General features: G+C 37.9%; 2 protein-coding genes and 2 long non-coding RNA genes across 6 annotated transcripts in view; 1 reads left to right on the top strand and 3 right to left on the bottom strand.

Moving 5' to 3' along the window:
- The first annotated feature begins 41,456 nt into the window (after positions 1–41,456).
- Positions 41,457–43,191, top strand: LOC140819445 (transcription termination factor MTEF1, chloroplastic). 2 transcript variants are annotated; one of them, XM_073179539.1, is made up of 2 exons: positions 41,457–41,692; positions 42,181–43,191. In XM_073179539.1, the coding sequence occupies exon 2, from the start codon at positions 42,228–42,230 to the stop codon at positions 43,122–43,124; it is 897 nt and encodes a 298-aa protein (XP_073035640.1). In that variant the 5' UTR covers positions 41,457–41,692; positions 42,181–42,227; the 3' UTR covers positions 43,125–43,191. The 2 variants fall into 2 exon arrangements, with proteins under 2 accessions (XP_073035640.1, XP_073035639.1); XM_073179538.1 differs by having other exon boundaries at positions 41,458–41,692; positions 42,216–43,191.
- Positions 43,192–61,346: 18,155 nt separating this feature from the next.
- Positions 61,347–62,219, bottom strand: LOC140820212 (uncharacterized). Its single transcript, XR_012115372.1, has 3 exons — positions 61,696–62,219; positions 61,557–61,606; positions 61,347–61,475 (listed from the first exon to the last, which is right to left on the bottom strand). It is a non-coding gene; the product is annotated as an uncharacterized lncRNA (long non-coding RNA).
- A 1,914-nt stretch (positions 62,220–64,133) lies between these two features.
- LOC140818982 (uncharacterized) lies at positions 64,134–68,996 on the bottom strand. 2 transcript variants are annotated; one of them, XR_012115179.1, is made up of 4 exons: positions 68,935–68,996; positions 67,987–68,297; positions 67,618–67,863; positions 64,134–64,580 (listed from the first exon to the last, which is right to left on the bottom strand). It is a non-coding gene; the product is annotated as an uncharacterized lncRNA (long non-coding RNA). The 2 variants fall into 2 exon arrangements; XR_012115178.1 differs by having other exon boundaries at positions 67,618–68,297.
- Positions 68,997–71,513: 2,517 nt separating this feature from the next.
- The window catches only part of LOC140818981 (serine/threonine-protein kinase PBL34-like), a 3,346-nt gene continuing 2,770 nt past the window's right edge, over positions 71,514–72,089 (bottom strand). Inside the window, exon 6 of the mRNA XM_073178954.1 lies at positions 71,514–72,089. This exon is cut by the window's right edge and continues 429 nt beyond it. Within this exon, the coding sequence (XP_073035055.1) occupies positions 72,001–72,089 (89 nt within the window). The 3' untranslated portion in view covers positions 71,514–72,000.

The following is a 72,089-nucleotide window of genomic DNA, read 5'->3' as shown; positions in this document are numbered from 1 at the left end:
CCACGCTATCAACTCTCTCGTCCTCGTCGTGACCCTGATCCTGCCCCACCTGTTGCCATGCACACATACAGACACGACAACAGCCGGATAACTCCGGTGAGAACATATCCCAGTATAAAACATGGATGCATGCAATGTCATAATCATGTACAATGCATAACATAAATCAAGTAACATGAATATACATCTAAACATGTAGTAGAATACAAATCTGTATTCGACAATTCACATCTTGACTCGACTCTTTTCTAATCTAGGGATCCCGGTGTGAATAAGACGGTCTGTCACCTACCCAACCACTCGGGGCAACGGTACGTCTTATTCCTAGACTTCGGTCAACTCTGTATCGAGGGTCTACACATATAGCAAATCTGCTCCTATGCGACGATACACCGAAACGTCTAGTTTTGGCAAGTCTGCCAATCTCTCCTATCTCAGGACTCGAATATAAATCAATAAACAAGGCATTACATAATCAAATGTAATAACAATCTAGTATGTGATTTAGGGAAACTCGTATCAAATCTGAATCGAGTTGTGCAATCCCGTGACCACATGAATTATACCTTTCTTGTCGCACTGTCTGTCGAGCTCTCGAATCAAATGTCAAACCTGTCACTTCAAATCTGAAATGGCAATGTAGGTATACTTTCTATCAATATACATCTCAATGTACAATTCTGTAATCGATTTCAATGTAATTCAACGGCGTAACGGCGTAGTCTCGCGATACCGATAACTCAATCTCAACATTCTCAATCATAATCAACTCATAAACTCATCAACCTCAATACATAAGCTGAAATCTGTACCATTTTAACGTAATACATGCTGGAAACTAACAATCGTAGCAAATAACATCCGTTTCTTGATGCGGTTACGAATATACCATGCTCAATACCTCAAGAACACAATATAACTAACATATTACAATTTCTCCAACATCTATAATTCAAAACATGTTGGAATTACATAAAACTTACGTCACCTTGTAGCCGTCGATGTAAGGAGTACAAATCTTACCTCGGAACACAAATCGAATGGCTAAATCTCGTACAATCACCACTCTAAGATCAAAAGAAATGGAAGCTCCCTCCTTGAAGTTCCCTCTCGGCTGAATCATCTGAGCAAAAGGAGTTGGTGACACATAATCTATATTGCATGGTTTATAACACATGGTTCATTCTTCATAAGCCACGCATAACCGCGGGTGCGGTACACTAACAGCGCGGGTGCGCTGTGCTCACGGTGAATTAATCTAACATTGCAGCACCTAGACCGCGGGTGCGGTCCTTACATGACCGCGGGTGCGGTCTCACACCGCGGGTGCGGTCGTGCTAGCACCGCGGGTGCGGTGTCTGTTCGCACATTTCCCTCAATTTCCTCTCAATGCACCGCGGGTGCTGTATCTCTAACACCGCGGGTGCGGTGTGGCTTCGGCCATGCTTCAAAAATTCCACTCTATATGTCATGCATTCTCATGGTTTCAAGTCTCACATCAATGCCAATTGACAATTCTCGAGCCTTACACGAACAGTACTGGAGCACCCCAAGGAGATACACTCGGTCTAATATATCCCTTGGCCAGTAAATCCTCCAACTGTTCCTTCAATTCTTTCAATTCGATTGGTGCCATCCGGTATGGAGCTCTCGAAATCGGGACTGTTCCTGGCATTAACTCAATGCTGAAGTCTATCTCTCGAATCGGAGGTAATCCAGGAATCTCATCTAGAAAAACATCAGCAAATTCACACACCACTGGCAAATCCGCCAATGCTGGGCTCGGTTTCAGTAAATCAACTGAATATACCAGGAATCCATCCGCTCCTTTCTGCAATAATCGAGTCATATTTATTGCAGATATCAAAGGAATTCTAGCCCTAGAACCCTTACCATAAAATTTCCACTCCTTAGCCATCTCAGGTCTGAATCGAACTATCTTGTGGAAACAATCGACTGTAGCCCGGTACTTGGTCAACATGTCGATACCGACAATACAATCAAAATCAGATAAACCAAGCACAATACAGTCTAACTCAATCGTATGCCCATCGTACTGCAGTATACACGATTTCACAGATTTCACCGATATCAAACCTGTTCCTAACGGAGACGTGACAGATACTACAGTAGCTAAGGACTCAACAGGCAATGAATGCATTAAAGCAAATCGCTCAGACATAAAAGTATGTGATGCACCAGTATCAATTAGTACATAAGCAGGATAACCAGAAATAAAACAGTTACCTGCCACTACATCATCAGGTGCATCTTGTGCCTGCTCCTCGGTCAAAGCAAAAACTCTGGCCTGCTGTCTCGGAGGCTGGCTCGCGATCTGGCCCCCTCCTGGCCTCTGCTGTGACAGATTAGACGGTGCTGGCTGAAAGGAATGAACGGCAGAAGATCGTCTCCCTGTCTGAGCCGCTGATCCAGACGACTCAGCAGCCTGTGATCCCTGGGCACTCCTCTGGGGACACACTCGGGCAAAGTGTCCCTGCTGTTTACAGATACGACAGCTGCCAACTACTCCTCGGCACTGATCTGTGGAATGTCTCCCTCCACAAGTACCACAGTATGGTCCTGCATAGCTCTGGCTCTGACCGGTCTGTCTAGAGCCACTCGAACTGGACGAGGTAGTCCCTGATTTCTTGAATTGCTTTCCTCTAGCCTTCAAGAAATCCTTCTTCCCGGCACTACCGCTGCTGCCAACTTCAAATCGAGGAGGTGGTTGTTGTCCCGGTGCTGGAAGCACAAACGAAGCCTCTCTCTGCCTCATCAGGCCTGCCTCAGCTCCCTTGGCTCTGTTTAGGGCATCGGTGAAGTTGTTGGGCCTCCCAGTATTCACCAGAGTAAAAATTTCAGGATTTAGGCCATTTATGAACTGGTCTGCTACGGCCTCATCACTTCCTGCCACATGAGGGGCAAATCGGAGCAGAGTAGAAAACTTAGCCACATAATCCTCAATGTTCAACTGGCCTTATTTCAGGTTCGCAAACTCGGCTCCCTTGTCCTTCCTATAAGAAACTGGAAAGAACCGTAGATAGAATTCAGTCTTAAACACATTCCAGGTAATGGCCATACCTCTCTGTTCCAATGCCCTTCTAGTCGTGATCCACCAGTGTTTAGCAACGTCATGCAACTGGTGTATTATCAGTTTCGCCCTCTTTTCCTCAGTATACTCCAAAGAGTCAAACAGTGATTCAATATCGTCCAACCAACTTTCACATTCCACGGAGTTCTCCGTTCCTTTCAAAGTCGGTGGATGAAATGACTGAAACCGTTTCAGCAATTTCTCCATTGCTGTAGGTGTCACATCCATGGGAGGATTCGAGGTACTCCCCTGTTCTGACATTCTCCTCGGAGGCATATCTGATAACCAAAAGGGTTAGCAGTTCCAACAATAATCCTATTTCAAGCCTCCCTGGATCATCTTACAGCTGATCCATTCCAATAATACACAATACCATATCAATAGCAGATAAGTCAGGTAACATGTATTAACACAGGAATCATGCTAGCAATCAAAAGCAGGAAAGAAAACACATTCTACCCCGCTCACTATCTCCTATCTCAATCTCAAGGATCTATCGCTCTGATACCACCTGTTGTGGGGACCCGGACGCTAATCAAGTTCTTAATCATCATTGGGACCAATTAATCAATAATAAAACAGGGTCTAAATATTTTTTTTTTTTTTTTAAACTACGGAACGTAGTGATATACAACATATATACATATCAGTATATAACATACAAATCCTGTATTTCAACATTTATTCAAACTAGGGTTTAAAACTAAAGTCAAGTGTTTAACCCTATATCTAGTCCAAGTCCGGTGCCACCACTCTAATCACGATCTAGCTCTTCATCTCCTCGACCCTGGACCTGTCCCACCTGTTGTCAAGTACACATACAGACAAGACAACAGCCGGATATACCGGTGAGAATATAATCCCCAGTATAAATCAATGAAACATGCAATCATATAAATCATATAAAGCATGTAATCAGGTAACATGAATACGTATCAAAATCTGAAACATAAACAATATCAAATCAAACTGTCGACATCAATCATAATTCAGACTAGACTCAATCCTAGTCTAGGGATCCCGGTTTCCAGATGTGGTATTCCTATATCGAATTCCGTAAAGGATGGAACCATGATATCTTTTACTCGATATAACCAGTGCCCTGGTATTCCTATATCGAATTCCGTAATAGAAGAATTCCAATACCCTTTACTCGATATAACCAAATATGGTGTTCCTATATCGAATTCCGTAATAGATTCCATTACTCGATATAACCAAACATCCAGTGTCCTGACCTAACCGTCAAGGACTGTAGCTCTATCACTAGCATCCTATCTTGAGACATAGTACAATGTGCCGTGGCGATACCACCACTATCCGGCACTTCTGTCACAAGATAACTTGTCTAATACCGGTCATCTAAATACAAGAGAACAAGTACATTAATCAATGTAATGCAAATATCCATGCAATAAAATAAAGTATGTGATTTAGGGAAACCCAAGTCTAAACCGACTCAAGTCCATCTCCCAATACCACATTGACTTATACATTTCTTTCGTCGGTTTCTGGCTCAGTCGAAGTCCTGAATTCAAAGCCTGTCTGGTACTGACAATATCAATAATCTCATATCAATATACTAGTCAACTCCATAACAATCTGATCAATCTGGAATTAATTCAAAATCAACGGTATAACGGTATACTTCCAATATCCCCGTCCATACCAATTCACCAGATAATAGTTACAATCTATAACCCATATCCAATACAATCTATAATCAATCCATAATCCAAATCTGTCCGGTATCAACTGATTATAATCCGAAAATCATAACAATTCCATAATCAGTCTATTTCTTAATCTAACTTCGATTCTACGATGTCTAATATGTCAAGAACATCATATATGAATCCTATTTAATTCTGACAATAGCATAATTTCAAAGCATGTCAAAACGTAGCAAAACTTATGTCAAGTTGTAGCCTACATCTATAGGATTACCGTACCGAAGTCGGATTACGATTTGGACAGACGGATTGATCGCACGATTGAATTTGAATCACAAAAGCTAAATTCTCCCAAAGCTTTCGTTTCCTTCATCGATTTCCTTTCTGAAGAAATGATTTTGCATGTATATATATATATCTCGCACATGCAATGAGCCAAGTGGTCGAGTGTGCCTCCTGCACGTCTCGCGCATATGCGCGATTCCTCGCGGCGCATATGCGCGAGATGCAAAATCTCTGCGCGTGCATCTCACCTCGCCTCGCGCATATGCGCGCATCGATCAGCGCATGTGCGCGAGGGAACTTTCATCTCGAGGCACCCTACTGCCTCCTTCGCGCATATGCGCACAGTCACTTCGCGCATATGCGCGAAGCCTACTGTCCAATGCGCGCATGTGCGCGCAGTAGCTCGCGCATGTGCGTGAGTCCTTCGCACCAATACACACACTTTTCACACTTATGTGTATTTCATGTCCCGATTAATCCTTTCATAATCATATCAAATTATAATTCAATAATTACCGATTACTGGGATTAATTTTCCGGGCATTACATGTTTGCACCTGATCAAACTCACTTGCTAAGATCGGCACACAATATATCACATGCAAAAAGTCTACTCTAGAAGCTTTGGTAAATGCCAAAATATCTGTCTCTAATGTTGTTTCTTTTAAAGAAAATGAAGCATGTGGGCCACAAAATTTAGGTTTTATTAGAAAGGATGCATATGACCATAGTCGGTTGAAAAAACATTCCAAAGTTTAGAATGGAGATCCCACAATACTTATTAAATATACTGGAATGTTCAATTAGATGATGATGATAGGGTGATGAACTTTTTCTTTAGGGACTATAGATGATGTCATGTCGATTGATACAACATATAGAACAAATAAGTATAATTTAATATGTTTTCCATTTATTTGTATAAATCACCATATGCAGAATGTATTGTTTGGCAAGCCTTTATGTCAGATGAAACTCAAAGTTTTTTTGAATAGTTGTTTGCAACATTTCTTGATTCTATGAATGGACGACAACCACTCTTTTCAGACCAATGTCAAGCCATGATAAATGCCATTGAAACAATTTTTCGACTTTTACATCATCGTTTATATCAATGGAATATAAATCAAAATGCTCCTTAACATTTTGGGAGTTTAAATAGTGATTCTGCTTTTAAAGGATTGTGGTATAAATGCATGAATCATTGTGATTCTGATGGTGAATTTGAGAGAACATGAAAATATATGATTGAAACATATGATTTGGATGGTCATAAATGGTAGAATGATATGTACAAGCTTAAGGAGAACTGGTCTACTGCTTTTCTGAATGGAAGGTTTAGTGCATAAATTTTGGCTACTTCGAGAAGTGAAGTCACGAATATGGTTTTAAAAAAGGCAGGTAACAAAATGAGTTCTTTGTATGACTTTGTGCTGAATTATGCAAAGATTCAAAATAACCGGCGGGAAAGGGAGAAGACTGAAGATACTCGTTGTCGCCATGGTAATCCTACACAGATTTTGAAAAACCATCCATTGTTGATTCATGCTACTAACGTTTATACGATGTCTATATACCATCTATTCGGAGTTGAATTGGTTAATTCATTGAATTGAAAATCTGTTGAACCATCATCTTGTTTTGGTAATGATTGGAATTGGATTCAAATCAAAGTAAAATCTCACGATGAAAACTCAAGGGTTCGGCATGTGGTCGACACTCAATGTCAACCGATCAGATATACTCTTCAAGATCTTCACAACCATGGTGAAGGAAAAAAACTCAATCTCCAGGGTTTTCTATCCCATTGTACTATCTCATGAGCACATGAAAGTCAAGTTGGTTGATGCAACCGAGCTCCCAAAGTCAAATTGTTGGACTGGAACACAGTGGGAGCTTATACGTAAACAAATTTCTGACATTGAGGAACTTCTCTCCATCAAGATTGAGAAGGGCGAGGAACAAGAAAAAAAGAAGAAGGAACTGAAAAAACCAACCGTCAAGGCTTCAAAGAAAAAACTCCAGCTAAAGAGACAAAGATGAAGCTAGTACTCTCCTCTAATTTTGATTCAAACGCTGCAAGGGAGAAGTTTCCCTTAACTCAACTGTTCAATGCCTCCTAAAAGCAGGCCAAATTCAAGGCAATTGCTGAACCCAAAGAAAAGGATGCGAAGCCCAAAATAAAAAGAATCAAGCTGATCAAATATGTGAACACTCTGCAAGCTCTTGCTCCAATTCTAACTAACTATTCCCATCTCCATACTGTCAAAAGGTGTAACAATCATATAACATGATATCTCACATGTGAAATCTGGCCTACCATTGATTGACCCCAAGGCCAAAGGAAAGAAAATTATTGTTCCGGTGCAAAAACTGTTGGTCAAATGCTCAAATTGGTATAAATATTGCCATGGAACAAGTGAATCGAAGTGCAAAGAGAAAATGGCAGAATTTGATAGATGAGTGAATTTCTGAACGGTTGTTCACTTTGAAATTATTCGAAAGGAGAGGAAAGTGAAGGAAGTTGCTACTTGAGAACAAAAGATGCTGAAATGAGCAGAAACACAAGTTATCTATGAAGCTATCCAGCAGCGAGACTGTATTGAAATGGAACTAAAGGGAAGTATTCTATGCCTTTTGATATAGCAAAAGTGAGAGAACTTTGTAGCTCACAACCCGAGTTCCAAAGATGATACAACAATCGTAAGTCAACTTGAAATGGACGCACTATGCTGGTCCATGTGTTAGAGATTTTTCTCAAAATCATGTTTTACGTGTATATAAACATGATAAAATATATGCGGAAGCTTAGTATTACCTCTGGCCATTGAAAGTTTTGATTTCTCTGATTTTCTTCTCGGTTGAAGCCTTCTAAGCACTGCACGATCTCTTTAGATGGTGTATATTTCTTATGAGGTGTGTGTTCTTAGGGACCTCAATCGTCTCTATTTATAGGCATCTCATACCATCAACGAGAAAAATAGGGAGTCTGAATATTAGAAGAAAAAACGTGTACGTATCTCAATTTCTGAAGTTGAGCACGTTTGTCAAAAGTTTTCGTCAAAAGTTGTAGGCAATGGCCGTCGCCATTTCCTACACGTCTGTTCTTCTTCCTTTCTGATATGTGTCATATTTTTCTTACATTCTCCCACTTGACACATATATCTCATTTACCATAGGAGAAAACAAAATACATGAATCATGGCGATATGTCATATTAAAACGAATATTATCTTCCATGTATTACTATGCATTATGTCTCTCAAATCTGTATAACTTAATGAATAAACTCAATGTTTATTCGAGGTCCAACTTTATTGATATTTCTCGAATCACTGAATGTGTGCACAACATATATGAGAAAATATCACATCATAGTTTCATTAATTTGTTCTTACAACAAAATTACATAAAGGAACCAAGTCCCATTCTATCTGTATGATCCTTAAATTTCAATGGTGGCATGCCCTTAGTCAAAGGATCTGCAATCATCAATTCAGTACTAATGTGCTCGACAAGTAACTTCTTATCTTTAACACGTTCTCTTATGGCTAAATACTTAATGTCGATGTGCTTGCTTCGACTACCACTTTTGTTATTTTTAGCCATAAAAACAGCAGCTGAATTGTCATAATATATTCTTAATGGCCTAGATATAGAATCCATAATTCTAAGCCCTGAAATGAAACTCTTCAACCATACACCATGTGAGGTTGCCTCAAAACAAGATACGAACTCAGCTTCCATAGTGGAAGTAGCAATCAATGTCTGCTTTGCACTTTTCCAAGATACAGCTCCACCGGCTAGCATGAAAATATATCCTGAAGTGGATTTTCTTGAATCAATGCAGCCAGCGTAGTCTGAATCAGAGTAGCCAATTACTTCCAAATTCTCAGTTCGTCTGAACATAAGCATATAATCTTTGGTCCCTTGAAGGTACCTCATGACTTTCTTTGCAGCTTTCCAATGGTCTAAACCTGGATTACTCTGATATCTTCCCAACATCCCAACAATAAATGCAATGTCAGGTCTAGTGCAAACCTGAGCATACATCAAGCTTCCGACAGCAGAAGCATAAGGAATGTTTTTCATTTGTTCCCACTCTAGATCATTCTTTGGGCATTGGCTTAAATTGAATTTATCGCCTTTCACAACGGGAGCTATACTTGGTGAACAATCTTTCATCCGATATCTCTCTAAAATTTTGTTTATATAGGTTTCTTGAGACAGACCTATAATACCTCGAATTCTGTCTCTATGTATCTTAATGCCAATGACATAAGATGCCTCACCCATATCCTTCATATCAAAGTTTTTAGAGAGAAATTGTTTCACCTCATATAACAGACCCTTATCATTGGTTGCAAGTAATATATCATCCACATATAGAATAAGGAAACAAACCTTGCTCCCACTGACCTTCTGGTATATACATTGATCCATGGGGTTCTCAACGAATCCGAATGAAGAGATAACATCATGAAATTTTAAATACCATTGACGGGAAGCTTGTTTCAATCCATATATAGATTTCTTAAGCTTACAAACCAATTGCTCACCATTACTAGAGAAGAATTGTTGGAAATCTTATTCCGGAGTTTGACAAATTAACCAACTGAACCAAGTAACTGAATCAAGCAACTGATTTACGCATTGAAGTTACTAACTGGTTACGTAACTGATCGTTCAGCTATTATTTAAGCGCCTCAACCATCGATCAGTAAAGTGTGTTCGCGACAACCGACATATAGTACAGTCTAACTGCAACAGTAGTAGTGGAACGCCGCATTTCAGAAAGTTGCAGTGTACGATCTGTCAGAGAATATCGACGTGGCAAACAATGGCTGTTATTCAAATAAATGTTACCGTTGACAGAAGCCTATAAATAGTCGAAGAGAGCAGCTGAAGAACTACCGATTCTGAACTACTCATTTTACTTGCTGTTACTCTGCGAAAATATTCTCTCAACTTCGTCAAATCAAAGCTCAAGCTTATCAGTTTTATCAGTAGCATTCAGGCTACGTTTTGAGCTAGAAAAAGCACTTTGTAATCTTCGATAAATTGTACAAGTTGTGCTAAGATCAGTTGTGATCTGTAAAAGAGTTGTTAACTAAGAGTTTCAGTTTTGGCAATAGATAAGTCCAAACTGAAGTGGGTCAGTACACGTTATTGTATTTGATCAAAGTCTTTTAGTGAATATCCTATCTTTGTGATAGAAGGGGTGACGTAGGAGTTATTCAAGTCTCCGAACATCCAGAAACATTTCCTGTGTTATTTACTTTCAGTTATCCATTCTATCTTTCAGTCAGTTAGTTTTCCGCAACTGTTTTATTCAGTTTAACTGATTGTTATCGACCGACGAGATACTTGAGTCAGTTTGTAACAAAACTGAACCCAACCTTTCGAAGAAGTTTTAATTTAGCAAGTGTTTATTCAACCCCCCCTTCTAAACACTTTCACCTTGAGTTAACCGATCCTATCAAGTGGTATCAGAGCGAAGTTTATCTTGTCATAGAACATATTCTCTCAACTGATTCATTATGTCTTCTTTCAACAAAATTCCTATGTTTTCCAGGGAAGACTTTGACGACTGGAAAATCAGAATGCAGGCTCATTTAGCTGCACAAGATGATGATATGTGGTACGTCATAACTGACAGGCCAATGAAAATTCTGAAAGCAAACACAGCAGTTGCCATCACCGAAGGGGCACCTCATAGAATCGAAAAACCCAGAGATGAGTAGACTGCTGAAGATAAAAGAAAAGCAAACCTTGACAATGTAGCCAAGGACATACTGTATAAAACACTGGACAAGATAACGTTCAGTAAGATCAAGATGTGCAAGACAGGAAAAGAGATATGGGAAAAGCTGATTCAGTTATGTGAGGGAAATGAGCAAACAAAGGAAAACAAACTTTCTGTTGCTGTACAGAAGTTTGACAACATCAAAATGAAAGCTGGAGAATCAATGCTTGAATATGATGAAAGAACCAGTGGAATCATAAATGAACTGAATGCACTTGGAAAAGTGTATACAAATAAAGAAGTGGCTCTCAAGATTATCAGAGGACTTCCCAGGGAATGGGATGTCAAGACAATGGCCATGAGGGAATCAAAAGACTTGAACAAAGTTGAAATTCATGATTTGTTTGCTGATCTGAAAGCTTATGAGTTTGAGTTACAAACTCGAGGAGAAGCAGAACCATCAACACCTTCAGCAACTACTACTCTAACTGCTATAAGAACAGAACCAACTGGTTTGTTGAGAAAGCTGCAGATCAATTGAGCAATGATGCTATGTCATTGTTTATCAGAAAGTTTGGTAGATTCATGAGGAAGAATCAGGGAAATTTTCAGAAGAGCTACCAAAGAAATAACTCCAGAGAAGATTCAAACGCTTGCTATAACTGTGGAAAGCCAGGACATTTCATTGCTGACTGCCCAAAACCAAAGAAGGACAGTCAAGTCTCAACTGAACGAAAAAAGAAATCATATGAGCACAAAAGGAGACCTAAGGATGAAAGGAAAACCGATAAAAAGAAGCATGAAGTACTCCTAGCTGAGGATAGCAAAGCCAAATGGGCAGAGACTGACAGTGATGAGTCAGAAGCAGAAACTTCATACAGTTCTAGTGAAGAAGAGGAAGAAGTCAAGTGTCTGATGACTGATGAGACAGAAGATCAATCAGACAATCAGCAGGCATTCGACTTTAGCTCAACTGATTTCACTAGAGAAGAGCTTATTTCGACTCTTCATGACATGGTCAACGAGTATCAAAAGCTTGCTTTATCATTTGATAAAGCCAGAGCAAAGCAAGATGATCCCTTGGACAACAATACTAAAACTGATCAGTCAGTTGATATGTTGAGTCTAAAAAGGGAAATTGCTGAGCTCAATGCTGAAAAGAGCAGGAATCAATTGTTGATTCAAAAATTGATGCTTGAAAATGCAAAGCACAACGAGCTCATTCAGGCTTGGAATAAATCTTCTGCAGCTCTAACTGATATTCAAAATTCGCAAAAATCAGTTGCTGACAAGACTGGACTAGGGTTCAGTAGTCAAAGTGAGATATCTTCCAATGATACTCAGCCACAACTGAATATGGACAAAGGAAAATTCATTCGCTTTGTCAAATCAGTCGTGGAACAAGAACAGCTTGAACCAAGTAAACTGATTGAACCGCCCATTGAGAACAAGAACAAGGCAAATAGATATGGTATTGGATATAGTCCAAAAGTTTCAACTGACTCTCGTGGTCAAACATCGAAAAGAATCTCAAAACGATTTTCAAATGAATACTCCAACTACTATAACTGTAAGCCTGTTCAGAAACGATATAGGCTGAACAATCAGTTGGGAAAGGCAAAATCACATATTGTTTCACCTATGCATCACACACAAAGCACACACAAAACGAGAAAGACCATATGGAATACAGCAACTGGACGGTCAGTCAGACTGATCCAAGTTTGGATTCCTAAAGGACTAATCAACTTTGGACCCAAATAAACAAAGGGTACCACAATCTTATTTTGTATTTGACTGCAGGTAACAGGTACAAGCACTGGATCTATATGGTATCTAGACAGTGGATGCTCACGCCACATGACAGGAGATTCAAGGTTATTATCCCAACTAGTCAAATACACTGGACCAAACATCAGTTTTGGAGATAACTCGAAAGGTAAAACTGTGGGTAAGGGTAAGCTTATCCATGGTAACTTCACCATTAATGATGTTTTGTTAGTCGAGAATCTTAAGTATAATCTGATAAGCATCAGTCAGTTATGCGATAATGGATTTTCAGTTCAATTTGACAAACTTATTTGCTCAGTCAAAAACTCAACTGATGAGATCATTCTAACTGGCAAAAGATGTAGAAACACATACAAAGTCAGCTTGAATGAGCAACCTTATGCACCAGTATGTTTTATTGCTTCAAAATCTACCAAAAACTGGTTATGGCATAAGAGATTAAACCACCTGAATTTCAAATCTATTGCATATTTGAGTAAACATGATCTTGTTACTGGGCTGCCCAAAATGGATTTTACAAAAGACAAAATTTGCTCAGCATGTCAGTTTGGCAAACAAATAAAATCTTCTTTTAAGAACAAGGGTCGTAAATCTTCTTCCCGATGCTTAGAACTGTTACATATGGATCTCTTTGGTCCAATACCAGTCATGAGCTTAGGGGGAATGAAATACACCTTGGTGGTTGTAGATGATTTTTCTAGATTCACATGGGTCATTTTTCTCAAGACCAAAGACCAAACTGCTGCTCAACTGATCAAGCTTTTCAAAAGATTATTAAATGAAAAATCAGTTGGAATTGATAGAATCAGATCCGATCGAGGAACTGAATTCATCAATCAAATTCTTTCAAACTATTTAGAGAATACTGGAATCAAACATGAGCTCTCAGCAGCAAGAACTCCTCAGCAAAATGGTGTAGCTGAAAGGAGAAATCGAACACTTAAGGAAGCTGCTAGAACAATGCTTGCTGATTCTAGTATCTCTCAAAGGTTTTGGGCAGAAGCAGTAAACACTGCGTGTTACACTCAAAACAGATCAATGATTAATAAGAATCATTTGAAAACACCGTATGAGATCTGGCATGGAAGAAAAAGTGTGGTTTCTTACTTTAAAATATTCGGTTGCAGATGTTTTATACTCGACAATGGTAAAACTCATTTAAAAGCTTTTGATGCTAAATCTGCAGAAGGAATATTTCTTGGTTATTCATCAGTAAGTAAAGCTTACAGAGTCTTCAACAAAAATACTTTAAATGTTGAAGAATCTATTCATGTTGTTTTTGATGAAACTGTACTAACTGATAAGCCAACTGATACAGTTGAGCTAGCTGACAGATTTACAGATATCAGTTTGGAGGATGATGATGAAGAAGATATTCATATTAATCAAAGCAATCTCCAAACACCTGAACCTGAGATATTAGATCAGGCTGTTGAATTGGAAGCTAATCAGTTAGTAGAACAAACAAATGAGATTCAGTTGCCAACTGAAACAGCTCCAACTGAAACTGAAACCAATCAGTTACCTACTGAAGCAGTTACCAATTTGGAATCAACAAATGCTGAACTCAGATGGAAGAAATCACATCCTCCAGAATTGGTGATAGGTAATCCATCTGATCCGGTAAGAACGAGAAATCAAATGCTTAACTTATTCATTCATTCAGCTTTTGTATCTCAACTGGAACCAAAGAAAACTGATGAAGCTCTTGCTGATCCTAACTGGATAAATGCTATGCAAGAAGAGCTAAATCAGTTTATCCATAATAATGTCTGGAACTTAGTTCCAAGACCAATTTCCAAAACTGTTATAGGTACAAAATGGGTATACAGGAACAAACTGAACGAGGATGGTTCAGTTGTGCGCAACAAAGCAAGGCTAGTTGCACAAGGATACAGGCAGGAAGAAGGAATTGATTATGATGAGACATATGCACCAGTTGCAAGACTGGAAGCAATAAGAATATTCCTGGCCTATGCATCATTCAAAAATTTCAAAGTGTACCAGATGGATGTTAAAAGCGCATTTCTGAATGGACAGTTGCAGGAAGAAGTCTTTGTTGAACAACCTCCAGGTTTTGTTAATCATCACCTTCCTGATCATGTCTATCATTTGAACAAAGCCTTATATGGTCTTAAACAAGCTCCAAGAGCTTGGTACGAAACTCTTTCAAAATTTCTAACTGAACATGATTTTTCTGTTGGATCAGTTGATAAGACGTTGTTCAAATTTTCTAAGAATGATCATATCTTACTTGTTCAAATTTATGTTGATGATATCATATTTGGGTCAACTAACCCCAAATTATGTGAGAAATTTGCTAAGTTGATGCAGGAAAAATTCGAAATGAGCATGATGGGTGAACTGACATTCTTTCTTGGATTACAAGTGAAACAATTGGATTCAGGCACCTTCATCAGTCAAACAAAATATACAAAGGAATTGCTAAAGAAATTTGGCATGGAATCGTGTTCAGCTGCAAGCACTCCCATGAGCTCATCAGTTAAACTAGACACTGATCAAGGGGGAATATCAGTTGAGACGACGCTTTACAGAGGTTTAATAGGTTCATTATTGTATCTAACTGCTAGTCGTCCTGATATTGTGTTTGCTGTCTGTATGTGTGCTAGATTTCAGGCAAATCCTAAGCAATCACATTTTGCTGCTGCCAAACGTATTTTGAAATATCTTAAAGGCACACAAAATGTTGGGTTATGGTATTCTAAAGACTCATCTTTCAATTTAGTTGGTTATTCAGATGCAGACTATGCAGGATGTAAACTTGATCGAAAAAGTACAAGTGGATCATGTCAGTTTCTAGGAGACCGACTGATTTCTTGGTTCAGCAAAAAGCAAACATCCATAGCAACTTCCACAACTGAAGCAGAATATCTTGCTGCTGGAAGCTGTTGTGCCCAACTGCTCTGGATTCAGCAACAACTGAGAGATTATGGAGTTGATGCTAAAGAATCACCTATATTTTGTGACAACACAAGCACAATTGCTATAACCTACAATCCAGTTCTTCACTCTCGAACCAAACACATAGATGTCAGACATCACTTCATCAGAGATCATGCTCTCAAGAAGGAAATCAGACTGGAATACGTCTCAACTGAACAACAAGCAGCTGATATCTTCACCAAACCACTACCCGAGACTAAGTTTTCTCATTTTAGAAATATACTTGGTTTAATTGAGTTATCTTAAATCAGCTCAATGGACGTACATCAGCTGTTCATTTTTTTTGTCGCTTATTAGTTTTGTTTCGTTCTGTTTTAGCATCTTATCAATTTCTGAGACTGATAAAACTGATCTTTGCAAAATATAACAAAACTAAAAATACTAGCTTTTCATTAATAACTGTAAAAATTCTTTTTGATAACATCCTTCAGTTCTTGATCAACAGACTCCTTCCAGTTCTTTAACCATGCTCCCAAGTCTTCAACTTGAATGGAAACAAAGCTGGGTGATGCAGCTACATTCTCCAGGAGTTTCTTCTCTTTACGGAGCATTAACTCGTAAAGATTGTCAGGTCTGAAAACGTCTTCCACGTTGAACTCATGCAGTCGGGCTCGATACTTCTCGAGCTTTCTCTGTTGTTTGGGAGTGGTAGCCATTTCATTCTCCCAGAGGAAATGGAGCCCCTGGAGATTTTCTTGATATTGAAGGATATACAGGAAAACTTCGTCTTCTACTTGCATCTTCATGCGCTCCAAAGCTGTCTTCATTATCTCTTTTACCTTCATCAAAGTTTTAGAAGTACCAGCACCTGCCATTTTCTTCTACTAACCTTGTTTCATAAAGATATTTGTTACTGACCGCTTCAATCTTATTTATAGAACAGGATGAGGAAGACGAAAGGACTCTACTTTTTCGACGTCGATCAATCTTCTAAATTTCAGGATTTATTTAATCTGGTCTTAAGTGTTGTCTTTCTTATTAATGCTTGTATTAAGGGGGAACATTAAGGGTTAAGAAGTTAACTGACAAGACAGCAGTTGATAAATAAGAAACAAGATTCATTCATTAACAGGATCTGAAGAAATTCTCTCTGATTACATCAAGATATTTTTGTTCCATATAGCTCATCCATATGGACACCCATCCTCTTATTGCTGGAGTAGAACTCTTGCCATAGCTGTGTGAGCGGATGAGCTTCCTCAAAGCTCCTCTTTCTTTGTACACCATCAACTGATAGATATGCGGGTCATCAAAGAAATCAAAAGTTTCGGAAACGTGCAAACGTTCCCGGTACTTGCTTATTTTGGCCATCAGTCGTGGAGTATTCACCTCTCCACTATAGTACAAAACTTGAAGTTCCTGCAGTCTTTCCCAAAGGCCTAGCACCTCATCATATATCTGCTCTTCTATAGCAGATCTCATTTTGGCCTCAGCTGCTTCCATGAAAGTCGTAGCATCGTCAGGAACTCTTGAACTTCCAGCTCTTGCCATTTGTGTTTGTTGCTTAAATGATATATGTTTAAATCTAACTGATTTACTTGTATTTATAGCACAGGATGACGCAAGATGAATTGATGACGTCAGCCGACGATTAATCTCCTAAGCAATAAGATTTTCTTCTGTTTTAATGCTTAAACCTTCAGTTTCTGCATGTTTTAAGGGGGAATAATCTGATTTAAAATGATAACTGAGAAGTCAGTTGTTAGCAAAGTCTCGACTGAACTCGCTCAATTTTTTATTAACTGACAGTTCAGTTGAGAATTTTTCTAATCTTCTCACATACGTTATTCATTTAATCATATTTTATTCAGATGTACCAACGTGACTGATTTACCAGCATTAAATGTTCTCTGACAACCAATCAGAGGTTGCAGCGTGACACTTTCCAAATCATTTGAATTATCCACTTGCTTAGTACACACATACACACGTTTTTTTTTAAATTTTTCATGGACTGACACGTGTCCGATAATTCAAACAGTCACACATTTCATTACTTTACCCGCTTAAATTCAGTTCATCGTCCTTACGCTTTCAGCTATTCTAAGTTCTCAGAGTTTATCACAAAACTTATTATCTCTTCGTTTCAGGAATCTACGCATCTTCAGAAATGGCGAATCAAACACCAGCATACATAATGAATGCAATGGCGATAAATTTTGGATCCATTCTATCCTTTGGGGACACTGAAGTAAAGAAAGTATTTCAAAAACTAGACACAGCTGGGTTGAAGAAATTCTTGGGCCAATATTCTCAGGAAATATACGTAAAGGAGATTCAAGAATTCTATTCTTCTGGGCAAATCAATGATGCTGGAGAAATTGTTTCAACAATCAACAACCAACAACTGATAATATCCGAGGATTTATTCGGAGAAGCCTTTCTACTGCCATCTGATGGCATGACCCTTCTATCAGAGGTAAAAGCATCAGACGTAGAGGAGATGCAAACTAAACTCTCAACTGATGGGCAGAAGATCAAAGTCTCAGACCCAAAGAAGGAACTAAAGCAAGAGGTACAGTTGTTAGCAGATATTGTTGCAAAGGGTCTTCTCGCTAAAGCAGGTTCTTTCGCTGCTTTGACCCTTGAGAAATTTCAAGCCATGACGATCATCATGACGGAACGGGAGTTTAACTGGAAACATTTTCTGTTTACAATTTTGAAGAATATGTTTGTCTCACCGAAAAAGTCTAAAGGATTTGCTGTGCAGATCAGTTATTTGATGAAAGTCAAAGGTTTGGTGGGTGATGATTCTGAGACAACGGCAAAGTTCAAGGTCTTTAATGCCAAAAACTCCCAGCCCATCAAAATCAAATTGGATATCTCCCCTGCTAACTTTATTGAAGTAAAGAAGGAGATAGGAGATCAACAGACTGCTCCAAAATCAGTTAAGAAGGCCAAGTCTTTGGCTCAATCGAAATCAGTTAAGAGAAAACTGATAATAACTGAATCTGAGTCCGAGGAAACTCCTTCACCTACAATATCAAAGAAACCAAGGACTCGTAAGTCCAAACCAGCAAAATTTGAGGTCAATGTTCTTGCTGAAAAGACTCCTTCTTCAAGTACTCAAAAGCCCATTGAAGCAGTGCCCTTAAAAGTGGTTATTCCGGGCCAAACTGAAAAATCAGTCTTGATCAAAGCTCCTCAGACTAAGGTCAAGACCCCTGCTGTATTAGCCCAGGCTAGGCCAAAGGGTATTTCAATTATTGAAAGAGTTGAAACAACGAATACTGGACTTGATATTCCTCATATATTAAGTTCAGACAAGGGAAAAGAGAAGCTGATTGAAAAACCCAGACCCACCAACTCCATTCAAACTCACATTGATCTTGTATGGGAACAAGTCAATGATTTTGCTGCTACACAACTTGTGGCATATGATAGCTGGACAGCCTTCAGGACAGAAGTTTTTGCTAAACAACTGAAGAAAAAGTCCCAACTGGACAAATTTATTAAGTTGGAAGACATCGTTCTCAAAACTGTCAAGGCAGCTACAATTGTCCAGGCTCTGCATCGCAGGAATTATTTCTTTGATCAAGTAAGGGCCAAGAAGTTGGCTCAGATTTTGGAATCTCTGAAAAAGAACTACACTCCCACTGATCCAACTGCTTATTCCGATAGAGCCGTGATCACTCAGCTGGATACTGATCTAATCGGAATCCAATCTCAAATCAAATTTTGGGAATTAGTTCAGGAATTGGTGTTTCACAAAGGCACGTCTGCTGATGATGAAAGCAATACAGAGATGGTGACTGAGGAACCACAGCAGCAAACTATAAACACTGAATAGGTTTTTCTTTCAACTGAACTGCCAGTTCAGACTTCACCAGCTGCTGAAAAACAACTATACTCTGAGGCTGATCTCTCTTTTGCCACCATCGATGAAATAATCCAGACAGTAATGCAAGAATCTCCGAAGGATGCTCTTAGAACTGATTCAGTTGATCACTCCGTTGATCACTCTATTCCAAAAGATTCTACATTAGCTCAGCTAGATGTATCTGCTGAGAAGTTATCTCCAACTGAAGTGCCAGTTACCGAAACTGATCAATCTAAAGAGGTACCAGTTGTAGAGACCACTGGATCGCCTACTCTTCAAATTCTCTCTTCACCTCATTCAGTACAGGCAGAGATTGCTACAACTGATGTCAATATTTCTCATGAGATGGACAAGACTGATAAATCGTTGATCATTTTTGATCAAGCTACAAAAGGATCAGATTTCTCTCATCCTCCAGAAGTCTCAGACATGGATCTAGTTCTTAAAGAGATCCAAAATATGCAGAATAACATGAACAAAATGGTGACAGCAATGACGAATATGCAAAACACTCAGCTGTCCCACACCTTGAAACAAGATCAGTCTCATGAATTCAATAAAGAGCAATTGACTGAAATACAGGCGGACATTCGTTTATTATGTGCAGCAGTCCTCGAAGTTCAAAAATTCAAAGGAATAGCTGCTTGTATTACTACTTCTCAGAAATCTTCTAACAGTAAAGTTGATGCAGTTCAGACACTTATGTCCAGAAAAATGGATGCGCTACAGCTGCTCGTCCAGACTTCAATCGAAAATTTTTCTACCTCCATCTCCGTTCTATCAAATCACGTGCAGAGATTATCAGTTCAAGTAGCCCTGTTTGACAAAAAGGGGGAAGAACTGAAAGAGCTAATCAGGGATGAACTGAAAGAACTACTGAAGAAACAGAGAGAAGCCTAAATCTCTTGTTTATTGTATGATTCAGTTATGAGAATCTATTCAGTTTATGTTATTTACAATGGAGTCAGTTACTATTTCCTATGTTACTAAGTTTTGTCAAACACCATAAAGGGGGAAATTGTTGGAAATCTTATTCCGGAGTTTGACAAATTACCCAACTGAACCAAGTAACTGAATCAAGCAACTGATTTACGCATTGAAGTTACTAACTGGTTACGTAACTGATCGTTCAGCTATTATTTAAGCGCCTCAACCATCGATCAGTAAAGTGTGTTCGCGACAACCGACATATAGTACAGTCTAACTGCAACAGTAGTAGTGGAACGCCGCATTTCAGAAAGTTGCAGTGTACGATCTGTCAGAGAATATCGACGTGGCAAACAATGGCTGTTATTCAAATAAATGTTACCGTTGACAGAAGCCTATAAATAGTCGAAGAGAGCAGCTGAAGAACTACCGATTCTGAACTACTCATTTTACTTGCTGTTACTCTGCGAAAATATTCTCTCAACTTCGTCAAATCAAAGCTCAAGCTTATCAGTTTTATCAGTAGCATTCAGGCTACGTTTTGAGCTAGAAAAAGCACTTTGTAATCTTCGATAAATTGTACAAGTTGTGCTAAGATCAGTTGTGATCTGTAAAAGAGTTGTTAACTAAGAGTTTCAGTTTTGGCAATAGATAAGTCCAAACTGAAGTGGGTCAGTACACGTTATTGTATTTGATCAAAGTCTTTTAGTGAATATCCTATCTTTGTGATAGAAGGGGTGACGTAGGAGTTATTCAAGTCTCCGAACATCCAGAAACATTTCCTGTGTTATTTACTTTCAGTTATCCATTCTATCTTTCAGTCAATTAGTTTTCCGCAACTGTTTTATTCAGTTTAACTGATTGTTATCGACCGACGAGATACTTGAGTCAGTTTGTAACAAAACTGAACCCAACCTTTCGAAGAAGTTTTAATTTAGCAAGTGTTTATTCAACCCCCCCTTCTAAACACTTTCACCTTGAGTTAACCGATCCTATCAAGAATCCTTCAGGTTGTTTCATATAAACCTCTTCCTCTAGTTCTCCATTGAGAAAAGCTGTTTTCACATCCATTTGTTGCAAATCTAACTCAAAATGTGCAACTAATGCTAGAATGATACGAAGAGAATCTTTCTTAGATACAGGAGAAAAAGTCTCCTTGTAGTCGATTCCTTCCTGCTGAGTGAATCCTTTAGCAACAAGTCTTGCTTTATACCTTTCAATGTTGCCTAATGAGTCTTTCTTTGTTTTGAAGACCCATTTACATCCAATGGCTTTTACACCATTAGGCAACTGAACAAGATCCCAGACTCCATTAACTGCCATAGAATTCATCTCTTCTTTCATAGCATTAAACCATAGTTTTGACTCATTACAACTCATGGCTTGCGAAAACGTTTCAGGATCATTTTCGGCTCCGATGTTAAAGTCCGATTCTTGTAAATACACAACATAATCACTAGATATAGCTGATCTTCTTATTCTAGTAGATCTCCTTAGGTTGTTTGGTTGATCAACAATTTCTTGTTGTTCTTCATTAACAACTTGATCCACTGGATTTTCATCAGCAATTTGTGGAACTTCAGTAACTGGTTGTCTAACACCCATTTGGTCTTGAGGGGTGTGAATAACGACCAATCAGTCATTTGAATAAGAGGGTTGTTCATTAATGTAATCATTCTCAAGAATTATATCATTTGAATGATCACTCCCACTAATCAAATCATTCTCAAGAAATTTTGCACTTCTTGATTCCACAATTCTAGTGTTGTGAGATGGACAATAGAATCTGTACCCTTTGGATTTTTCGGCATACCCAATGAAATATCCACTTATAGTTCTTGGGTCCAGTTTCTTTTCATGTGGGTTGTAAACTCTTATTTCTGAAGGACAACCCCAAACGCGTATATGTTGCAAACTCGGTTTCCAACCTTTAAATAACTCAAATGGCGTCTTTGGGACGGCCTTAGTTGGAACTCGGTTTAATATATACACAGTTGTCTTAAGAGCTTCAGTCCACAAGGATTTAGGAAGTTTGGAGCTACTTAACATGCTCCTCACCATGTCCAATAATGTTCGGTTTCTCCTTTCAGCTACGCCATTTTGGTCCGGAGAACCAGGCATAGTATATTGGGCAACAATCCCATGTTCTTGGAGAAACTTCGCAAACGGACCAGGTGCTTGTCCATTCTCAGTGTATCTACCATAATATTCTCCACCTCTATCAGTTCTCACGATCTTAATATGTTTTCCACATTGCTTCTCCACTTCAGCCTTAAAAACCTTAAAGGCTTCTAGTGATTCGTTTTTATTATGAAGCATGTAGATATACATGTATCGTGAATAATCATCAATGAAGGAGATGAAGTATTTCGGACTTTGCATGTCCATATCTGGACAACATATATCTGAATGTATGATTTCTAATATTTCCGTACTCCTCTTGGCACCTTTTTTAGACTTATTGGTCTGCTTTCCCTTAATGCAATCCACACAAGTCTCAAAATTAGTAAAATCTAAAGTACTGAGTACTCCATTATTTACTAATCTTTTAATTCTCTCTATGGAGATGTGTCCCAATCTCCTGTGCCACAATATAGAAGAATCTTCATTTATAACACATCTTTTAATACCTCCTTGAACATGCATAGTGGTGTTATTATTTTGTAAATAAATAGAGAAAAAACCATCAACCATTATACCATTTCCAATAAGATTTGATTTATAAAACAAATTTATTGATTTATCCAAAAACTGAAAGGAATAACCAAAAGGTACAAGTTTTGATACTGAAATTAAATTCCTAGAAAAACTAGAAACATAAAAGGTCTTTTCCAATTTTAAAATATAACCACTATTCAACGCTAGGCAGCAAGTCCCAATAGCCTCCACATGCGAAGACATCTTGTTTCCTGAATAGATGTTTCGCTCATTTTCTATTGGCTTCCTTAAGTTTTGGATACCCTGCAAGGTATTTGTAACATGGATTGTAGAACCGGAATCAATCCACCATGTGTTATAAATCATATTAACCATATTAGATTCATAACAGACAAATGAAGTAGGAATACCTTTCTTTTCAAGCCAATCTTTAAATTTATTGCAATCCTTCTTTATGTGTCCCGTCTTTTTACAGAAGAAACACTTGGATTCTTTCTTAATGTCAGGTTGAGGTGGAATTATTCCTTTCCCTTTTTCCTTGACTTTGCCTTGCTTTTTATACTTTCCTTGTGTGGTCATAAAAACATTATCACTTGTTTCCATCAACAACCTTCCTTCCTCTTGAACACACATGATCATTAATTCATTAATCGACCATTTATCCTTATGTGTGTTGTAGGAAATTTTGAAGGGTCCATATTGTTGTGGAAGAGTGCATAAAATATAGTGCACAAGAAAAGTTTCAGACATTTCGACTTCAAGTGTCTTTAGCCGAGCCGCTATATCCCGCATTTTCATTATGTGCTCTCGCACACCTCTCACACTGATGAGCCTTAATGAAGAGAATTCCATAATTAGGGTGCTTGCAAGAGCCTTATCTGAAGACTGAAACTGTTCATCAATAGCCTTCAGTAATTCTTTGACATTATTATGCTGATCGACAGAACCACGCATACCAGCAGAGATTTTGGTCTTTATAAACTTTACGCAGAGTCGATTAGATCGCTCCTATTTTTCATAAAGATCAACATCATCAGGAATGCTGGTTTCAGTGATAGCAGATGGTTCGTCTTTCCGTATAGCATAATCAATATCCATCCACCCTAATTGAAGAAGAATTCTTTCTTTCCATATCTTATAATTATCGCCCTTTAGATCGGGAATGTCACATTTCATATCAGAAAAAGTCGCAGGTTGCATAATTGCACAAAATATCACATGCTTAAAATTTTGAGACAATATCATGTTTTACCAATGTAATTCATGTTTTAAAAATCTAGTGACATAAAATTTGCCTGTGGGCTAAAATTTTAATTCAATAAGATTTTCTGTAACTTTATCTATCAAAATGTATTTTCCTTAACTCCTGTGGGTAAATTAAGAAAAATATAATTTGATATTTTAACTTAATTAGTTATATAAATATAATAAAAATCCCTGTGGGGTAAATTTTATTATGTTTATATAATTAATTACAATTTATGTCCATTATGTGATCCAAATCCACTTAATGCATAATTTTTCATAATTAAGGATGTTGTGGCTATTCCTCAATTATTTAAAATTATACGGTTCACTGGACAAAATTTTGGCTTTACTTAATGTTTTATATAATAATTTTTTTCGCAATCAACACTTTCCAAGAGTGCTCCCAGGAAAGATAGGTAGTGCTAAGGCCCTTTAAATACCCAACTCCTAGACAGAGCAATGTTCATCAGGGAGACCAGTGGCTAGTCAAGGCAGTTTAAACCGATCTATGAAGAACTCCCTCGGATCATGTTTTCTTACAACACCTTATAATTATTATTCAACTTAATTATCCACATTTATGTGAATCTTTATAAGCCAAAATTTTTCATATTAAATAATTTTATATTCATATTTTTACTTAATATGAACAATTACATTCCCCATCAGTTTTTCTCTTCAATCAGAGTAGTGATAAAGTGAGGATCACATTTACATAAAATGTGGGCTCCTCATCAGTTTTTCTCTTTTATCAGAGTAGTGATAAAGTGAGGATTATTTGTTCATTTGTGAATATCTGAAATATTTTATTATATTCATATCTTACTTGATATGTTCATTTCAAATTATAAACAACTTAATATAATTTGATATGAATACAATGTGAATATTGTTTTTCCAAAATATTTTTCAATACAATTTACATTTAAAAAAAAACTTCAAAATAAATGCAAACATGATATTAAATTTGTGTGTCCAAAAATATCTATAATATTTAATGTAACACGCAAATTTAATTTGTATTGAAAATTTCACAACTTGAACTTTAAGTTTATTCTCAAATTAAAATTATTGTATTATTATTAAAATAATAAATAATTTAAAATAAAAAAAAATTGACCAAATAATTGGGTCAACCACGGAAGCCCACACACACACACACACACACACACACACATATATATATATATATATATATATATATATTATTATTATTATTATTAATTATTATTTATTTAATAATAATAATAACAAATAATGCATTATCATTGCACTGCAGCAGGTCATTTAATTCCTTCACGTGATTGTCTACGTACAATTTGAAAATTTCAACCATAAGGGCCATGCTCGTTATCAGAATAAAGTAATTCGGAACGAATATTTTACTTCATCTTCTTCAAACTTTCTGAATATTTTGTTCCAAAGTCTCTCTCAAAATTTCTCGTTTCGTAAAAATATCAGAAAGCAAATCTACAAATTATTTAATTTCAAAGAAGAACTTCAAGTTCAAGAGGCTACCGAGGACAAATTTTCAGGTAAGTTTCTTACGCAAATTTCATAAATTGAAAAACAATTTTCAAGGCAGAAGTATCACGGCTCTGATACCAAATGTTAGAGATTTTTCTCAAAATCATGTTTTACGTGTATATAAACATGATAAAATATATGCGGAAGCTTAGTATTACCTCCGACCATTGAAAGTTTTGATTTCTTTGATTTTCTTCTCGGTTGAAGCCTTCTAAGCACTGCACGATCTCTTTAGATGGTGTATATTTCTTATGAGGTGTGTGTGCTTAAGGACCTCAATCGTCTCTATTTATAGGCATCTCATACCATCAACGAGAAAAATAGGGAGTCTGAATATTAGAAGAAGAAACGTGTACGTATCTCAATTTCTGAAGTTGAGCACGTTTGTCAAAAGTTTTCGTCAAAAGTTGTAGGCAATGGCCGTCGCCATTTCCTACACGTCTGTTCTTCTTCCTTTCTGATATGTGTCATATTTTTCTTACACCATGAACGTTAAGCTGATAGGACAAAAGTATGAGCTTCCAGAGGCTGAAGAATAGGACATTTCTATTGTTTTTTTTATTTGCAAGAATCGGGATGGTTTGCAACCAGAGATTCAAAAGGTTGAGATATCCACTAATGTGGAAGAAATTCCTCAAATTCCTTCTACTAAGGAACCTACAATTCAGATTGGTGGTCAAGAATACCGGTCTCAACATTTGAATACAGAAACACCATCTTCCCCATCGCCAAAGATGTAGATCTCCCAAAAATCTTTCTTATCCATGTGGATGAAGTGGTGAAGTCACTATCCCATTTCAACTTCGTTGTAGTGACCCGTTCCAGAATCACCTACTAATCAGAACTTAAGCATGCAAAATTAACATTTAAAACTGAATCAGGTAATACAGCGGAAAAACAGTAATACAACCCAATCGAATCTGTAAGTACAAAATACTTAAACAACCAGATCGAACTAAATACCAAGAACGAATACCAATAACTACAAGTCAACCTCTGCCAGCTCCCTGTCCACTCCCTCCTGGACCGTCCAACCTGAGACCTGCCCCATCGAATAGGGTGTCCAAAACAGAGATAAACCGAGGACGTGAGCATAAAACGCTCAGCACCGAAAGCATGAGTATACAAGACTATGACATGCATGTATGCAAAATGTACTGGATACTAGGATCTGGGTATAACGAAATACTGCTCAGGTAAATGACGTCAAGGTATGTAGCACTCTGCGTCGTCGCACCAGGAGGTGGCTCCCATACCAAAATAAACCTGTGGATATACCGGTGACCTGACCACCGTCGGCCAACGGGGTCCAACCATCCACAACAAACGAGGGCTGAGCACCCTCTCAACAGGCTATCTCAAAGATAATCAGGCTCAACATGATTATGCAAATGCCGCATAATAAACCATGCATCATATGACAGATAATAATACAACATATAAACATGCAACACATGGCAAAGTATACTCAATCCTGCTATCTCGGATAGTACTTTCGTACCTCAAACCAGTAGATCCTAGCAATCAGCCCTAGAATCAAGCCTACGTCCGTAGTCAGCCCACTGATGCCGCTAGCTCCCAACTAGAGCACAACTCCGCTACAAAACCAGTAGCTCCCCGCTAGTGCCTAAACCTCGGGAAAAGACTAGAAACCCATCAGAAACGACTAAAACGCTCTGGAACACTCGGAATTGGCGAGTAACAAATGAAGCCTCGCGCCTCTATTTATAGACAACGATCGGTAGATCCGATCCACTTCGGACGATCCGATCCGGCACACTTCGGACGATCCGAACCCTGATCGGACGATCCGAATCCTGCATGTCTTCCACGTGTCCAGCCACCTGTCTTCGGACGATCCGAACCCTGATCGGACGATCCGAACCTTGCATGTCTTCCACGTGTCCAGCCACCTGTCTTCGGACGATCCGAACCCTGATCGGACGATCCGAACCCTGTTCGGTCCTTCCGATCCCATGGAAATAATATTTAATCCAATAATTAACTCAAATTAGGCATCGGGATACTACATTCTCCCCCCCTAAAAAGGATTTCGTCCGCGAAATCGAGTCTGAAAAATGACAATTCTGAACAACAATACATTCAACTTAAGAATGAATTACAACTGAAAGTACAACTGAAATTACAATCATAACTGAAAATACTACAACTAGAACAACTCTGGATGCTCTGACCGCATGCGACTCTCTAGTTCCCAAGTAGCTTCTTCAGTACCTCGGCGCTGCCACTGCACTAAGACAAGAGGAATAGTCTTATTCCGCAGTACCTTATCCTTCCGGTCTATCGAAACCGGTTTTTCCACAAAAGACAAATCCGGATTCAGCTGAACTTCTGTCGGATGCAAAACATGAGACTCATCCGCTACGTATCGTCTCAACAAAGACACATGAAACACATTGTGAACACTAGACAGATACGGTGGCAAAGCTAATCTGTAGGCCAAATCTCCCACACATTCTAAGATCTCAAAAGGACCAATGAATCTCGGAGATAGCTTACCCTTGAGTCCAAATCTCAGAATCCTCCTAAAAGGTGATACCTTGAGAAACACTTTCTCGCCTGCATCAAAATGAAGAGGTCTGCGCTTGGTGTTCGCATAACTCGCTTGTCGATCCTGAGCAGTCTTAATCCGCTGTTTGATCACAAGAATTTTGTCCATGGCCTGCTGAATCAATTCTGGACCCTCGACCTGTCGTTCTCCGACTTCCTCCCAGAACAGAGGAGTACGACAACGTCGACCATACAATGCTTCAAACGGAGACATACCAATACTCCTATGAAAAATGTTGTTGTATGCAAACTCTATCAGTGGCAGATGATCCTGCCAAGCTGGCCCGAAATCCATCACACAAGATCTCAACATATCCTCAAGAGTACGAATAGTCCTCTCTGACTGACCGTCAGTCTCTGGGTGATATGCAGTACTCAAACTCAAGGTAGTGCCCAAGGCTTGCTGAAAGCTGCCCCAAAATCTAGATGTAAATCGAGGATCTCTGTCACTAACGATACTCACGGGCACACCATGAAACCGTACAATCTCTTGAATGTACAACCGTGCCATCCGATCGAAAGTGAAATCTCTGTTATACGGAAGAAAATGGGCAGACTTAGTAAGCCGATCCACTACCACCCAGATAGCATCTCTATTCCCCACAGACATAGGCAAGTGAGTCACGAAGTCCATCGTGATATGCTCCCACTTCCACTCCGGAATAGGAAGATTCTGCAACAAACCTCCAGGTCGTCGATACTCAGCCTTCACCTGCTGACAGACTAGGCACTTGGAGACATACTGATGGACATTACGTTTCATACCTTTCCACCAAAATCGAGTCCTCAAATCCTTATACATCTTGTTGCTCCCCGGATGAACACTCAACTTGCTACGATGAGCCTGGGATAAAATCTCCTCCCTCAAAGTGTCATCTTCCGGTACAACAACACGACCAGATAAGCACAAAAGACCCTTGGACTGATAGTGGAATCCAGAAGTATTATCTCCATCAGCCAACCGAGCTAATCTCTGAATCTTAGAATCAGACATCTGAGCATCTCTAATCCGATAATACAAAACTGGCTCAGACAAAATAGTAGCTACACGGATACTCTCCGTTCCCTTCCGATGTTTACAATTGAATCCCATCGAACAGAAATCCTGAATAATCTCAGATACAGCACAAGTCTGAAGAGCAGACAATCTCACCTTGCGACTAAGAGCATCGGCCGTGAGATTCGCAGATCCTGGATGATACTTGATCTCACAATCATAATCCTTGAGTAGATCCATCCAACGACGCTGACGCATGTTCAACTCAGCCTGAGTGAACAGATACTTCAAACTCTTATGATCAGTGAAAATCTCAAATCGCTCACCATACAGATAATGGCGCCAGATTTTCAAAGCAAAAACGATCGCTGCTAATTCCAGATCATGAACAGGATAGTTTTCCTCATGAGGCTTCAACTGTCTCGACGCATAAGCAATTACATGCTCATTCTGCATCAGAACACACCCTAGTCCCTGTAAAGAGGCATCGGTGTAAACACTGAAACCACCAGATCCAGACGGTAAAGCCAAAATAGGCGCAGATGTCAAACGTCTGCGAAGTTCCAAGAAACTCTCTTCGCACTCTGATGTCCACTCAAATGAAACATCTTTCCGAGTGAGCTGAGTGAGTGGCTTAGCAACCTGAGAGAAGTTGACAATGAAACGGCGATAATACCCAGCCAATCCCAGAAAACTGCGGATCTCGGCTACTGTCGTCGGACGCGACCAGTTCAATACCGCTTCCACCTTGCTCGGGTCAACTGAAACTCCCTTGCTAGAAATGACATGACCAAGGAATACAACCCTGTCAATCCAAAACTCACATTTACTCAACTTCGCATAAAGCTGATTCTCGCGAAGTGTCTGTAAAATAATCCTTAAGTGTTGTACGTGTTCTTGCTGATCATGCGAATAGATTAAGATATCATCTATAAACACCACAACAAACTTATCCAAGAATTCCCGAAAAACCCGATTCATCAGATCCATAAAAACTGCTGGTGCATTCGTCACCCCAAAAGGCATAACCAGAAACTCATAATGCCCATACCGGGTCCTGAATGCAGTCTTCGATATATCTCCCTGATGAACCCGAAGCTGATGATAACCAGACCTTAAATCAATCTTGGAATACACAGAGGTACCTTGCAGTTGGTCAAATAAATCATCAATCCGTGGCAACGGATACTTATTCTTTATCGTAGCACGATTCAACTGCCGATAATCTATGCAGAGCCGCATAGAACCATCCTTCTTTTTGACAAAAAGAACTGGTGCTCCCCACGGGGACACACTGGGTCGAATATACCCTTTGTCAAGAAGATCCTGCAACTGCTGTTTCAATTCTTGCATCTCTGATGGAGCTAAACGATAAGGAGCTCTAGAGATTGGTGCCGTGCCTGGCACTAAATCAATGCCGAAATCCACTTCCCGAACGGGAGGAAAACCAGGAATCTCCTCGGGAAAAACATCCGGAAAATCGCAAACCACTGGAATGTCGCTGATACCGACACTATCTGCGGACGAATCAATAGCATAGATAAGGTAGCCTTCCCCGCCCGACTCTAAAGCACGACAGGCTTTCAGAGCAGAAACCACAGGCATCGGGGGTCGCGCTCCCTCTCCATAGAAAAACCAACTGTCGCCCTCAACTGGACGAAACTGCACAAACTTCTGATAACAGTTCACAGTAGCTCTAAACACAGTCAGCACATCTATTCCCAGAATGCAATCAGAATCCTCCATCGCAAGAATCATCAAATTAGCAGTTAAAACATTACCCTCAAACTCTAGAGGACAACCCAAAACTAGACGTTTAGCTAGCACCGAATGACCCATCGGTGTGGAAACAGATACCACAACGTCCAAAGAAGTGAAAGGTAATGCATGACGCTTAGCAAATCTCGCAGATATGAATGAATGTGATGCACCAGTATCAATGAGAACGTAAGCAGGTAATCCACATAATAAAAAAACACCTGCGATAACTCTGTCGTTCTCCTCAGCAGCCTGATCCTGGTTAAGAGCAAAGACCTGCCCTTGAGTACGCGGTCGGAGGTTAGAACCCTGAGTAGACTGTCCCTGCTGTGGCCTCTGATGAACTGAAGCCTGAGAACCAGATCCTGATCCTCCGCCCGTCTGTGGACAGTCTCTCTTCATATGGCCCATTTCACCGCATTTGTAACAAGCACCCGCAACTTTGCGACAACGCTCCGTCGGATGATCCTTCCCGCAATGCTGACACGGGCCCTTCTTCTTCCCAAAATGGTGAACTCCTCCAGATCCAGAGGAAGAAGAAGTAGATCCAGCCTTCTTGAATGCTTGGGCGCGGGGACCCAAAGAACTAGTAGGACGAGCAGACTGCATGGCTCGACCTCTCAGCAAACTGCCCTCAGCCTGGCGACAACGGTTCACAAGGCCCTCATACGATGTCGGATCATCGCAGACAACAACCCGATCAAAAATCTCCTGATTGAGGCCCTAGAGAAAATGGTTATACTTGGCCCTAGCATTGTCACTGACATGTGGAACATACGGAAGCAACTCAAAGAACTTCTGCTGATACTCATCAACAGACAAACTTCCCTGCTTCAGATTGATCAACTCAATCGCCTTGGTCTGCAGAAGGGCTGGCGGAAAGTAAAGCAGCATGAAAGCGGCTCGGAAATCGGCCCAAAGAACTCGACCCTGTCGCTGAACTATCGGTGCAGAGGTAGACCTCCACCACTTGCGCGCACCACCCTCCAGCAAGAAATCAAGGGTATCAATCTGCTGTTCCGCCGAGCACTGAAAAGTCTTGAAGCAGATCTCCATCCTCTCAAGCCAGTTCTCCGCAACATCCGGAGTCTCACCGCCCGAAAGAGGTTTCGGCCCCATCTGCAAGAACCGATGCATACTAAAACTCCGAGGCTCATCACGACGGTGTTGACGACGTTCTCGATGCTCTCGACGACGCTCCCGATCGTCGCGGTCTCCCCAGCGTCCAATGCTGCCATGACTACTAGCATCGTCGTCAAAACCAGACATCTCTTAGCTACAAAAGTTGCCAGAGATTAAACCCAAAAGAACAGTTCTAATCCCAAAATCTTAATGCATGCTCTGATACCATAAATGTAGTGACCCGTTCCAGAATCACCTACTAATCAGAACTTAAGCATGCAAAATTAACATTTAAAACTGAATCAGGTAATACAGCGGAAAAACAGTAATACAACCCAATCGAGTCTGTAAGTACAAAATACTTAAACAACCAGATCGAACTAAATACCAAGAACGAATACCAATAACTACAAGTCAACCTCTGCCAGCTCCCTGTCCACTCCCTCCTGGACCGTCCAACCTGAGACCTGCCCCATCGAATAGGGTGTCCAAAACAGAGATAAACCGAGGACGTGAGCATAAAACGCTCAGCACCGAAAGCATGAGTATACAAGACTATGACATGCATGTATGCAAAATGTACTGGATACCAGGATCTGGGTATAACGAAATACTGCTCAGGTAAATGACGTCAAGGTATGTAGCACTCTGCGCCGTCGCACCAGGAGGTGGCTCCCATACCAAAATAAACCTGTGGATATACCGGTGACCTGACCACCGTCGGCCAACGGGGTCCAACCATCCACAACAAACGAGGGCTGAGCACCCTCTCAACAGGCTATCTCAAAGATAATCAGGCTCAACATGATTATGCAAATGCCGCATAATAAACCATGCATCATATGACAGATAATAATGCAACATATAAACATGCAACACATGGCAAAGTATACTCAATCCTGCTATCTCGGATAGTACTTTCGTACCTCAAACCAGTAGATCCTAGCAATCAGCCCTAGAATCAAGCCTGCGTCCGTAGTCAGCCCACTGATGCCGCTAGCTCCCAACTAGAGCACAACTCCGCTACAAAACCAGTAGCTCCCCGCTAGTGCCTAAACCTCGGGAAAAGACTAGAAACCCATCAGAAACGACTAAAACGCTCTGGAACACTCGGAATTGGCGAGTAACAAATGAAGCCTCGCGCCTCTATTTATAGACAACGATCGGTAGATCCGATCCACTTCGGACGATCCGATCCGGCACACTTCGGACGATCCGAACCCTGATCGGACGATCCGAATCCTGCATGTCTTCCACGTGTCCAGCCACCTGTCTTCGGACGATCCGAACCCTGATCGGACGATCCGAACCTTGCATGTCTTCCACGTGTCCAGCCACCTGTCTTCGGACGATCCGAACCCTGATCGGACGATCCGAACCCTGTTCGGTCCTTCCGATCCCACCGAAATAATATTTAATCCAATAATTAACTCAAATTAGGCATCGGGATACTACATTCGTGTTGGGGAATTACCCCGAAGCGATACCGATCACGATGATAATATAGTGCCGAAAAATTTGCGGAAGAAAACAACCAACAAGAACACAAAGATTTACGTGGTTCACCTAATATAGGCTACGTCCACGGAGCACTGCAACTTTTATAACCGGAAGAAATATTACAACAAGTGTATACACCAATACACTCAATATCTCACGATCCCAACCCCGAGTATACCAAGAAAATATTTTCTCTAACTCACAAAAGAGAATTCCCGCACTCAAGAAAAACATACACTCTTTTTTCTATGCACTCTCTTTTTATCAAAGCTGAAAAGCTTTTGATTTTGGGATACTAAAAACAAACAAGGAAGGCTCATTTTATAACAGATTTTCCTCGTTCATTTTTATAAACATTCGATGTGGGATGTGATTTAATTATTAAATTATTTAATGTGTGGGTCCCACCCCATTAAATAAACTCACCTAACAATTCTCCCACTTGAAGACTTGATTTCAATCATGTCTTCACACCATCAGTGCAGCAGCTCATACCTCATTTGTTAGTCCAGGAGACCAACTGAAGTCAAACACAACTTCAGTTTTTCAATGATAACAGCCTTCGTGAGCATATCAGCTGGATTCTTGTTTCCAGGAATCTTCTCAAGCTTCAAGACTCCATTCACCCGATCTCTAAGGATCCTCATTCCAAGGATTTGTTTTGCAGCAACCAAATCCTTCAAAGCAAATTCTTTTGATAACTCTTTCTCGAGTTTATCAATCTCCTCCAGACAAGCTCCTGCTATCAACATATCATCTACGTATATCAGTAGTATGATATAATAACCATCAAGCTTCACATGACAACAGTGATCAGCCTGATACCTCAAAAAATCATCATTATTCATTACACCATCAAACTTCTTGTACCACTGTCTTGGAGCTTGTTTGAGACCATACAAGCTCTTCTGAAGTTTGCACATCATTTTCTCTTTCACTCGTACTTCAAATCCCTGTGATTGATTCATTTCTTCATCTAGCTCACCATGAAGAAACGTCGTCTTTACATCTAAATGTTCCAGATGTAAATCTTCTTTTACCATCAATCCAAGTACAGTCCTAATAGTAGTTAACTTTACCACCAGAGAGAAAATATCAGTGTAACCAATGACTTTCTTTTCACCTTTTACAACAAGTATTTCTTTGTACCGCTTGCTACCGTCATGTTCTAACCGGTACTCCCACTTGCTATTTAAAATCTTTTTACCTTCAGGAAGTTCTGACAACTCCCACATGTGATTGGATGACAGTGAATCCATCACATCTTCCATGGCTAACTCCCACTGTTTAAGGGTCTCACAAACATCCGATTTATTTTCCACAAAATAAACCCAAAATTTCCTGCTCGAATCGTCAACAGTAGTGCCATAATATCTTGAGTGATCTTCAAGGGATGTCACAGGAGATGGTCCACATACATCAGTATGTACAAGCTCCAAATCAGCTGATGTCGGTTCTCTGACCTCTTTTGAAAAGCTCACCTTTTTCTGCTTTCCAAAAAATACAGCTTCACACAGCTTGTGTTCAACGATCTTTAATTTCGGTAGCTTTCCGTTTGAACCAAGCATCTTCATTCCCTTATCACTCGTATCTCCAAGCCTACTATGCCATAGACTTGAATTAGCTCCAGCATTCACAGCCGCTAATTTCTTTCTCAAACTGGAAGTCATATAAAGTGTTCCAGTTTTCTTTCCTCGAGCAACAATCATGGCTCCCTTTTTCACTTTCCAGGAACCATCACCAAAAGTCACATTGTGGCCTTCATCATCGAGCTGTCCCACCGAGATCAGATTGCGTGTCAATTTTGGTACATGCCTGACTTTGTTGATTTTCCAGACAGATCCATTTGACATCTTCATCCGTACATCACCCATACCAACAATTTCCAAGAGTTTTCCATCAGCCAGGAAAACTTTTCCGTAATCGCCAGCAATGTAATTGTCAAACACATCGCGATCACCAATGGTATGAAACGAAGCTCCCGAATCCATAACCCAAGAATCAACAGGGCTTTCCATGGATAATAGCAGAGCATCATGTACTTCCTCAGTAACAACATTAGCGTTGTTCCTTGTTGATTTGCAATTCCTTTTCAAGTGACCAGTCTCACCACAGCTCCAGCACTTCACATTCTTTTCAAAGTTGATTTTGTCTTTTCCATTTCTTGACTTGGACCCACCATGCCATTGGTTAAAACTCTTTTCGCCACTCCTGCCCCTTCCTCTATTCTCGAGATTTAGAGCAGAACTTGATGATGTTCCTTCACCAGAATCCATCTTGCGAACTTCCTCGGCAAGAATTTGATCTCTGACATCATTAAATTGTAGCTTTCCTTTTCCAACGGAGTTGCTAACCGCTGCCCGCATTGGTTCCCAAACATTTGGTAAAGACGCCAAAAGAATAAGTGCACGAATCTCATCATCAAAATTAATTTCAACCGATGTTAGCTGAGAAACAATCGTGTTGAACTCATTGATATGTTTAGCCACCGAAGTACCTTCTCCCATCTTCAAGTTAAATAACTTCTTCATGAGATGAACTTTATTGCTTTCTGATGGCTTCTCGTACATGTCCGATAAAATGGACATCATCTCCTCCGTTGTTTTTGCCTCCGCCACGTTATGTGCCACGTTCTTCGTTAGGGTCAATCGTATTACACCTAACACTTGTCGGTCAAGAAGCTTCCAGTCATCATCCTCCATCTTTTCCGGTTTCTTTCCTGATAGAGGTTGATGCAACTTCTTACTATACAGATAATCTCTAATCTGTAACCGCCAGAACGAAAAATCTGTTCCGTCGAACTTGTTGATTCCCGGTCCCGATCCATCATCTCCGGCCATCACTTCTCTAGCCTTAGCAAAAAATCTAAAAAATCTTTTCTGATGTGGAAGATCAGACAAAGCTGCAACCACAGAGCATACTCAGAATTCTTAAGAATTTTCACAACAAGGCTCTGATACCAGTTGTTGGGGAATTACCCCGAAGCGATACCGATCACGATGATAATATAGTGCCGAAAAATTTGCGGAAGAAAACAACCAACAAGAACACAAAGATTTACGTGGTTCACCTAATATAGGCTACGTCCACGGAGCACTGCAACTTTTATAACCGGAAGAAATATTACAACAAGTGTATACACCAATACACTCAATATCTCACGATCCCAACCCCGAGTATACCAAGAAAATATTTTCTCTAACTCACAAAAGAGAATTCCCGCACTCAAGAAAAAAATACACTCTTTTTTCTATGCACTCTCTTTTTATCAAAGCTGAAAAGCTTTTGATTTTGGGATACTAAAAACAAACAAAGAAGGCTCATTTTATAACAGATTTTCCTCGTTCATTTTTATAAACATTCGATGTGGGATGTGATTTAATTATTAAATTATTTAATGTGTGGGTCCCACCCCATTAAATAAACTCACCTAACACTTCGATCAAGGCAAGATGTACCCATTTTTTTTTCCAATAATTGAAGATTTGAATAATGATAAAGAGGGAAATTAATGTGATGAAGAGTTGAATTTGGAATCTTTACCAAAAACTACCGCCGTCAAACAAAAAACTGAAGACCTCATTGATTCACCTAAATATTTTTTTGGAAAAGATATTGTTATCTTTTCAGGACAGGTCTGAACTAGTCCAACATGGAACTAACAACATAGAAGCAATGGTTGAACAACGACCCGAATATTCTAAAATTCCAACTGCTTTCTCAACCTTTGATCCCAAAGAAGAAAGCTCTTCTATTCCTATTCTCCATCAGTTACAAATCCAATCAGGCTCTCCAATTCTTGAAGAATATTTTCAATCTAATCTTAACTTAAATGTCTATTATGAGTTCGACGAGAAGAATCTCTCCAACACAATCAATAATGTCGAGATCAAGCAGTTTGCTCATACTGTTGCTTTCGATAACTTTCTATGTGCTCTTGGTTCTCTGGAAAAGAACTTCATGCTACCCACCGCTGATCAAGCCCCAACCAAGCGTCAAACTAAAAATTAGGGTATAACTTTATCAAGTCAAATAATCCGATCCCAACAGCACGTGGACACCCGGTTCAATCATATTCAAACCACTATTCAGAGACGGATCTACGCTAGGGCTATACTGGGCTGTAGCCCAGCCCATTTTTTTTATTTAGCGACGGTTTTAGCGACGGTTTTTTGAAAACCGTCGCTACTTTTGCGACGGTTTTAGTAAACCCGTCGCCGATGTGGATAGGCGACAGTTTTATCAAACACCGTCGCAAATATTAGCGACGGTTATTTCTAAAACCGTCGCTAAAGTATTAAAAAATAAAAAAAAGGTGGATCGGCGGTTTTAATTAGCGACGGTTTATTCAATAGAACATCATTACCACTTTGATGTTTTTAATGCAGCAATAAATCTCATTTTGATGGAGTTAAATACTCGGTTCAATGAGTCATCGGTGAAACTTCTTTCTCTTAGTATAGTTTTAGATCCTAAAAATTCATTTGACTCATTTAACAGTGATGATATTTGCAAGCTTGCGAAGAAGTTTTATCCTGGAGATTTCACAGATCAAGAAATTGTTGTTTTGAAGTATGCATTGATACATTTATAAACTCGATGTGATGCAGAATTTAAAGGTTTCTACACTTGTTGAGTTGTGTCAGCCAATTGACCGAGAGTGGACGGTCAAGTGTTTATGTTATGTTGACTAGATTGATTCATCTTGTTTTGACATTATCTGTGTCTACTGCCACTATTGAACGGGCTTTTTCAGCAATGAAGCATGTGAAGACGGCACTTCGCAATAAAATGGAGGATGACTTTCTTGCCGATTGTTTGACACTCTATGTTGAACGAGATTTAGCTAAACATATTGATGTAAATTCTATTATTGATGAATTTTATGTTTTAAAATCCCGTAAAGCACAACTTCGTTGAACGATATAATGTACTTTTTTTTTAATAATACATAATTTATCATATTGAGTTCAAGCTCACCCCAACTCTTATTCCTGGATCCGTCCCTGCCACTATTGACAGTCACTTGCAAGAAATTTTTGATCATATGGAACGTGGTGATGTGAAAAAAGGAAACTAGTAGATTACAAGAAGCTTGAAGAGCAAAAGCAGTGATCCGAAAGAGCTAAGTATGAATAATCAAAGAACAATGATGAAAGAAGGAAATTGAAAGAAGAAGAAAGAAGAAACAGAGGAGGTGGAGGTGATAGCAACGGTTCAAGTCATAAAAATTAAAATTCTTCTATAGGTGTAATATTATTTTGTTTAAATTTTATGTTTTTGTAGAATGAAATTTCATTTTATCAATGAATTCATCTCATTGAATTAATTGCAAATTTTACTCCATATAACTTTTATATAGATAGACCCACAGCTTGATTTTGTCATTCCCAAAAAGGAGAAAATCGTTAGAATATTTATTTTATCTTAAATTTTGATGATTGACAAAATAATAGCATCATGTTATTATAGGAAACCAACCACAATATTGCTTTGTATTTTCAGGTTTCTAACCGTCCTTATTAAATAAAGATTGCTACTAGCCAACCGTAAGTCAAAATATGTGCAAAGAAAAGTAGATACTTTACTTCCAACCATTCTGAACAATGCTAGTTATAACATATGGAACGATATCGCACCAACTCTCAATTTGACAGAAAAGTTTCTTAAAACATCCGAAGTCAAAACAACTTTTAGAAAGCTAAGAGCTATAAGTTGTAAAAAATACATTAAACAAGGATTTGATGATATGTACTTCATCTAAAAGCAACAAGCTCATTCTATAAGGAACTGGTACAAGTTATTGTTGAAAAGCTTTATCCGATTGTTGGAAGCTTTCAACTATATACATATGCAAATTCAACTTCAAGAAGCACCGAAAATTCAACTCTTGTGCATCTCTCAATCTGCATTAACAAGATTCTGAGCAGTCCTACAAGAAACATTTCAAGTTTGCCAACCTAGCACACACTTATCAGAATCATTTCAAATCATCAATGATTAAACTTTTGTTGCAATAACAACTCAAGCCGTCAAGTTTGATCGTTGGGTTTTGTATTTGTTGTATAGTGAACCAAGAGTTTTTAAATATCCAGAAGTGTAAAGTGATAACTAAGAGTTTCATTAGATAATGAAATCCTTAACTGAAGTAGTTATTACATTACGTTGTAAAGTTAAAGTCTTTTAATGAAAACCTTCTTAAGTGGAAGAAGTGATGACGTATGAGTTATATCTCCGAACATATATAAAATACATATGTTATTACATTCCACACTTACATTTATGTATATCTAATTTCAAGACGTCTGTTTCCGCGCTTACACATTTCAGTAGTCCAACAAGTCTAGTTATTCAAGAACATGCCTTAACAACCGCGAAACTGTTAAGAACACTTCAAAATCAAAGAAATTAATAAAAAAATTTATTTACCCTCTCTGAATTCTAACTTGATACGAACAATCACAATATATTATTATTTATTCATTTTTTACTAGATTGTCTTAATTATATTTGTAATTTTAGAGAATATAATTTATAATATTGATAGTGCTATAAATTTTTATAATGGTCTTACAAAAAAATTATTAATCTATTAATTATCGATATTATTAATTTATCTAACTTGTCCAAGTCCATACTGTCAAAAAATATTATTTTAGAGATGTTATTAATTTATCAAACATTAATTTATAGATTTTTGATCTATCTATTATGTTAAAGTGGTCTATAAAAACTTGTTTCGGTATGGATATTATGAATGGTGAAGTCATTTTTCTATTCCTAAATTCATAAATGGCCCTAAAAAATAAATGAAAAAATAGGAAACGGAAACGAAAACCATACTTTTTTATTTTGAATATAAATTTTAAAACCAAAGTTTATATGATTTGTTTCGAATTATATATGATAAAAGAGAATTGACAAAAAAAAATCAAATTTTAATTAGATTAGTAAGTTTTTATTTTTTATTTAGATTATATATTTTATAAAATGATATTTTGTGAGTCAAATATTACGTTTGTTATTTTTATTTATTATTTGTTTAATTAATTTAGAATTTATTTTTAAAATTTTTATAAAAAAATTAACTAAAAAGATAATACTTTATATTTTAAATTTATTTTAATTACTAATTTAAATAATTGTCCAAATATTTTATTTTAGAAAACGAATCTAACTGAAACAAAATAGTTCATATTCAAATTATATATTCTGAATACAAAAATTAAAATAACTAATTTGTGTACAATCGAATGGAACAATGAAACAGTAGGTCTTCTATGATACGATTTTACGAATCTTTATCTGTGAGATGAGTCAACACTACCGATATTCAGAATAAAAATTAATACACTTAGCATAAAAAATAATATTTTTTTATGGATGACCCAAATAAGAGATCAATCTCACAAATACGACTGTGAGATCATCTCACACAAGTTTTTGTCAAACTATAATTCAAATTTTTGAAAACAAAGCTCCGAATTTAAGAAATCTGAAAAAAAAAAAACAAAAAAAACTGTAAAATAAGCATTTTTCACAAGTTGATTCAAATATTTTAACAAAAAAATTCTTAAAGCTCGTCCTATAAACAGCAGGGCCCGTTCCTTAATATGAAAGTTGTATCAGTTATTTCATAATCGGTTCGATGATGGAACCGGTTCGATCGATTCTTGACCGATTTTATGGAACAGTCGGGTCGGTTTTAAAAAACACAGATATTCATATTATCTTGTCTGAAATCGAGTGGCAACCAATCAGAGGATTGCATGAGGATAACGAGAAAATGGAGTCGCTTTGTCTATTCTTCATCGGCACCACATATAACTGATCATTCTTCGTTGGCCTTCAATCCAAGAAACTAATCGAAACTAATCAGTTTCTTTCAGCCATTGGAGGTGTTTTTTGTAATGGTGCAGGCCCAACAGGTATCGATTAGTAAACTCTTCGTTGCTTGATAATGGCGAGCTTCAATCGCTTCAGCTCTACCCATTTTTCCTCTCCTTCTCAAGAGGTAAATAAAGTCGCAAATGCGAAGTCTAGTAGCTTGATATCGCAGATTGTAGCGATCTTGTTGCGGTGAATCGACAAAGGAACTTGCATTTTTAGTCGTCAAAGTTAGAATCTTGAAATATTGATTCGGGCTTAGCTTAATGACCAAGAGAGTGATACAATATAATGATTTTCAGCATTTTTGTTTGATTTCCCGAGTACCCAACAAGTCCCTTCTTCGATCGAGTATCCTAATTTAGCAGATTTTGATTTCTTGTATTCTCAAATATCTTAGATTAGGATGATAATCAGTCATCAGACAGGCTTGAGAATCAGCTGGTTTACAGCTTCCTTTTGGTTTGTGTAGCTTGGGATTGTAGCATTTTCACTCTGGTTGTTGATTTCTTTTACTTGCAGTAGTCTTACACAGTTTTTTTTGCTGTAATAACAGTATTATATTGTGTTTGTGTTAAAATATTTTTCATTTTTTTCTTGGAGTTCTTCTTTTAGCTGTTGATCATCTAAATTGTGTCAATCGGTTGTAGTTTTGTTTGAAGATGCCGGCGGCGGCCTTGAGCTCGTCTCTCTGCTTCTCTTCCCCCAAATCGGCCTCATGTTCGGAAGAACTGAGCAAGCTTTTAACTGCCAAACCCAAAACAGTCCTGTATGACCACCCACTCTACCATTCAACCCATGCACAAATTTCCCTCCAATTCAAAGAAAAAGTCCTTTGCCTGGAAATCTTGGGCGTCAACTCGGGCCGTGCCCTGGCCCAGAATCCGTCTCTCCGCTTAGCTTCACTCAATTCAATCCACGACATAGTCAGCTTCCTCCAATCCAAAGGCATCCATCTCAAAGATCTAGGCAGAATCTTTGGCATGTGCCCCAAGATTCTGACTTCAGACATTAAATCTGAACTCAACCCAGTATTTCATTTCTTATCCTTTGATCTAAAAGTCCCGGATCAGAATTTTCGAAAGGTGATCAACAAATGCCCAAGGCTCTTGATTTCCAGCGTGAGAGATCAGTTGAAGCCAGCTCTATTCTATCTTCACAGACTTGGATTCAAGGATTTACACGCTTTGGCTTATCAGGACCCAATTTTGCTGGTCTCCAGTGTCGAAAGAACTCTGATTCCGAAGCTGAATTATCTAACTAGCTTGGGGTTTTCGAAATCTGATGCGGTGGACATGGTCTTGAGATGTCCGAGTCTGTTCACATTCAGCGTGGAGGGTAACTTCAAGCCGAAATTTGAGTACTTCGCGAAGGAAATGAAGGGGAGTCTGGAGGAACTGAGGAGTTTTCCCCAGTATTTTGGGTTTAGTTTGGAGAATCGGATAAAGCCTCGGAACACAGAGATTGTAAAGAGAGGTGTCGAGGTTCCACTGCCATTGATGTTGAAGGCTACTGATGAGGAGTTCAGTGAATTGCTCATAAGTCAAGGGAGTGCATAAATGTAATATTATCTTTGTTTGTGTATACTTATGAATCAATGGAAAATAAGTACATTCTCTTGATGATGATTAGCCTTTTATCATTTACTCTACGGCGCCGTTTGACTCGGGATGAATGAAGAGGCTAGTGACAACACGCGTTGTCAGCAGAATAATATGACACACAAATAAATGAGTTAAACAAAAATAACTCGGAGATAATTGTACACAAGCATAAATACTAGTGTGATGCCCCAATGTAAAATAATCAATAGAATAACAACTTGTGTTTACGAAAACCAATACTATTGATTATATGAAAACTATATTCTTTAATACGTTAAGGAATCGAATAATATCCTAAAAAAATAATCAGATTAAAAACATATTCAAGGAACACAAATAGTTTGCTGAAAAATAGAGCAACAAAAACACGATCTAAAATCAACACTTTCACCAGTGTTGTTTTCAGATGTCTTCAACAATCACGGCAACATATTGTAGCAGCAACGACGATCTTCAAACGGCGACGCTCTTAGACTTAATCTTTCTCCCTGATAATATTTCTCGACGTGCAAAAGTTTTTTGTACCCACTATGTTCCCTTGTTTACATAGATTCATTTTCTCCTACCGTTTATCCCAAAAAGTAATCCTACAAAATATAAAAAATAAGAAATTTATTAGAAATAAACTCTTTTAAACAATAATATCATATCATGATAATCTTAAAATAATTATCTAAGATCTAGAAATGAAAAACCCTTGATTAAATATTTCACACAATCTCATTAATAAGGAAAAATATTTAAGGAAAAGATTATTTGAAGGAACAAATTATATCTTGAAAAATCAAGAATTATTCGATCTCTCCTTTTTTTTTCCTAGACAAAATGAGTACAAACTTGATTTTCCATGTTGACTCCATTCTATCTCCCCCTAAATGTGAAAATCTACCTCCCCTTGATTTTGACAACATATCTCCCCCTAAATTTGATTATATTAGCATGAGTGTTGTTTACAGTATTGACAACGTGGAAGGCAACACAGGAGAGCAAAATTCATTGCATATCATCAAAGTAGAGAATAAACTTATCATCAAAACTAAAAATACCACACACACAGAGCACATTATATAAAAAAATGACAAATCACTGATCACTATCAGTGTTAGCTGCTGCTTCTTCTTCTTCTTCATCACTTTCTATGGTTCCCACGGGCCTCCTTCATCTGTTTGTGCAATAGCCTTTTGCGCTTCTCCCTTTTTTTTTGTCTAGAATGGACATCAACTTCCAAAGCCAGCCTGTAGTCAGCAAAAATATTTTCATCGTAAATCAAATCATCCTTGGTTTGAGTGATCTTAACCAGGGCATGATCAAGCTGAGCCTGTATGGCAGTGGTGGAGAGCATGACATATCCAATGGAGGCGACTGTGTTGTGAAAACCTGGGGGCGTGTTGGAGATATCAGATGCAGGGCTTGACTCAAACCAAGGTAGGTTTACTTTCTTGTTTCCTTTGAGCAGAGCAGGGGAAATTTTCAGTAGCTCGCTTACATCATACAGTTGCTCATCAATATAGCTAATGGATCCATGAGACTCGAGGATCCCATAAATCATCGAGTAAAATGGTATTTGGACGATTTGAGTCCTCCCTCTGCAAATTGGAGTACAATTTTACTTAAAATTTGCGGAAGATATAAAATTTTCTTAAATAAGAAATTCTCATTCAAAATGCCAAATAATTAAAATGCTTGAAACAAATATTTAAAATTGTAAACAACTTGCAACAAGTACTTATTTAAAACATCATAAAGTAATTCGTTGAAATCAGAGTAAATGAAATAACATGCATAAAATCCTTAAACTTAAGCGGTCCTCGGGTTAGTCCTCCACCTAGTCCGAGCCATCTCACTGGTCTCCGCCTCTCGTCTCCTCAAACTCTTCCTCACTACATCGATCAAGTCTAGTGAGTCTAAAGACTCAACATGTATAAACTGAGAATAGCAAGTAACGTATAATAAAACCACATGCATTTTAAAGTAACACATACATAACTTAACTTTGAACATACATACAAGACTCAACATGTATAAACTGAGAATAGCAAGTAACGTATAATAAAACCATATGCATTTTAAAGTAACACATACATAACTTAACTTTGAACATACATACATAACCATAGACGTGCCATCGATTTATAAACATTTTCATAAACGTAATTGCATTATTCATACTTAAACATGCATATCATCATCATTTTGCGTATAAATATATTTCAAAGCAAGTGACCCATAACCTAGTGCGCATGATCAGACTAAACCACAGTACTGGGCTGTCATGGATGTCCACTACCACATACATAAGATCATCGGCCATACTTTACCGGGTGGATTGGTTCTTGGTCATACTTTACTGCTTTCCAATCCTGATCAAAACCCGGTCATACTTTACCGGGGTGCAGAGGTCCCTGGACATGTTTTTCCGGCTTCCAAACCCGTTCATATTTGGTCAAAAGACAATTAACATACTTCAAAAATATAAAATATTTTCTTTGCACGTCGAACATACTAATACATTATGCATGCCCGCCCAAGACAAATTTTTTTTAAAAAAAATTCTTCTTTTTTTTTTTCAGAAAGCTAGGCGCTCGGGGGGTAAAATCTTACCGCTCGGGCCCCGCCCACTCGGTTGGGCTTGAAAATCCTAAAAAAAACACATTTTTACACAGTTCGAGCAGTCACACGAAAATGATCATAACTCATTAGTTTCTTGTTCGAAAATTTACGAATTTACTGTCAAATTGAAGATATCGAAAAGTACTACATTTTATATGTTGAAAGTTTTTCCAGAAACGGAATAAAAAATCTCAGGATTCGAAATGACAACAGCATCGTTTTTTGAGATCTAAAAATCATTCCAGAATCGTTTCAAACAGTTTTTGCTCAAACTTTGCATAACATAAACGGATTTTTATACATAATATACATCAAAATATTTACTATGACAATATTGATGCGAAAAATGAAAGAATATACATGTCTTTGCTGATTAAACCCACGAAACGACAGATAACGACGCGAGGGAATGCGAGACTCGATCCGGGACGAATTGTGGCATGATTTTTGCTCGAAAAAACAACGAAATCTTCAGAAATTTTGAAGTGAAGAGGTGGCTATAGAAAGAACCTCAAGAACCCTATGTTTTCTCTAAAAATATGAAACATGTATGTGTGTGTTGTGTGTGCTGAAACGTGTGTGTGCATGAGTGTGTGTAGATAAATAATTAAGGGCTAAACATACTTAGGTAAATAATTAGTAATAAAAATATTACTAATCTAATTGCTTAACCCCACTTAAAGATTTAATAAACTAATTTAAAAGGTTTAAAATCCCTACTACTCAACTTAGTAATTTTTTTGGAGAAGCTTAAAAATATCAAAATCACCTAATAAATTAAATTAGGCTTTAAAATGCTTAAATTACAAAAATCAATTAAAATAAAAAATTTCTTGACTTGAAATAAAATACCACATTTTCAAGAATTGCCTAAATCATCACCGGTCTCTTTTCCCGATCCCGCGTCAAATATTCGACTGAAATATAAAACTCAAGAAAACATTTTAACGTGCATCAAATAAACATGTAATAATTTAAAATAATGTAAAATAATAAATCATTTAAGGGTTTATGTGTACTGATTTTGGGCTCTACAGTTTTCGAGACCAACTTTGTAACGCCCCGAAAATTTGAAGGTCAATGCGAACCACATGCATACAAGTTATTAAATTCTTTGTGTATTTCAATTAATTGTTTTAATTGCATAAATTAATAATGATGTGCATGTTGACATGTTTAAAATATATTTTTCTACATGGTTGTAGTAAAATGTATTTTTAAAAGTTATTCGAGTTGCAATTGAGGAACGAAGACCGACGATTGCAACGACTTTAGAATTAAGAAAGTGTATAAATTGGGATTTTAAGTTTTGATGAAATGTAAGATTGTTTATGGAAATTGATTTTTGGGTAAATAAGTTTATAATTATCGAAATTTATGTTATGAGAAACATGTAGAAGAGAATTAAGAATGCCAAGAACTTATGGGTTAATCGTAGGATTTTTGAAATTAAGGATCAATTGGATAATTTTTGAGGAAATTAAGATGTTACCTTGCGATTGTTAAGTAATTTGGGGAATAGTTTAACAATAAGTGAGAATTCAATGAGTTAAATGATAAGAATTTTCGATAATTTAGGCTTGTAAGAATATTTAAAACATTGGAATATCTTGGGTTATAAGTTTCAAGGAATGTCAATCAATGGTTTTGTAGGATAAATCAATATTAGGCTTGAAAATCTAAGCGTTAGCGGATACTTTCGAGATTTTAAGGTTGGAATATGATAAGTTGACGAACATTTTGGGTAAAAAATAAGGAAAATAATATATGATAAGTATGACCATCCATCTTTTGATATTGGGAATTGTAAGAAAAGTTGAAATTCAAGATTATAATAATATATCATTAAGTCTTCATGGGTCTTTTTATGTTTCGAATTGCAAACAAAGATTTAGAAGGTAAATTTAATTGGGATCAAGGAGAAATAAGGACATCCAAAAATTTAAGTTTTATCAGAATAGCGCAGCGGAAACGTGGATTTTTGAGATACATAACTAGTTATAAACTTTTGATTATCAAGGATAAGCAAATTCCGAGGACGAAATTCAATTTAAAGGGGGGAGATTGTAACGCTCCGAAAATTTGAAGGTTTACGCGAACCACATGCATACAAGTTATTCAATTCCTTGTGTATTTCAATTAATTGTTTTAATTGCATAAATTAATTATGTGTGCATGTTGACATGTTTAAAATATACTTTTCTACATGGTTGTATTAAAATATATTTTTAAAGTTTATTCGAGTTGCGATCGAGGAACGAAGACCGCGGGCTGAAAAATAGAAAATTTTTTATTAAATAATTGTTTTTAATTATTTGAATTATGATTTATGGTTTTTTATAATTTTGAAAATATGAGGTTCTGAGGTGATTTTATATGCCGTAACGTAAATTTTATCGGTGTTGAATTTTCAACAAAAATACGAACATTTTGGCAACCCGGCTAATAAATTCACAAACTTTATTAAACAAAATATTTTAATTAAGCACTAATGAGTTATTTGGGACTAATTAACTTTCTTAATGAGCCTAAACTTCTGTTGGTATTTTTAATTATTATTTAAGGCCAATACCCCTCCAAACTCTTTCAAACTCTTCTTCACTCCAATTCACGGCACACACAAAGGTTTTGAGGGAAAAGCATCAAAGTTCTTCAAGGTTTTCAAGCCAAGGTCGATCATCGCCGTTCTTCTAATCGTCATTGTTTAATCGTGCGTTAAAAACGTAAAGGTACGCCATATTCTTTCCTTTAATCATCTATCACACCATAGTATTTATTTAATTTTGTTTTGCGTGAAAATCAAGTGGCATCATGTTATATATTCTTATATGCTTCATAAGTTATTTTTAAGGCTTGAGTGTTAATCCAAAAACATGTTTTATATGTACCTAAAGGGGCTGCCATGAATTAGGATGATATGGGGCTTGTTTTACACGAGTTTAAGGGCCTAGAACACACACAAACAGGCTGCACGTGCACATGAACTTGCTAGAAACCGTAAGAAACAAGAAAAGAAGGAACCGTGGGTCATGTTTGTTTGTACAAGTCAAGGAACTCGGTGGCTTTGCATGGCGCCTTGGGGCTTGGCTGGGGCTCGAGGAGGGTCAGGGGCGAGGGCCTGGAAGAGTCCTAGGGGTCTAGGGCTCGCACTAAGTGAGCTGGAAGAGTCATTGCGTGAAGGGACTCTTCACGCCCAGGTTTCATGGGGTGGCCGAGAGTTCCAGGGGCCGTGGCTCGGTTTGGGACGAGCTAGGTAGGCCCATCAGGGTCCTATGGTGATGTGCAGGGTTTGGGCCAGGGGTTGGAGTGTAATGCCCGAGGAATTTATCCCGTTAATTCGAAATGAGTTAGCGATGATTATTATAATCTATTGGTGATAATCGATTTGATTATAGACGAAACAGATCGGACCGGAAAAGACGAGAAAATACATCAAATAATGAGAAGGGCCGAAGCCATGGCGCACATGCGCGAAGAAATGCGCGCATATGCGCGACATGTCCAGAAGGTTCGGCGCATATGCGTGACGTAGATGGCGCACATGCGCGGGAGGGACAGTAGGCTTGGCGCATATGCGCGACTTTGGGCGCGCATATGCGCGAAACGTGCAGCACATGCACGATTCCACTTGCCTTACATGCACGGAATGTATATATATATATATATGTACATGTAAAGCTCGATTCTCCCTCAGCCAAAAATCAGAAAGTTTAGGGAAAGGCTTCGTTCTTAATTTTGAGACTTGATTTACGAGCGAACCGTCTATCTGAATTAAAATCCGACTTCGGTATTGTGTTCCTATCAACGCAGGCTACAACTGGACGTAAGTTTTGCTACGTTTTGACATGCTTTGAAATTATGATATTGTCAGAATTGAATGGAACTCATATATGTTGTTCTTGACATATTAGACATCATAGAACCGAAGTCAGATTAAGAAACGGACTGAATATGAAATTGTTATGATTTTCGGAGTAGTTTTGGAGCCGATTTGATATCAGAATTGAGTTGTTATTGATTATGAGATACTAGAATTGATATCTGACTGATATGATAGGGCTGGATATATTGGGATTATGATGTTATGTTGTTGAAACAGAATTTGATTGAATTCTGTTTGTATCCAGTATTAATTGAGTGGTGTATTGATACCATACCCTCGATATTGTTATTGTCAGACTGAGTATTGACAGGCTTGGGGTTCGAGACTTCGACAGAGCCAGGGTATCAGAAAGAAAGGTATAAATTAATGTTGTGTTGGGATTGCACAACTCGAGTGAGGTTTGACTCGAGTTTCCCTAAATCACATACTTTCATTTATTGCATTGACATTTGCAATTTATGAGATTTATGATTGTTGTCTATTGATTTATAGCCACTGCATGTAATGACTGCTGATTCGCTAGTCATTGATTGAGTTGCTTAGATACTGACTGTATGTATTGATTACTGAGTCGTTGAGTCATAGGCTGATTCGCCTAGTCACCAGCTGATTCGTCGGGTTATTGACTGATTCGTATTATTATAGGCTGATTCGTCTAGGCACCGGCTGATTCGTCTGGTGATTGACTGATTCGTCTAAACTTAAGCTGATTCGCTTAATTACAGGCTGAGTTGTCTGATTATTGGCTGATTTGCCTAATTACCGGCTGATTCGTCGGGTTATTGACTGAGTCGTCAATTCTGCGGCTGATTCGCCCAGATACTGATATATGAATTATATCGATGCCTTTTAGGGATTTATTCATTCCTATCGACTGAGAATCGATATAATTACCTATATCCAGACATCGGGATCCCTAGGATAGAGTTGAGTCGAGTCTTAGACGACGCGTTAGTGAAGTCGAGTCGGAGACGACGCGTCGATTGAGTTGAGTCTGATATGACATGTTGATCGACAGTTTTATATCATTCATGTTTGTTGAGTTACTACATGGTAATGATAACTGATATATGCTTTTGTATATGTTTCTATATAATTGCATGTGTACATGGTTTATACTGGGATGTATTTCTCGCCGGAGTTATCCGGCTGTTGTCTTGTTTTGTATGTGTGCATGACAACAGGTGGGGCTGGATCAGGGTCAAGAAGAGGATGAGAGAAGATTAGATAGCGTGGAGATCCGGGCTTCGAAGCAACATAGGATTCAGCACTGATATGTAGTTGAACCTAGTGGAATTCTTGTAGATAACGCAAGATTTGTATGTTCATGTTTAATATGTAATTTGAGTAAATTACATTACGTTTCCGCTTTATATTTAAAAATAAATAAAAATTTAGACCCTGTTTTGTAATTGATTAATTAGTCCCAATGATGATTAAGAACATGATTAGCGTCCGGGTCCCCACAACAGGTGGTATTAGAGCTATAGGTACTAGAACTGTAGATTCTTGAGATTGAGATAGAAGAGGCTAGTGAGCGGAGTAGATTGAGGTTTTCTTTCCTGCTTTTGAATGCTAGCATGTCTTGCTGCGTTATATAATACATGTTACTTGACTTATCTGATTTGATTTTGTAATATGTATTATTGGGAACGAATCTGAACTGATTCTCGATCAGCATTAAGATGATCGGAGGAGAGACTGAATTGAAACAAATGTATTGGATTGGATTACTAATCCTTTTGAGTTTCAGATATGCCTCCTAGACGAATTCCAGAACAGGGTAGTACATCGAATCCTCCAATGGATGTAACACCGACTCCAATGGAAACCTTGCTGAAGAGGTTTCAGTCATTCAAACCACCCTCTCTGACGGGTACTGAGACATCGGTCGAGTGTGAGAGTTGGTTAGGTAGCATTGAGTTGTTGTTTGATTCACTGGAGTACAGTGATGAGCGCCGGATTAAATTGATTGGGCACCAGTTGCTGGATGTTGCACAAAGCTGGTGGGTAACAATGAAGAGGGCCTTGGAGCAACGAGGTACGATTATTATTTGGGATGTGTTTAAAACTGAGTTTTATCAGAGATTCTTCCCAATATCGTACAGAAAGGACAAGGGGGCGGAGTTTGCCAACTTGAGACAGGGTCAGCTGAACATTGAAGAATATGTGACCAAGTTCTCTATCTTGTTGAAGTTTGCTCCTCATGTGTCTGAAAATGACGAAGCCGTTGCCGATCAGTTCATCAATGGCTTGAATCCCGATATATTTACATTGGTGAACACAGGGCGACCGAATAACTTTGCTGATGCCATGAATAGAGCAAAGGGCGCTGAAGCGGGCCTGATAAGGCAGAGAGGAGCTGAATTTGTTCCTCCAGTGTTGAGACCACCGCAACCACCTCCCCGATTCGAGAGTGGCAGTAGCAGTGGTGGAAGGAAAGATTTCCTGAAGGGTAGAGGAAAGCAATTTAAGAAGTCTGGCGGCAGTTCTTCTAGCTCTAGTGGTTCTCAGCATAGTTATACCGGCGTTTACTGCGGAAACTGTGGAGGGAGACATTCCACTGAGCAATGCCAAGGAATACTTGGTAGTTGCCACTTCTGCAAGCAACATGGACATTTTGCCAGAGTGTGTCCACAGAGGGGTTCCCAAAGATCCCAGGGAGCCGAACCATCTGGACCAGCGGCACAGTGGAGTAGACGATCAGCTGCTGTTCCTTCATTTCAGCCAGCACCATCTCAGTCACAGCAGAGGCCAGGAGGAAGCCAGACAGTTGGCCAGCCTCCTAGACAGCAGGCCAGAGTATTTGCTTTGACCGAGGAACAGGCTCAGGAAGCACCAGATGATGATGTTGCAGGTAACTGATTTGTTTGATTTTCCTGCATGTCTATTGAGGGATATCGGTGCTTCACATACTTTTATTTCTGAAATATTTGCATTGATGCATGCATTATCTGTTGAGTCCCTATGTACTGTAGTATTTGTTTCTTTCTTTTGGGGAAAAGATCTTGTATCAGCGATTTCTGTTAGATCTTGTATATTGCAGTAGGATAAGAATGAGATTGAGTTAAACTGTGTGGTAGATGGTATTGTACTAATGTCTCTGATTTTGGGACTGCATTACTGATAATTGATATGCTGATCCAGTACACAGCTACCATAGATTAATTCCAGAAGATGGTCAGAATTGAACCTGAGATGACCAAGAGATGGATATTGTACGATAAGAATTCTAGACTGAGAATTCCTTTGATATTCGTACTAGCTATGACTCGATTATTACAGAAAGGAGCAGAGTGACTCCTTATGTATTCAGTTGATTTACTGAAGCTGAGTCTATCGTTGGTTGATTTACCAATGATAAGAAAGTTATTGATGTTTTCCCCAGATGAGACTTCAGATCTGATTCCAATCAGATAGATTGATTTTAGCCTTGAACTGATATTAGAAATTGTTGAAATTTCGAATCCTGACTGAGACAGATTGCATTCAGGATGTGTTATATCTGAAGATGATATATTTGGTGATTTTACCAGAGTTAAACCGTGATTAGTCAGCTGAGGTTGACATCAGTGTCAGACAGTTGCGGTTTATGAATTTAGCATGTTTGAATCTGATTGAATATTGATGTTATTCTGAATACGTGGTTGAGACGGATTGTAGACAATGGAGATTATATTGTACCGTCCGAACCAGAGCTGATTTTGAAACGTTAGCAGTTCAAAAAGCTAAGTAGAATGTTTAGAACTCAATATCGATAGTCAGAACAGAGTGTCGATCAGAGTAACAGATATGTGATTTTGTATTTGTATGAGATTGATTATTCTGTGATGTCAGATGTGTCAGAATTGTACAGCAAAGCTTGATAGTGATAGTCAGAGCCGAATACCAGGTGGGTATTTTCTCTTTAATTTATGTTATTAACTGATTTGTGTATATCAAATAGTTCGAATCAGAAAGAACAGATATTTTCAGAAGCTTACAGTCATGGATTCAGTGTTCAGTCTGATGATTGAGACTGTATTGTATTCGAACAGATAGTTGTGATATAGACAGATGAGATCAGTTATAACAGAAATGTATTGAAATGTTGGCAGAAATTGTACTGATATGTCTAAATCCCTAACAGAAAAGATAGAAAGATAGAACTCAGAAGATTTATTACAGAATTGTATAGTTCTAAATAGAAATGAGAGTACATTTCTATGGCTTTCGTAATGAAATTACCGCCATTTTCTTCAGATTGAGATATGATATGATTGTGATTGACAGATTGTTCAATCTATATCTATCAGTTTGTACCAGATAACGTACAAACATGACCAAATGACACAGATCGATGTCAGAAAAGTGGTCAGAAAGATCAGAATGCCATAGTAGATTATGTCAGATTGTAATGTTGCTTGAGTTTGTATTCGTGATAGAATATATCATGAACTCTCTCTTAGATTGTTTTACAGATTGACAGGCAGTCAGAATGGGTTATCCAGCTAGTGGAAGACCTTGGCACAGCTTTAGTGCTGGATGTTAGCACTATGCAGCTTTAGTGCTGGATGTTAACACTAATTGATATGATTTAATATCACTGCGTGATAATAGTTATCAGTTTATCAAATGAGTAATGAGATAGTTATAGACAAGACAGTATACGATGAGTACTACAGATCACATTTGAAGACAATTCGAAGGAAGAAGAAGATAGTTCAGAATGGACAGATTTAAGAAACCAACGTCGGATGATGACGATTGGTATTCAAAGCTGAAGACTGTAGATGTCTTTGACAACAGCAGATGGTACGGATATGTGATGAACTGGGATTGGTTTATACGGATGTTGTATAACCAACATGGCAAGATCTATCAGAAGGATTGGAGAAGTATTATGATATTATACTTAGGAAATTCGTATTCCAGACTGGAATCAGATATTTGAGTTTTGGTTTAAACTCTGTTATGCATTTCTTCTGATATCTCTGAATTGATTGTTTATGAGTTCGGGGAGGAACTCAAATCTAAGAGGGGGAGAAATGTAATGCCCGAGGAATTTATCCCGTTAATTCGAAATGAGTTAGCGATGATTATTATAATCTATTGGTGATAATCGATTTGATTATAGACGAAACAGATCGGACCGGAAAAGACGAGAAAATACATCAAATAATGAGAAGGGCCGAAGCCATGGCGCACATGCGCGAAGAAATGCGCGCATATGCGCGACATGTCCAGAAGGTTCGGCGCATATGCGCGACGTAGATGGCGCACATGCGCGGGAGGGTCAGTAGGCTTGGCGCATATGCGCGAGAAAAGTGGCGCATATGCGCGAGAAGGAAAAATGCTGGTTCTAAGAACTGGCGCATATGCGCGACTTTGGGCGCGCATATGCGCGAAACGTGCAGCACATGCACGATTCCACTTGCCTTACATGCACGGAATGTATATATATATGTACATGTAAAGCTCGATTCTCCCTCAGCCAAAAATCAGAAAGTTTAGGGAAAGGCTTTGTTCTTAATTTTGAAACTTGATTTACGAGCGAACCGTCTATCTGAATTAAAATCCGACTTCGGTACTGTGTTCCTATCAACGCAGGCTACAACTGGACGTAAGTTTTGCTACGTTTTGACATGCTTTGAAATTATGATATTGTCAGAATTGAATGGGACTCATATATGTTGTTCTTGACATATTAGACATCATAGAATCGAAGTCAGATTAAGAAACAGACTGAATATGAAATTGTTATGATTTTCGGAGTAGTTTTGGAGCCGATTTGATATCAGAATTGAGTTGTTATTGATTATGAGATATTAGAATTGATATCTGACTGATATGATAGGGCTGGATATATTGAGATTATGATGTTATGTTGTTGAAACAGAATTTGACTGAATTCTGTTTGTATCCAGTAGTAATTGAGTGGTGTATTGATACCATACCCTCGATATTGTTATTGTCAGACTGAGTATTGACAGGCTTGGGGTTCGAGACTTCGACAGAGCCAGGGTATCAGAAAGAAAGGTATAAATTAATGTTGTGTTGGGATTGCACAACTCGAGTGAGGTTTGACTCGAGTTTCCCTAAATCACATACTTTCATTTATTGCATTGACATTTGCAATTGATGAGACTTATGATTGTTGTCTATTGATTTATAGCCACTGCATGTAATGACTGCTGATTCGCTAGTCATTGATTGAGTTGCTTAGATACTGACTGTATGTATTGATTACTGAGTCGTTGAGTCATAGGCTGATTCGCCTAGTCACCGGCTGATTCGTCGGGTTATTGACTGATTCGTATTATTATAGGCTGATTCGCCTAGGCACCGGCTGATTCGTCTGGTGATTGACTGATTCGTCTAAACTTAAGCTGATTCGCTTAATTACAGGCTGAGTTGTCTGATTATTGGCTGATTTGCCTAATTACCGGCTGATTCGTCGGGTTATTGACTGAGTCGTCAATTCTGCGGCTGATTCGCCCAGATACTGATATATGAATTATATCGATGCCGTTTAGGGATTGATTCATTCCTATCGACTGAGAATCGATATAATTACCTATATCCAGACATCGGGATCCCTAGGATAGAGTTGAGTCGAGTCTTAGACGACGCGTTAGTGAAGTCGAGTCGGAGACGACACGTCGATTGAGTTGAGTCTGATATGACATGTTGATCGACAGTTTTATATCATTCATGTTTGTTGAGTTACTACATGGTAATGATAACTGATATATGCTTTTTTATATGTTTCTATATAATTGCATGTGTACGTGGTTTATACTGGGATGTATTTCTCGCCGGAGTTATCCGGCTGTTGTCTTGTTTTGTATGTTGCATGACAACAGGTGGGGCTGGATCAGGGTCAAGAAGAGGATGAGAGAAGATTAGATAGCGTGGAGATCCGGGCTTCGAAGCAACATAGGATTCAGCACTGATATGTAGTTGAACCTAGTGGAATTCTTGTAGATAACGCAAGATTTGTATGTTCATGTTTAATATGTAATTTGAGTAAATTACATTACGTTTCCGCTTTATATTTTAAAAAAAAAAATTTAGACCCTGTTTTGTAATTGATTAATTAGTCCCAATGATGATTAAGAACATGATTAGCGTCCGGGTCCCCACATGGAGTGGCTGGGTGCGCAGCGACTCGAGCCAAAAGAAGAAACCGTGAGGCAATCTCCATGAAGCACGTGGCTGCTGTGATTTGTTCAGTGGTTCGCTGCTTGGGTTCCGAGGCTTGGGTTGGTCTGGGCGTGGTCCAAGGATGGTAAGGGTTAGGTGAGCTCAGTGGTGGCTTGACTAGAAGTGTCTTAGGTTGGCTAGGAGTCCATTATCGTGGTTAGCAGCTTGTGCAAATCTGGTGTGTGGTTGCTGGATTTGTGCGTGGGTTGAGGGGCATGGTTCGAGGGCTTGGGCTAGGTCAGGCTCGGTCTGAGTGTGGTCTAGGCTCGGTGAGTGTCAGTGCTGGTAGAAGGTTTGGGGGCTGTAAGGTTCCTAGAAGGAGAAGGAGTCCTAAGTGCACCAAAACTCTCGCACGCACAAAAAAGGTCAAGGGCAGTGGGCTTTTTGAGGGTCTAAGGGGCTGGTCAGGGGCTTGGGCTTAATAAGTAGGGTTCCTAAATGAGTTGGCTCGGTTTGGATTGAGGTTGCTCGACCATGGCTCGAGTATTTTGGGAGTTGGCTCGGTGTGTTCGAATATGTGTCAAAAACAAAAATAATTAGACTAAAATTGGAACCATCGGTCCACGGGGGCCGTTCATGGCTCACAAGGGTATAATAAATAATAAAAATGTTATGTTTAAAATTTGGGATCAAAATAATGAGTTTTGGATTTATCTGGGATTTAATCACCTCACGAAACGTTAATTAAAGAATTAATTGAAAAGCCTAGATTTAAGCTTAATAAAATTTGAAAAATTAGATTTAAACTTAAATAATTATTTAGGATATTTTAGAGTAAATGAAATTAAGAAAATATCAAAAACGTGAAATTTTACGTCTAGGGGCAAAACGATAATTTTACACTCGAAAATTAGTAAACGTCATGGCAGTATTCTGAATGCTGTTTTATATGCTACTATGATTATTTTAAATTTTTATGGATATTTTTAATGATTTAATATGGCAAAATATTTATTTTAAAATTTTTATGGATTTTTATATGTTAAAATGTTTATTTTAAATGTTTATGGAATTGTTATGATTTAATACGTCAAAATGTTATTTTAAATGTTTATGGTTTAATATGTCAAAATGTTATTTTAAATGTTTATGATTTAATTTGCTAAAATGTTGGGTTTTAAATGTTTATAGATTTTTACGATGAAACGATAACATTGAAAGATATGTTGAATTTTTGGTCTAAAAGAAATGAGTTATATGCATATTTAATTTTTATTAAGTGATGAGAATATGGAACTTTGAAGGAAGTGAAGTAATTGTGAATAATATGATGATATGTTGGAGATATCGTGAGGGCGAAGGTCCCGGTGGGAGCCCGGTGATTGTATTTTCATTGATATGAATACGATAATATGTTGGAGATATCGTGAGGAAGAAGGTCCCAAAGGGAGCTCGTTCACGGGAGAAGGCCCTAGAGAGAGCCTGACGATCGTATTTCCATTTACACGATATGATATATTAATACGTAAGGCCAATGCTCAGTTGATGGGTGAGAGTGTCGATGATGTCCCCGCCACCCAGTACTGTAGTTACATGTAGATGGATCTATCGCCCAATATGTAGACAAATACGAAAGTCACAATTAACGATCTGAATTCAACGAAAGGAAAAACGAATACGTATATATTAATGATAATATGTATATGAATATGTTTAGGATGATATGAAAATGTTTATGAAATGTTTATGTTTGAAGTTTATGCAAGTCATGAAAATGTTATTTTTACGTAAAAGTAATTTTACTGTTGCTTGTGGTTTTATACGTATTATTTGGTATCAATAATATAACGTGTTGAGTCTTTAGACTTACTAGGTGTGATTGATGCAGGTGAGTATGATAATATTGTTGAGGGAGGCTTGGATTCCTGATCTGACTGGACTGGAGGTGCACATGACCCAAGGACCAGCGCTTCTACTTTTCCACATTTATGTTTATGTTTATGTTAAAAGATTTTTACGACTTTTTATTTATGTTTTGAGGGGTTTTTAAGAGATTTATTATGTGCTATACTTTTCAAATTTATTGCTTTTTAAGTCTGTAAAATGTTAAATGATTTGACTATTTCCTTTGATACTAATTGGTTGTTTTATTTTAAAAATGGTGCAAAATATTTTTATATATTTGTGAGTGTTCGACCGATCATTAGAGGATTTAAAAAAAAAATTTCTAGTACTTTTTAAGAAAACGAGTATTGGACGTTCAAACTTACAGAAATTGAGGTGCCATTTGTATCAATGGAGAACATAATCATAGCTTGCTATCTTGTGACTGTTGTGGAGTTTGTGGATGGATTCTAATTGCATATCGCAATCTTGTGAAGAACAAAATAAAAAGATGTCAGATTGGCGGCAGACGGACAATTGGGATGTGCCGGAAATTAATTGATTAGGCCTCCAGTAACTGTTGAAGTAGCATCACGGATATCCGAAAGTAAGTCTTATTCTAAATCTGCAGAAGTATGATAAAAGTTGTTGACGATAGCTGGACTGAATTCATACACCTTATTTCGAACAAACATTTTCCCACATTTGCTTGACCTCTCATCTCCAGCACCTTGTGAAAGATTTGTGTAAAATTCAATAATTGGTTTTCGGGAATATGATACCACAACATAAACTGCCGAAAATAGCTTGCGGAGTTGCAGAAAAGCCACTAGATTCTTCCTAGAAAAGGCATGTGTGCATGTTCTTCTCATCAAGAAAATCTTGGTTGGCATACACAGACCATTGTGCCAGAGATATTTTGGTGTAGAACTTCATTGAGAAGGCTTTGCTCAAATCATAATCTCCACAGTCAGTGTTGTCTGGAATGTCCTCAACATCCAGTTCAACATCATCGTTGTCAGTAGAGATGTCAGCAACATATCGAATACTTAATCAAATGTGTTAGACGATGAATCATCGGAGGCCTCAAGCCTATTGTCTACAAATTCCTGTTGCATTTTTGCATTAGGTTCATCACTGGAGTCTGAAGGGGCAGTGCCTTTTTTTTCTTTAAGTTGGCCAAAAATTGTGCCAGAGAGACTTCGTCCTCATTGGATAGAGTTGGTTCCTTGGGCAGCATCTGTGTCAGAAATTGAGAGTGTGTCATCTGAGGAACTGCTTATAGTAGGGTGTGTGGGCCTTTTACGAGCCACCAACTCGTAATCAGCATCTTTCAATTCATCTCCAGAAGTGTTCTTGGGGTCAACCAGTGACGGTCTTGAAGATGATTCTCCCTTGGCGCGAAATCGTTTTGAAGGATTATAGTCAGGATTGTATTATGATTGGCATTTTGATCTGTGAACTGGTGTTGGTGGCGGAAACACCTGATTTATAACAGAAAAATTGGGTAGGTTTTCTATATCGATTTTATTCTCGGGCTCACATTGTTTCCAGAGGAATATGAAACTCCTCAACAAGAACAATGTCCCAGTTTGGAACGCCAAGTGCGTCTGTGGGTGTTGTGTCAACGAGGGCAACATCATTCCTGTAACCCATTTCGCTTCAGATGTCCTATGGATGTTAACCTTTTCATGTCATTTTTAAAATTGGAGATGAATGAGAGTAAACGAGAGAATTTTCACATAGTTGATCAGAATGAGGAAATGACTTTAGCGAATAATACCGAAAACAATTATATTTTGCTAAGTTTAATAGGCAATGGTTAAACAACGTTCAGTTCAACAGTAACAATCACTCACTTAAGAATAGCCCTTAATCTCTTAACAAATTTTTGCAGAGATTCACCAACAGTAACAAAGTAACGGGTGAAAAAATTAAAACAAAACTAAAAAAATCTCCTCAAGACATGCGATAATAATCTATCAAATTCACTCCAAAAAACAATTTTCGGATTAAAATTCCACATCGGCTTAACACCACTAAGCCATCATAAATATTTGATTTATAGTAAATAGAGTTTTTCAGCATGTTTTCTCTGTCGAGAACTAATAACCTCTTGAGCCCAAGATATTTACAATCTCATGTACATGCATGACCTAATTATGCCTAAAAACAGAATGAGCTACAATACAAACATGATAAGGTGAATGTCATGTGTTCACATATGAGATGTTTTCACTTATTTTGGCAACATATCCTGACAACACTTTCAATTTTCAGAAAGAATTTTGATTTTCCTGCACACATAAAGACTATTTAACTATGTATATACACGCACGCACACATAGAATTGGTATATCTCATACTAGAAGAACGGTAGGGACGACAATGGATAGGGGCGAGGGTGGGTTTGCCATTCCCATCCCCGTCCCCGATTTATATCCCCGCCCCCATCCCTGATTCTACCAAATCGGGGAATCCCCATCCCCGTCCCCGCGAGGATGGGGATCCCCACCCTCATCCCCGTCCCAGCTTGAATTTCTTTTTTTTTTTATGAAACTTTAAGTATTTATTGAATTGACACATTTTTTTTAATTTGGCTTATAAAGTATTGATACAGAAATTCAATGACATACATAACATTAATAATCCATAGTTCAATATTCTCAAAAAAAAAAAAAATACATAGTTCAAATAAATATATAAGATCAAACTCGTTAGCATCAACAGATTACTTTCTTCTCCGGTATATCACATCACTCCATGCTATAATCAGTGTTACCGTTAGTGCATGACTCCGACTACTAAAAAATAATAAGACATAGAGAAAAAATATATAAATTTAAAACACTTTAATACAATAAAAAAATAAACTTATTACTTACCTCTATATCAGAATCGTTGTCAAACTTTTGATCCTTCGAAGCTATAGAATCTAAAGAGACAAATAAAAAATAAAAATTTTTATAAACTAAAAATATAAATAAATTATCATAAACAATTTATTTTGAAACTATTTAATACTTCGAGTTTCACTCCATAACCAATCTCGAGCATACATCAACGCCTCCACATTTTTAGGATGAATTCGATTACGGTGAGCACTTAAAACTCTCCCACTAGTACTGAACGTTGATTCAGAAGCAACAGTCGTCACAAGAATGGCCAATACATCCTTTGCAATATCATGCAAAATGTGATATTTGATCTCATTTGTCTTCCACCAACATAAGATATCAAAGTAACCAGTCTTTCTTGGCAACAAAGACTCTTCTAAATAATAATCCAACTCCGACTTCTCAAGTTCAGTATTAGTATTGCAATCCATGAACATCTCAAATTTATCAGCATAATTACCACGTTTAGGAAGTGGAGGTTTTAATATGAAGATCGTGAATCTTTCACTTCCTGAGATTGTTTGGATTTCTTCTTGTATTCTTCAACAATTTCATACAACTTTTTCTTTATTTTTTCAATCTCAAATGAAGACATATCACCATAAAAAGAGGATAATAAAATTGAATTGTCTTCATCTTGTACCTTGGATCTAAAATGATACCAATTGCAATAAAGAAGAGGATAATAAAATTGAATTGTCTTCATCTTGTACCTCGAATCTAAAATGCTCCCAATTGCAAATAAAAAATTCATCGTCTCCCAATACTTTTCAAATTTTAATTTCATATTTGTTGGCATTGTGATATTAAGTTGGCAATTGATGATTTCAGCATGTTTTCTCTGTCGAGAACTAATAACCTCTTGAGCCCAAGATATTTACAATCTCATGTACATGCATGACCTAATTATGCCTAAAAACATAATGAACTATAATAGAAACATGATAAAGTGAATGTTATGTGTTCACATATGAGATGTTTTCATTGATTTTGGCAATATCTCCTGACAACACTTCCAATTTTCAGAAAGAATTTTGATTTTCTTGCACACACTAAAGACTATTTAACTATATATATACACACACGCACACATAGAATTGGTATATCTCATACTTGGAGAACGGTAGGGATGGCAATGGGCCCGGGGCGGGGTAGGGTTTTCTATCCCCATCCCACCCCCGGATTTATATCCCCGCCCTCATCCCCGATTCTACCAAATCGGGGAATCCCCATCGTCGACCCCGCGGGAATGGGGATCCCTGCCCCCATCCCCATCCCCGCTTGAATGTCTTTTTTAATGAAACTTTACATATTTATTGAATTGACATAAATCTTTTCTTAAATTTGGCTTATAAAGTTTTGATACAAAAATTCAATGACATACATAACATTAATAATCCGTAGTTCAATATTCTCAAAAAAAAAAAATCCATATTTCCAATAAATATAAAAGATCAAACTCGTTAGCATCATCAGATTACTTTCTTCTCCAGTATATCACATCACATCACTCCATGCTATAATCAGTGTTACCGTTAGTGTATGACTCCGGCTACTAAAAAATAATAAGACATAGAGAAAAAATATACAAAATTAAAACACTTTAATACAATAAAAAAAATCAACTTATTACTTACCTCTATATCAGAATCGTTGTCAAAATTTTGATAATTTGAAGCTATAGAATCTAAAAGGACAAATAAAAAATAAAAATATTATAAACTAAAAATATAAATATAGTATCATAAACAATTTTTTTTGAAAATATTTAATATCTCGAGTTTCACTCCATAACCAATCTCGAGCATACATCAAAGCCTCCACAGTTTTAGGATAAAGTCGATTACGGTGAGCACTTAAAACTCTCCCACTAGTACTAAATGTTGATTCAGAAGCAACAGTCGTCACAAGAATGAACAACACATCCTTTGCAATATCATGCAAAATGAGATATTTGATCCCATTCGTCTTCCACCAACATAAGGTATCAAAGTAACTTGTATTTCTTGGCAACAAAGACTCTTCTAAATAATAATATAACTCCGACTTCTCAAGTTCAGTATTTGTATTGGAATCCATGAACATTTCAAATTTATCAGCATGATTACCACGTTTAGGAAGTTGATGCCTTAAATATGAAGATCGTGAATCTTTCACTTTCTGAGATTGTTTGGATTTCTTCTTGTACTCTTCAACAATTTCATACAACATTTTCTTTATTTTTTCAATCTCAAATGAAGACATATCACCATAAACAATAGGATAATAAAATTGAATTGAATTCATCTTGTGCCTCGGATCTAAAATGCTTCCAATTTCCAATAAAGAATTCATCATCTCCCAATACTCTTCAAACTTTAATATCATATTTGTTGTCATTGTATTCACCACATTATCATCCAAAAGAAGCCAATCATCAATTGCCAACTTAATATCACAAATAGTTTAGAAGAAAATATTTATAGTGGGATACTTGGTCGCCGAAAGCAACTATGTGGGATCATAAAAAATCTCCAATTTAGAATAAATCTCTCTCACTTTTGAACAATCATCTTCTGTGGAAAATCTTTTATACAAACTCTCACGGTGTTTTAAACGAGCAAACACATCTTTATATTCCAATGCAGTGTTAAGCATTAAATATGTAGAGTTCCAACGTGTTTTGCAATCAAGTTCCAACTTTTTGGTGCTTGGAACCTTCAATTGTCGAGCTGTTTCAATAAATGTTTCATCTCTTTTCGGTGTTGCTGTTCAAAATCCGACACTATATCGAATTGTTTCAATACTACCACTGATTAATTGCAGTACATCCCTCACAACCAAATTAAAAATATGGGCACAACACTGCATGTGAAATAATTTACCTTCTAAAATAAGTGAACTCGGAGGAAGCTTATCTAGCTTAAGCTCCATCATAGCATCATTAGTTGTGCAATTATCAATAGTTAAAGTAGATAACTTACGATCCAAATTCCAATCCAAGAGGCAATCAACAAGGGAATTTGCAAGGACCTCAGCTGTAGAACCCGTAACTTAGACTACGTATAAGTCATGCATAATTCTAGATTTTTAAAATTAAATTGACTTCATTGCATGATTATTTTAATGCATTTCTTTGAAGTTAATTATTTTATTGTTTCATGCAGTAGTTTGATTTTTCTGTTATTTCAGTGAGGCCGGATTGGAGTTGGAGTTTTGAGATAGAATTTAAGATTCGAGAAATATTTCCAGAAGTTAATTTAGCTAGCAAGTAAGTTCATTTAAGTTAAAAAGGATGTTTTGAGGATTTAATTTAATTACTTGAGGTGATTAAGAAATAAGTTCATTTAAGTTCCAATAATTAAGGGTTAATTCACTAAATTAATTAAGGATTAGTGAGGCTTTTAAGGATTATAAATTTACTAGCTAGATAACATTTTTCCCTTCCCTTTTAATTGTTAAATTTCGGCCACCCTTTTTTGTTGATCAAATAATTCATTTGCCAACTCATCATTTGACCAATTCTTTGTCATCTTTTAGCTTGCTAACCTTTTCTATTGGTAATCAACTTTAATTAATTAATGTTAGAACATTATCCTAGTCTAGATGAGCATGTAGAATCGGTCATTGCACCACCATAATCCCTCGAAGTAGAATTGATAGCAAACCACAATTCAAAATTCAAAAAAATGGAGACTTGGTCTTGATTCTTTCCCTATATTTTGCACCCATCTCCCTCACTCCCCTAACCATCATATCCCCTCCCTTAGTCACGAAATTCAGAGTGATTTTGGAGAGAAATTTCGTGGGTTTCATAGCTAGAAAGAGGAGATAAAAATCGAGAGCAAGGAAAGGTAGAGAAGCGCTCCACTCCTCCGCGCCGAGTCATCGTCGTTTCGTTCATTTTATTTCGAAACGCAACCAGGCATGTTTAGATTCTTTCAAACCTCAATCAAGTCATATTATCATTTATTTTTCAGTACATGATCATGTTTATTCAAGCAAAAATCGAGATCCATGTCAAAACATTTTGAAACAACACATGCAGAATTTTTGATATTCCTTGGCAAGCTTCACGTTTTTCTTGGTTTGTGAGTTTCAGGTGATTGGTTCGACTCCAGGCTCCCAAGGCGACATATGTACACGTAATAGGAGGTATTAGGATCAGATTGGTCCGTTCGTTCAAGCCCCTGGTTGCTGGAAATTCAGAAATGGACAGCAACTTCTCATTTGGTCCATTATGAGTTTCGAAATTCAGTTTTGATGACAAGGAGGAAGGATCTGATCTTGGCTGCCCCAAAGGCCTATAGCCATGGTTAGATCACTCCCCTAGCATGTATAAGACGTGACTAAGTTGCCCTTTTGGTGGCTTGGTCCATGGCTCATCGGTTTTTAATCAAAACATCAAAACAGCCCCCTATAACCCTTCGGCCTCTTCCATTTTTCAGCATATGGTTTCGTTTCTTTTGTTGCTTGGTATGGATCTTGATTGGCCTATGGCCCTTAGCCACGGTTCATATCATGCTCGTAGATGTCTAGATCGGGCCATGGTCAATCAAATGGCCACTGGAACGACGCAAGACATCGATCAAAGCTAAACACTACACACGCATGCACGTTGGTTCTCGGTTGGAGTTTCGGTTTTGTTTCTGGTATGGTTCGAATTGTGGCGGGCCAAAAGCCCTTAGCCATGGTTCAAATCACTCTTTGGGATGTTGGTAAGAGTCTCTGGTCGGTGGTTCACGCCCCTAATGGCCGATAGGCTCAAAACCAACGCAAGTCTTGTAGTTGCGCAGCTGCTGGAAATTACAGCAGGTTGCTGTGTCGTTTAGAAGGCTCGTTTGAGTTCTTGGTTGGCTTTTAGCCCATGGCCTTGGACTGGACAATGCCTTATTGAGTTAGGAAGGTCATGTTTTCGACCGTTCGTCATTCGGATCATTTTTGAGGTCGTACGAGAATTTACGGTGCAATGTGCCAAATTGACTCTCGAAAGAGCGTTTCATGTTTTGGCCTCCATTCCACCTAGATTTCGACCCTATCATTTTAGGAGCATTATTTTATGATTTTTCAGCGTATTTTAATCATGACTATACGTCGGTTCAGTGTCGGTTCAGATTGGCTCGAAGTCATGATTAAATACGAAGTCATTAGGCGTTATAGTCGCATCTTTTGAACTAAATTGCATAGTTGGTCAAGGTTTAGCATTTGCATATTTTTCATAGCACAGTTAGGTTGCAGCGAGCCTGGGGGACGATCCAATCCAATCCAGTTGGTAAAATTACATGATTTTTCATTATGCCAGTTAAATTATATTACGTGCATGAAAACAGAAAATGATTATTTTTGAGATTTATGCGATATGGCTTGTGGTTCATTCATTATGTGGGAGTATTATTTTATACGGTCGCCAGTGACCGATCAGTTCAGTATGGTACCACCCGATCGCCAGTGACCGGCCAGATCAGTTCAGTTTCAGCCTCCCCGGTAGCCAGTTACCGATCAGTTTCAGCTTAGTGCAGTGGCCACAGGCGTAAAACATAATCTCAACAGGAAAATTTTACCAGTTATTTCAGTACAGGGCTCCAAGGAGCAAATATTTTTACTGTGATTTTCAGTTCAGTTATGCACGTATTATAATTGCTCAGTACAGATTATTTTCAGCATGCCTCATGACATGATATTTTATCCCGTGCATATTTTACTTCAGATTTTACTCGTTACCTGCGATATATGCATGCTGAGTCTTTAGGCTCACTAGACTTGATTGTTGTAGGTACTGATGAGGCTAGTGCCGAGGGGGGGACCAGTGAGCTAGCTTGGGTCGGCAGTAGTGGCACCCGAGGACCTCAGTGCAGCAGTTGTTATTTTATTCCGCAAACAATTTTTATCAGTCGTTGGATAATTTTTAAATTGTTATTGTTGGCAAAACTTTATTTTCTTCCGCTGACATTATTTTAAACATTGAACTTGATTCATCAGTCGATTTTATGAATGAGACCATTTAAGTTCTTTTAAAAAGAAAAATTTTAATTTTCCGTAAATTTTCAAGCAAGGATTTTCGGGCCTTCACATCAGCAGTATGTGGACACGAAACATATATAAACCCAGTAAAATAAATAAATATAATAAATTTTAACAACGATAGTAATATTATTAATGGTAAATAAAAGTACAAATTTTAAGAGAGAAGAAAAAAAATTTCCTCACAAGCCGACTTTGTAGTTTCCATGAAGCATCGATGAAGTGTGAAGTGATTGCCATGAATCCTCTGTTTTGATTATTTGACGTCCATATATCAGTAGTCAATGCAATCCGACTAGCATTTGAATCCAATACTTTCATTGTTTTATCTCTTTCATGCTCAAATATCTTCATGATATCATTCTTAACTGTGTTCAGAGAGAGAACTTTAAATAACAGTTGTAAAGTATAAGAGTACCTTCTAAAGCCCACATGAACAACCATAGATAGTGGATACTCATGCAATATAATCACATTCGCAAGCTCTTCTCTCCCGTGATCTTGGTTGAAATGGTATGTCCCAAGCATCATTGTCTCGTCATTAGATTTTTTTGATTGCAATAGAGATTGTTTTATAGTCTTCTGTGTTTTGTGCAAACATGTTTTTATGTGGTCAAGAAAATGTCTGGTATCAATCTTACTTTCACCACCTAAACTCTCATTTTTCGATGCAAGTTCTTGACTTCCTACAGTTGGAGCAGTCCCAACCTCTGTATCATTAGATTCCATCTGAAATGATATCAAATAATTTGCATAAAAGATGGATAATTATGGATAATTAAAACAAACCTCTCATTGTGTTAAAAAAGAATAAGTTTACACTAAATCCAAAATTCATCGAACAAATAGAAACAAAAAATAACAACACACACTTAGTTTTCCTAGTATCAAGAAGAACCGGCACATGATGCAAAAGACATTAAAAATGACAACAATCCACTTTCGCGTAAAAATCCTCTATTTTATGTCAAATTATTAAAGATGGTAAAAAAATTTATTGGTTTTATAAATAATTTTCCTAATATTATATTTAACCACTTTCTTTAATTTACACCTTTTGATTTAGGAGTGATCTTTTAAAACTACCAAGGCACTTAAAGCAAAATTTCGAAACAAAGTACGCTAACTATTTCATATCCATGCAATATCATTGCGTAAGAGATTTCTATGGTAATCGATTTGGTCTTTCAAATACATCAATTTTTTTATGTCAAGAAGCAGAAGAATTGAATGGGCAGCCCATTAATGGACACGCTACTGATGAGATTGAGGAACAAGGAAGAGGTCGGGGAATTTCCATGGGTCGAGGAATCGAACAATAATTACTCAAATCGATATACAAATGACAACAAGTCAACAATCGAACCTGGTTTACGTTGTGTTGAGGTCCAATATTCTTTAAAAGCGAGAAATCGTCGGAAATCGGAACGAGAGATGTCGTGAAGAGTTGGAGACTTGGAGTGTTGGTTGGTTCATGGTTGGCCCTTGAGAGACGAGAGTGGAACTGGAGTACGGGACTATTGGAGGCAGGAGGCGTGAAATGGTGAATGGGAGAATGGGAATTGAGGGGTTAGTTAAGATTTTTTTTTATATATATATTATTATTATTATTATTATTATTAGTATTAATATTATTGATATTATAAATTATTCAAACCATGTGTTGGTTCTCTTTCTTTCTGATAACTATAACAAACCTTTTTTTAAATTATTATTATTATTATTATCAGGCGGGTTTGGGGATGGGGATATCATCACCGTACCATACCCGCCCCCAAATCATTGCGGGGATTTTAAAAATCCCCTACACTGAAACCGAAACCGATAGCTCTCTTCCGAAACCACCCTGTTTTGGGTTTTCCGCGCGAGGACCCGAACCCGTGGGAAAAATTGTCTTCTCTAAAGAACGGTCTTCCTTGGACTCCTCTAAGTAGTTTTTTTCGTTTTTTACAGTTATCCTTTCTATATTAGACTCAGAAGAGATAGCTCCTACACTAAATGAACAATCTTCATTGTTTTAGGTAGATTTTTTCATTCTTTTTCTTCTTATACAGAATATAATCTTTTTTGTATTTAATTGTTCAATCTTCTCAAGTCACTTTTCACATGGAATAAGACCATGGAGTATACAAACATCCATCAACTACTTAGTGACTTCGTCATAGCACATATCATGGCAAAGTGTGTTGCATCAAATAGAACTGAGAAATTGACAGCATATCAATAAAATTAGCCAACACAGTGCAAACATCACATATAACAGAATGAACGAAAATGCAAAATGCCTAAATTTCCTAAAAATACATATTCATGTTAGATGTTGTCCTAGACGTTAGAGCATCCAAGTTAACATTCGTGAGTGATCAGAACGCACACATGCTGAAAGATTTCATAAGATTGGAAAATCTCTCGAAGTCTAATGCTTTTGTGAATATGTCTGTCAATTGGATATTTATCCCAAAAAATTCCATACGGATCAAACCTTCCTCTGAATATTCAATAAAATGATGTCTAATGTCAATGTGTTGTTCGAGAGTGTTTACTGGATTTTTTGAGATGTCGACTGTGCTTAAATTGTCAAAGTACACAATGAGAGTTTCACACTTAAGGCCATAATCTTCTACCATTTGATTCATCCATTAAATTTGGGAGCACCAACTTACAACAACCACATATTCAGATTCAACAGTCGAGAGTGACACACAGTTTTGTTTCCTACTATACCATGAAACTAGGTTATTTTCAAGGTAGAAACATCCTCCTATTGTGCTCTTTCTGTCATCTAAATCTCCAACCCAATTAGTATCAGAAAAACCCGTTAAGTTTCTACGTGTCTCTCGAGTATATCGCAATTTTAAATCTATGGTTCCTGCTATGTATTGTAGGATATGCTTAACAACTTTTAGGTAGGAGATGTTAGGATTTGATTGATACCTGGCACACAAGCATACACTAAACATAATATCGAGACAACTAAAATCTGCAAGGAAAGCGGCTAACGAAAAAAGGAAGATCCGAACAAAATAAATGAAATGAAAGAAATCAGAGTCAATGAAAAGGAACAACTAGTAACCCAAGATTCCATATTTTTAGTAAACGATGATACAAAAGGCTACCAATGATGGTGTGATAGAAGGTGTTGTCAACATCTTTGGCAAAATTACCGTTGCAAAGTTTTTCACTTCAGCCTATAGATTTTTCATGTGTCTAGTGTTTTCACTTGCAAACTTCTGTAAAACAGTAAAACATTACCTTCTTGGTTGTTAAGTGAAATATACTCTATGTTTTACTCAAAATAAAAACAAAAACAAAAAACCAAAAAATTGGCTTATTCTGTCACCATCTCCAAGGCCTGCTGTGGTATGTGGTGTTCGAAAATCATAGCTCAGTCATCAAGGGACAGTTCAAAAGACACACATAAATGGAGGGGTCCCTCCTTTTAAAACACACACACACACACACAACGGAACGAGTCAGTTGGGTATCGCGTAGATTAGCCGCGTCAGACGTGGACCTGGCTCCAATTCATTTGAACCCGTTCGATCTGTCTTAAGGCACTTCCTTTATCGCAGGATCGGTATGAAGGATGGTGAGAGATCCAGCCAGTGGCTGATCTTTCGCCATTAGCTGACACAAGGGCAAAAGGCCGAGCTGATTGAACAGATCGATAGCCGGGTTGTGGCCTGTTGGTGCTCAGCTGGGCTAGCGCGGTAGACAAGACTCAGATGGCTTGGCGCGGCTGTTCACAGTAAGGTGGCCACACAGCTCAGTCACACTTGGTGAACGAGAGTGGTCGAATGCTATTTGTTGCATAGCCATACAGTCACGAGCATATGGAAACTATTGTATTCCTAGTTTGCAAGTCACGTTTCTTTCCAAGAATCATGTTCAACATCTTTGTATTCATCAAAACCTACGAAAATCTTGAATAAACTATACATGGAATACATAATCCAACAATATATGTTTCCTGACGAGAATTTATTCGTAAAAACATAGACCAAACCATTAATACAGCCATGGGAATAGAGTTGAGATAGCTTCTCAATCAATGAGACCAACCAAATGTACACAAAATTGAGCCAGAATATATTAAAAATTCACTTCAAATAATGGATACACACACATTCGTTGATCAACGACAGACATGATATCTTGAAGATTAACTTCAACATCAAAATGCACTTCAGAGCTGTTAAACCGTGTGATGTTAGCATACAAGAAAGGGGGAGTCTACCAAGACCAGGAGAGAGAAACGGGGATCGATGCAAACCTTTAATCAGCGTCATTCACATAACATTCTTCCCAAGTTGAAATTTTTCCCCCCTCCAAAATGACACGATAGTTAAATGCTAACAATTCTTTTCAAATTGGATGCTCATGGAAACAAGAATGGGCGACGAAAATGCAACGCTAACCAGCCAACCCGACCTTATGACTTACCATTCGGTTTTGGTGAATTATGGGCAAACTGATGATATGGTGAAGCAAGAGAACCATTTGGTATCGAAAGGCTTCTTG

Source organism: Primulina eburnea, chromosome 18, assembly GCF_022965805.1.
Source record: "Primulina eburnea isolate SZY01 chromosome 18, ASM2296580v1, whole genome shotgun sequence".
NCBI classification, from domain to species: Eukaryota; Viridiplantae; Streptophyta; class Magnoliopsida; order Lamiales; family Gesneriaceae; genus Primulina; species Primulina eburnea.
Note: the sequence above shows the minus strand (reverse complement) of the source record. Positions and strands in the feature narration are given on the sequence as shown.

Excerpts from the sequence above, each read along its gene's own strand:
- LOC140819445 (XM_073179538.1), top strand. The coding sequence starts at position 41,639 with ATGGCGAGCTTCAATCGCTTCAGCTCTACCCATTTTTCCTCTCCTTCT. Across the intron at positions 41,693-42,215 it reads TTTCCTCTCCTTCTCAAGAG|TTTTGTTTGAAGATGCCGGC; the intron begins GTAAATAAAGTC and ends AATCGGTTGTAG.